A 72089-nucleotide genomic window follows, 5' to 3' on the forward strand; every position below is an offset into this window, starting at 1 on the left:
TGCTTGTCATCAACAATATGGGTTTTTTTTTTTTGAGCAAACATACTTAAATTCAATGAAAGCGGTTAGATGGGGTCATTAAACACCTCCCCAACTACCAGCGTATTTGGTACACTCAATGCCACTTTGGCTAAGTTATCTGCAAGGAAGTTCCTCTCGCGAGGAATCCAAACAAAGCTTACATTCTCAAAATTAGCTACAAAGGATAAAATATCAGAGATAACTCCATATAGCTCCAAGCCAAAATTCCCAGAGTTGAGAGCTTTGATCAGTTGTACAGAATTAGATTCAAATCTGACTGTTCTGTTTTCCAACGTTGAGCAGCTGCTAACCGCTTCCCGCATCGCCATTCCTTCCACCAGGAGAGGGGGGTGCACAAAAGAAGAAACATTCCGGTGATTTTGAATTCCATCTGCAGAAAATATAGCCCATCCCAATCCCGCCTTTTCCTGTTGTCTATCCCACGCTGCATCTGGTCTGACCACTACGGAGTGTGGTGAGTCATTCGGGCGAGGGGGGGGGGGTTTGAAAGGTTTGAGGCGATCAGCAGACAGCACTGGTTTGTCTTGGTTAATACTCCACTTCTGTGCCAACCCAATGGCTGTAGATAGAGTATCTTCGGGGGAAACAGAGTGTCCCTCAAAAACAAACTTATTGCGGGCTTTCCATAGAGACCAGAGGACCCAAGGAACAAGAGATCCCGATACAATTCCGGTTGGTGGGAGGCATTGTGCAGCACAAAGTAGAGTCCAGTTCGATTCTAAATCTATAATTCCTCTGAAATCCACCTCTGTCACAAGGGGGGCAAATAGCCAAACCTGTTGAGCAAAACGACAATGGAACGAGAGATGAATGATAGATTCTGAATCACCACATCGTTTACATTTCGGGTCCGCTTCTATGTGTCTCTCAACAAGTCTCTCTCCCACCGGGAGTGCACCTTTAAAGAGTTTCCATACGAAGAGCTTGACTTTAGGGGAGCAAGGTAAATTCCAAACATTCTTCGACCAATTAAATTCTCCCCCGCCAGGGCCATTAAGATGATTTTCCTCAATATCAACAGCAGCAAAGTAGCCCGATTTAGTGGTGTACTCACCGGTCTTCGTGCCTAGCCAAACCAACTTATCGGGAGCCCCTGTGCTGCTTGGTTTCAACCGTAGGATACTCTCTTCAAAGGCAGGCATCACGAGTTGATTTTTTTCTCGATCCCACGCCTTAGTTTCTGGTATCATCAAGTCTGCCACAGTCAGCTCTGTACTTTGTTCACCTGGAGGGCCCATTGGTCTTCTCTGCTCATGTAGACTCAACCAGGGATCGTCCCATATGTTGATCGATTGTCCATTTCCTACCACCCACCCCAAATTTTTCACTAATAAATCTCGGCCTTTTAAAATGCTTCTCCAACCATGGGAGATGGAAGTAGTTTCAGGCACTGTTAGGATATCACTGTCGAGGCAATATTTTCCTTTGAGGACTTTGCCCAAGAGACATTCCGGGTTTTGAAGCAGTCTCCAACTAGTCTTGGCTAGGAGAGATGTATTGAAGTTTTGGAAGTCGCGGAAGCCCAGTCCACCTATTGCCTTTGGTTTCGCCATGTTGTCCCAAGCAACCCACGCCATCTTCTTCGTGCTTTCATTACTGTCCCACCAGTAGCGAGTTACTGCAGACTGTAGTTGCTTGCAAATTTGGACTGGCAGCAAGAAGCACGTCATAGGATAAGATGGTATCGCTGAGAGAACACTCTGGATCTTGACGAGCTTTCCTGCCGCGAAAAGATACTTATTGGACCAACCTTTTGCTTTTTGTTTTATACGATCAACCACCAAGGAGAAAAAGTCGCGCTTCCTCCTCCCAAAATGTTCCAGGAGACCTAAATACTTTCCAACACCTCCTTCTTTGGTTATCAGTAGCTGATCTTTGACCATTTGTTTCAGGGCAGCTGGGGCTTTGCGGGAAAAAGTGACAGCAGACTTTTCTTTGTTTATTGACTGTCACGACGCGTCTTCATACGTTCTCAATATAGAATTAAGAGCTATGCAGTTCTCCTTATTTGCTTGAAGGAAGAACATAGTATCGTCTGCAAAGAAAAGATGACTAATTTGGGGACTGCCTCTTGCAACTCTCAGTCCTTGAATCAGCCCTTCTTCATGTGCTCTGTTACACAATCCCGATAACACCTCACTACACATAATAAATATGTAGGGAGAGAGAGGGTCGCCTTGGCGAATTCCTCTAGTCGGTACTACCTTCCCTCTAGGCAAGCCGTTAATGAGGAAGGAGTATGTAACAGTCGAGATACAATGCATGACACACCTTATGAACTTTTGGTGGAATCCCACCCGCTGAAGCACAAGGGAAATAAACTCCCATTCGAGGCGATCATAAGCTTTACTCATGTCGGTCTTGACAGCCATGGCACATCTTTGTTCCGCTTTGGATGTTTTGAGGTAGTGGAGAACCTCGTGCGTGATTAGCACATTGTCTCCTATCGCACGTCCCGGCACAAACGCAGATTTGTTTTCTGAGATCAGTTTTTCCATGAGGGGTTGCAATCTGCGAGTGATGATCTTGGAATAGATCTTATAATAAACATTGCACAAGGCAATGGAGCGATAATCTGCAACTCTCTGCGGATTGGAGATCTTCGGGATGAGGCGTATATGTGCGTCGTTTATGTTCGATGGCAGAGACTCTCCCATAAAGAACGCATGTACTTCCTTGGTGATGTCAGGTCCGATATCGTCCCAATGTGTGTGAAAGAAGCCTGCCGAAAAGCCATCAGGACCGGGGCTTTGTCAGCATTGATTGCGAAAACAGCTTCCTTTATTTCGAGGGCAGAGGGGGTAGCTGCAAGTCCCGTATTATCTTCCTCCGTGACAATAGGGTGAAGAGCTTTCTGAACCGTGGCCTCTCTCTCCCCTGGTTCCGTCGTGAAGAGCTTATCAAAGTACGCACCAATGAACTGGACAATGTCCTCTTCTTTACTCACCATCTGTCCATCTTCTCGCTCCAGCACAGAGAAGGCATTGGTACGTCGTCTTGTTTTAGTTATAGCATGGAAGTATCCCGTATTACGGTCTCCAAGTTTCAGCCAGAGTAATCTACTCCTTTGCTTCCAGTATTCTTCCTCTGCTGAGTAAGCTGCGTTCAATTTGGAGGATATATCTTGAATTAGTCGCGTGTCATTTACAGGGCTAGAGAGAGCATCATCGAGCTCTCGCTTCTTCTGCTCAATAATTTTCTGGCTGTTTCGCAGTTGAGTTATGTTCCATGCTGAAATGGCGCTTCTAGTTGATATTAGTTTATCACTGACAGAGGTATTTTGGGTTCCTTTCCAGGTCTCAGAGATAAGCTACTTGGCTTCCTCGTTCTTGCAGAGGCGTCTATCATACCGGAACAGTCCCCGGCGTCCCGTTCCCTTGTCACAGAAAGACAGCAATGACCTGTGGTCCAAGCTCTCGAGTTCGAGATATTGACATCGCGCGGTTGGAAAGACTTCTGCCTATCGAGTATTGGAGACTGCTTTATCCAGTCTACATCTGACTAGATGATCTCCTCTTTGTCCTCGCCAAGATAACCTATCCCCCGAATGTTGGAGATCAAAAAGATCACCTTCGGAGAAGAAGGTTCTCAAATCTGAGAATGACCCTTCCGGTCTTACTATACCTCCATCTTTTTCATCATTGGAGAGGATGTCGTTAAAGTCGCCCGTAACAAACCATGGCTCCTCTCTATCATTAGCAGCGATTACAAGCTCTTCCCAGCCGAGGTTTCGTTGTGCTATGTCCGTACTGCCATGCACGAATGAAGAATAAAAAGATTTCCCTTCAAATTCCACAATAGTATTGATTACATGAGCATTTGAGTCTAATAAGTGCATTTTGATTCCTTCTTTCCAGAATAGGCCTAACCCCCAGCTCCATGTCCAGTTGGAGAGACCAAATGAAGGTGATCATAGCGTAGCTTTTCAAGCTTTTTCAAGACCACCGCGTCGGGATTTTTGGATTCCATAATGAAAAGAATATCAGGTGAGAACTTTTTTGATATCTCTTCTAATCATCGAACTCATCGAACTGTCCGAGGATTCCCCAACCGCTGACAGTTCCAGCTCGCTATGATTAAGGAGCGGGGTGGGATGGAGTCCGAAAATACAATATGGGTTTATTTAAGAGGTGCACTTTAGAATATTTTCTGATTGCTTTGTAAGAAGAGAAAGCGAGACTGTGGCTAAGTATTTTAGATGAAACACAATACATTGTTTCCAATAAAGATTAATTAAAAGATTTTATGAGTGCGGATGCTGCTTTACCAATCATTGACTCTACTCTATTGAATTCCCATTACCCACTAATTTATACACCTCTTCACTGTTCTTCAGTCTCCAATTTTCAATTCCCTAGTGCTGGACCTGCAGGTGTATAATTTAATGATACAAATCTTAATAATTGTTATAAAGTTTGCAAAATATCAGGAGAAAAAAAACTGTTTTTTTTTAAGGTGAGAATATGGATCCACTAGTTTTGCATAATAGTATACTTCAATACTTATACACCATCAAATTTTGTTAACTTTAAATTTTCTAGTGAATTTCTAACTGGATTTATCAACTTTAAATTGTAGGTTTAGAGTGGGGTTCCACAAAAGAGAGTGTAATTGGAATGTATTCAACATAGGGATTAGTGCAGAGCACATTTTGAGTTTTTTCACGCAGATATTTGTTTTCTTCTTTTCCTTTTTCCATATTTCTTTCAAACTTTATGTCTCTTTGAATGCTATCTTCTTGTAATGTTTACAATGATATCTTCTTGTAATGTTTACAATGATATCTTCTTGAGGCCTAATGGGAACACCTTTAGACTTTAGACCTTGAATTTTGATTCTTTGTTTGCTTTTCTTTTTCACCAAGAAAGAAAAATATTCCTTGCATGATATGTTCTTTAAGTCTCTTGATGAGCCGAAGAATTACAAATTTTTTGCTAAACATCGCATAAGTGAATATTTAAAATGAGTTTACCGTTACCATAAAATTGATTTATCCAGGATAAGTGTACAACCAATTTTAAACACGTCTTCGAGGTTTTCTTCTGTATTTGTTCAATATCTTCTGAAACCGGTTTAGCTGGAGAGGTTCGTGAAAGCGTTCATCATAATGGGCCGCTTCCGCAACTGGACTTATTACCATTTTTCACTAACAGAAATGTTTTGATTGTTAAAATTTGTTATATATTTTGTGTGATTTGTACTTTGTTTCACTTCTGTGTAATCTTACTCTCTACATTAATCATATACAGAAGAAGAAAAAAAGAATCATAAGATCTTTAGAAAGAATTTGGTCCAACTTACTGGAGCTCAGAAAAGCTATTTAGAAAAGGAACGGGAGAAACTAAAGTAATTTCATTTACAGTGGAGCAAAAAGGAGCCATCGTTTTCACCAAAACAGCACGCAGTTCGAGAAACAGTGGCTAGAAACCTTCTTTTTCCCGCGCTAAGTTCAACTAGAAAACGACACGTGGGAATCTTGTTTCTCAAGGCTTCAACTCTTTTCTTTTGTCTACACAAAGGCTGGATGATTTGTCTTCTCATTCCATGGAAGAGCGCCTGTACGCTTTGTGTGACCAAACACCAACAAAAAGCTTCCTTACGCTTGGACCCCTATACAAATCTATCCTACGCTAGATAAGTCATTGGTCATCGATTTGGGTGAGGATTGTCGGTTTTTTTTTATAACTTTTGTTTATTTTTCTTAATGACTGAATTAGCTTGAGCTCGTGTTCATTGTTGTTGTTTCTGATGAACAAGCTGAGCTTTTCTAAACATGATGACCATTTGACTGTTACACTGCCTTATACACTGTGCAAGACATAAATGGACAAGGCCACTATTGAAATAACCCGGGTTCGGACATGAAAGCAAAATAACACTTGCAAATGAATACGCCAAAAGCAAAATAATACTCATATTCAAAACACATGAAAACTTATTTAAATGGGTTCTTCTAATAAGTTTTAGAGACAAGACATCTACTTGCACCATCAAAACATTCACATACCCAATATCAAAAAGGTTCAGATAATATTTATAATTGTTTCTTGCATCACAGAAGATAGAACCATCTCGATGCAAATGCAACTCACCCTCATCAAGCCTGCGTAAAGAGTAGTAACACGAGGACAATAAAATAAGCATCGTAAAAAAGAAAGAAAGAAACCATCTTTTGTTAGATTGGGTGTTTTTGAAACTGAAGTTACCTTGCCAGCGATGTTGTTGGACAGCCAGTCCAGACCTTCGTAAAGTCCTTCACCTGAAGTGGCGCATGTGCTCTGAATGTACCTGGTAGATTGCAACAAAGACAAGAAATTTAGAACAAAAGAAAGGCTTTTGATTTTCAGAGACTTGTCGAGGGTTTTTTTTTTATTATTCACCAGTGACGCTGACGGAGGGAGTGAAGGCCAAGCTTATCTGTGATTTCAGCTGCATTCATCGCATTTGGAAGATCTTGCTTGTTGGCAAACACAAGCAGCACAGCATCACGCAGCTCGTCCTACACAAAAAAAAAAAAAAAAAGAAACCAAGGATTTATTAAGTATAAATGCCTTTCCTGAATGAATTATATGATTAAGAAAAAGAAGAAGAAAATTAATCTTGGATAGCAGCAATCGAAATGGACCTCATTGAGCATCCTGTGCAGTTCATCTCGAGCCTCAACAACACGGTCTCTGTCGTTGCTGTCCACGACAAAGATCAGACCCTGAGTGTTCTGGAAGTAATGCCTCCACAAGGGACGAATCTGAAAAGAAGCCAAAAGATTAGTTTACTTGGTGTGGAAGATAGAGAATCATCAGGATGTTGTTGTGAAAGAAGTGGATAATCACATACCTTGTCCTGACCCCCGACATCCCACACAGTGAAACTGATGTTCTTGTACTCCACAGTTTCCACATTGAAACCTGCAAGAAAGATCCTAGAGTTTATCATACACATTCACAAACTAGAAGCAAACCAGTACTATTATTATTATGGTGTGTACTGTGAAGCATTACCAATAGTGGGGATGGTGGTGACAATCTCTCCGAGCTTGAGCTTGTAGAGAATAGTGGTCTTACCAGCAGCATCAAGACCAACCATCAGAATCCTCATCTCCTTCTTTGCAAAGAGCCTGCTAAACAGCTTCGCGAAACTCAACCCCATCTTGTGCTCTTTTACTGCACACAAACCACAAGGACGTATAAGAAAAGAGTATAAAAACTTCATCCACATTCTATATGAGGCAGAGGTTGAAATCTGCCCCCCCAGGCTTCATGATCGGAAGCTATCAGAAACAATTACAACGAGAATCGAATATAGATTTTAACAGATCCACACTATCTTAGAGGTTGAAACGTGCCCCCAGGCTTCATGATCAGATCGTCTACTAATCGGAAGTGAATAGAGATTATAACAGATCCACGCTATCTTAGAGGCTATCGTATCAGAATATAATCAATCAGCCTAAACGGAATCAATTCTCAAACCATCGAAACGGATCCGGAGCAAATCACATACTCAGATCTACGCGAAATCTATAATGGAGAATGCAGAAGCTCAGATCCAGATCATGAACGCTTACCGTAACCGAGAGAGAGCGAAGCTTAAGAGAAATGCTAATTGCGAGACGACGACAAATCCGGTTTAGAGGGGGAAATTAATATTTTTATAAGGGACAAGGGTACCCACCGGTGTGAGCGTCGCTTTTCACGCCGTTTGATTTACGAGAATACCCCCCCCCCCCCCCCCTTGTTTTCAATCTTCCACGACCGGTGGCGGTGGTCAGGGGCTCATACGATTTAGCCTATCAATAGTTGCCACGAGAGCAATTCCAAACGAACGACCGTTATTCATTGATGTGATAAGTTACCATGTCATTATGTATATCAATGTTATTCATTGACCAATAGAAAATTACCGTGTTATTATCAATGTATATTTTGGGTTTTAAATTTATCATTGCTTTTTTATCTTTTTCGAATTTTCTTTGATCAATTTCATTGATTCCAATAGAAAGTTACCGTCTCACTAATGATGCTAAAATGTTATATCCGTTGATTATATAAATATGATATCTTAATGATGCTAAAATGTTAATTAGAATTCAATAAAATATTATTTTTAGAAATGTTCATTTTAAAAAAAATTCAGACTTGGAAAAAAGTTGTTATTTCTACTCTAATAGAATAGATATAGATTATAATTAGAAAGTTTATGAAAATAGCATACAAAATTTATTTTTATTTTATAATAAGATCTTACTTAACATTAATTTGTAATAATATTATATTACTAAATACGAATTTAATTAATATATTATTTTATAAAAACAATTTTTACAACTTTTAGTAAGATTTTGTTAGATTTTTTTCTCAACAGGTTTTTTTATAATTAAAATAAAATTAAGATAGTTTTATAGGTAAAAATGTTATATGCGTTGATTATATAAGAAGTGATATCTTAATGTTGCTAAAATGTTAATTAGAATTAAATGAAACTAGGCTTTGACCCGCGCATCCGCGCGGATATTATTTTTAAATTTTATTTTAGCAATTTGTTTGATATAACTGTATATATGTAACCATGTTAATTTGGGGTGGGTTTTTCGGTTTAATTCTGAATTTCGTTTGGTTTATTTGGGTCTAAGAAAACTTTAACCAAAGTCAATCCAAATTAGTTTGGTTTGGTTTTTGTTCGGTTTGGTGTGTATAGGGTTTAGTTTGGTTTTTTTGTGTTTCTTTAGTTCATCTGTGTTGATTTTTTTAATTTTTTTCTAGTTCAGTTACAAAAATATAATTAAGAAAAATATAAATATCATTTGACACCAGATCATTTTTTTCATATTTAAACGTAAAGCCAAACATCTGTAATATAATAGTTTTATGTTGTTATATTTAAACCTAATATACATAGCATAGGTAATTTTTCGGTTGTGATATTAATGTATGAGATTCATATTCTTTTATTTTATTTTTAGTTGTGTGTTTTCTATTCATTTATAAGTAGAATGTATAAATTATATTTATTTTTTTAGGTTAAATGGCTATATATAAAATCTTAATACAAATAGTGTATTTAATTAATCTAACTAAAAAGCACTTCGTTTTTTGGTTCAATTTAAAACCAAACCAAACCAAACCAAATCATTTGGATTGATAAAATCTTCAAAGAAATGGTTTATACATATACATTTGTTTGGTTTGGATCGGTTTGGCCTCGGATGGGTCGGTTTGGTTTGGTTCGAGTCGGGTTATTTGCACATCCTATTGTTAATAGTGTATTTTTTTTCATCACTTAATAGTGTATTCTATGGTGATAAAAAATCAAAGTTATAAATTACATAAGTTATTCTTATTAGATATATATATAGTGAAAATGGATAATATATATTGTAGGAATATAATAAAAATTCTACAACGTGTAGTACAGTAAAAATTGTTTTGCAAGTATCTTTCTTATTGTTATTAATGTCATAGCTTAAATTTAGGGGTTTGTTATGTTAAGCTAGTAAGATATTCAATGATTTTAGGAATATTTGGTTGATCATTAACAACTAAATGTACCATATCGGTAGAAAAACTTTAATTTTTGAGTTAATGCTATGTGCAACTAAATTGTGATTTGCTTGTTATGGTTTGACTTTCTAACGCAAAATTAAAGCATTTGAATTTTAGGAATATTCCTAAGATCTTACAATGTATGGTATCATAAAACGTTATGTCTTGCAAGTATATCTATTTTTGTTATTAATGTTATAGCTTTAATTTAGAGGCTATAAGTATTATTTTTATGTTTGTTTGTTAAAAATAGCAAACCTCGAATTATATCTACAACTAATATCTATATACTAAACCAAATTGTTTTAAAAATTGTTTCAAATTCATGTTACACAATTATTTGCCAGTGAACTTCTCATCAATTACATTACTACAATTATTTGCTAGTGAAGTTTTAATGTGATTCAATTAGATGTCGGCACTTGATTTTAACAATTTTGGTTTACTAATATATATATAAACCAATTATGCAGAGATTGTAATTTTGGGCAATTAAAGTTGAATATGTTTGCCTTAAAAAAAAAGAAGAAGAATATGGTTTGCCATATACAAATGAAGTTAGCAATATGCCGTGAAAATGGCGTGACATATGCAAGAAGTTAATGGGTTTATGAAAATATAATATAGACTACAATTAGATCGTTTATGAAAATAGTATACAATTTTTTTTATTTTGTTTTTAATAAAATCTTAATTAATATTAATTTGTAATAATATTATAATACTAATTACGAATTTAGTTAATGCATTATTTAAAAAAAAATATTTAGAAATTTTAATAAGATTTTGTTACATTTTTTTCAATAGATTTTTATATTTAACAAAATAGGAGAATTTTATAGGTGAGGTTGTTATATGTGTCAATTATATAAGATGTAATATCTTAATAATGCCAAAATGTTAATTAAAAAATAAATGAAATATCATTTTCTAAGAAAGGTCCATTTTTAAAAATATCATACATGAAGAGAAGATGTGACTTATATTTTAATAGAATAGATAGAAATGATATTTGAAAGATTTTTTAAAATAAAATAAGTTAATTTATCAATTTCATATAATTTTATATTTAATTTATATAGTACTTTTATTTTAATATAATATAGACTATTCATGAAAATAATATACAATTTTTTTTTAATTTTATAGTAAAACCTTAATTTGTAATAATATTATACTACTAATTACGAATTTAATTGACGCATTATTTAAAAAAAAATAGAATTTTTAATACGATTTTTTTGTCAACAGATTTTTATAATTAACAAAATAGGACAACTTTATAGGTGAGATTGTTATATATGTTAATTATATAATATGTAATATTTTAATGATGCCAAAATGTTAATTAAAGATAAATGAAATATAATTCTCTAAGAAATGTCTATTTTTAAAATATCACACATGAAGAGAAGTTGTGATTTCTATTTTAATAGAATAGATATGAAAAAATCATAATTTCTATTACGATAAATATATAGCATGTTTGTATATTTAGTCACAACATATTTAATAGGTCCAAATTTAAAACATGCCACAATAATTTCAAATATGACTATATTTTAGTAGATTAGATGCATATAGATTAACAAAATGCAAAATTTTAATCTATGTGCATTTTCTTAATCTATGTCCAATATAATTTGAAAATATTAAGAAGATCTTAAATGTCAAAGAGCTGAAAAGACATAATATTTGATTTTAAAAACATTTATCAACCATGGAGTTGATATTGTATGCAAAATTCATCCTGCATCAATTGTAATAAAAGCTATGACATGTATAAGAGATTCTAATACATAATCATACTTAAGAGATATATTGCAAACATGATGAGATGTTAGATTATGCTCACTCGCAGATTAAATATCAAAATTTGATATGTTTTTCCAAGTTGCACTATTAGTCATTTTCAGCTCATAATTGTTGACAATAAACTTCCATTTTGAAAAAAAAATTATTTGAAAGTACATTTGTGTTGCTTTCACGCCATGTTCAAATGAACAAAAATTGCCCCAAAAGAATTTTGAAAATGTTAGATTCATGAGGTAATAGTGAGGTAGCTGATGGATATGTCTTGAAGCTTATGTCTTTACTTGTCTTAAAGCTTATGTCTTAAAGCTTATGTCTTTGTCTTAAAGCTTATGCCTTGAAGAACAAGGTCTATTTAACTAATGATAAACACAATGTGCTTGTTTGTCTCTCAAAACAAAACAGAACCTCCATGATGGCTTTAAGTCTGGTGATGACCACGACGGCAGCTCAATGTTAAGTCCGGTGATGACCACGGTTGCGCCACCGCATGGGCAAAGATGCTACATACATCAGGTAAGTTGTCTTAAAGCTTGCGACTTTGTTATTTTTTTGGTCCAAAAACTTGATTTTTCTCTTTTTCAATCGTGTAAGAGGAGAAATAAGAATGTGTTTTTAATCCAAAAATTTGTTTTTTCATCTTTACTTGTCTTAAAAGCTAAATCCACCGGCTCCTAGATACATATACCTAAAATGTGTTACATTTATTATTATGTCAATTATAAATTTGTTTTTTCTCATTAAAGTAAAATTAGATGTAATTAATCTTCTGTATTTTCTTATCAATTTGCAGATCAGCATACACGCTGATATATTAACCATATAGATCATATTGCCAAGCCATCAAGGATGCCGAAGATCATCCATACCATCATCATCAAATTGGAACTTGCTGAAAGTGAAAAACATGTAGTCATGTAGATCACCTTGTATGGGAAAATGGGGCTAGGAAATAAGGGACCTTTAGCATGGAGAAATTTGTTATTTGCACTTGTGGATAATCTCCTGAACAAAGCTATTGCAACTGATCAAGTGTGGTATATCCAACAAGATTTGCAACATGATCTTCGAGAGATGTGCGACAGTGTTCCAAGAGAGTCATATCCACGACGTAAGTATGGCGGAAAAGATGGTTGATGTGGTTATCCGCGATGGAGGGAGTTACCGGTTGAGCTACACAGCCTACTCACACACCATCTCTCATATGCATGCCTAGAGATATAGTAGTAAGAGCATGGGACGTCGCACAACATCGAGTTATGCCGATACAGAGAAAGCTAATGTGATTTAGTAGGATTTTTATTTCAGTTATTCTTGGACAAGTATGTTTGATCTTGACATTTTTATTGCTCTTGGTTTCCATAAGTTATGTACTTTTTGGGACAACTATGCATTTGCTGTTGAGTATTTCTTTAGTCTTGCTTATGTGTTTGATGTTGTGAAATTGCATGTAGATCAGTCTCAAACCTTACTGTAGTTTTCTTATGCTAGAGTACTTTTGGTTTGGCAATCAAGAACATGTCATGTCATGAAAAAGGGTTGTAGGCTCTATTTTGATGTTGTCTTACGTTATTTGATGAAGGAGTCATGGCAACACGAACAGCAAACATTTACTCTTTTTAATTGAATGTTATGTGCTGATGCATTCTAGGCTTCGTGTACATAATTGTCTACGTCTAGAGGAAGCTTATTGTTTCTATAGTCTTAGAGCATCTTCAATGATGTTTTATTTTTCACTTTTTACTTTATTTTTATTCACATGGTGCTTCATTTTCTTTTTTATTTCTTCAAATTTTGAAGAACTAAATAGTATTTCTTCAAATTATTGTTCATTTCTTCATTTTTTTTTAAATGAACTTTTTGTAGTATTTCTACAAATTATTGTTCAGTTCTTTTTTTTTTGAAAATGAAATTTTTATTTACAAACTAATCCTTAACTTTAACTTATTGTTATTTTGTACTTGAATAAATTAGAAGTGTTAATGTCATCTAATTAATTTCACAGTTTATATTATTACTTTCATATAATTAAATGTTAATAATGAAGAGCATGAAATTATCGATTTCCGAGAGTTTTATGTTGAATTTAGAATAATTTAGAATAAAATAAGCTCATTTTGTTTCAAAATACTTTGTTTAATCACTTAAGAGATATAAGTATATAGTGCTTTTTTATAAATCTAAAATTCTTTGTTTATTTATTTATGTTATGTATAATAGTCGTATCATATAATAATATTTAACTTATAATAAAAAGTAATTGGATCGGATTATTGTTAAAACAAAATAAATTGGTAAAATTAGTAAATTTAAAAAATATTAGGTGCTTTTGATAATTAATTATAAAATGGTGTCATAATATACTTAAAATGTTTTATTTTGAGAAAAAAAATTAGAGCAAACAATTGGAGAACATGTCGCTTCCATTTTAGAAGAAAACAAAATTAACTATCGGAGATGCTCTGTTCTGACTCTGTTTTAATAAACCACTAAAGCAAGACTAATGACACATATGATCCACATAGTGATTATATACACTCGTAACTTAGTTTATACATCACAAAAATGCGACTATAGAATGGCCCAATTGTATATTTTGGTTCAAGACCCATTATTTTTTTTTTCCGGTTTAGGAGCATTATTGATTTTTTGAGCTATTGTAAAATGTACATCACCTTGTTCTTAATTTTTTGAGATATTTTTTAAAAATAATAAAATGATTTTTTTATTAACTTAGATATTTCAGATCTATGAAATAACCCAGACTAATCTCCAAACAGATATACGGTCCACGGATGGAACCTCTTTTCGGATATCCAAATGAGATCCCAAAAAAAAAAACGTAGTTTTAAGTCTGTGTGGCTACAAGATGAAGTGTAGTGCGGTGTTTTCGAACCCAATTTGTTTACTCCCTGGAATCCGCCTACTACTATATTATTGCCTTGCGGTTACTTAAAATTTCATATAATGATGAATGTTAGGTGTTGGATTTCATCTGATCTCTTTCCAAAAACAATATGAAGAAATTATTTCATTCGTGAGATTGCAAGCTACTTTAATATAAAAGACTAATCATGTGGTAATAAAGCAGGAGGAACATGAGCAAATAATCCAAAATCTAGCTAAAGAATCGATTAACATTCAGATGTTTACATACTTCAAATCTTTTCATCTTTTATTTTGGAATTTAACCAATATTTTTTATACATCATATTTTTTCATTACGTGTTCATTTCAACGAAAATCTTTTCTCAACGAATTCAACGAAAATCTAAATTCCATTTTTAATAATCAATCTCACGAATACTTGCACAGAATCGTAATGTGAGTCGTTCACATCCACCAGGATAATTACCTAATAAGATCGATATTTTATGTATATGAGTGGTCCAGTTCTCAACTAGTATAACTGAGAGTTTGAATAAGACAAATGAGCTTCTGAATCAAGAAATGGTCAAGTTTGCGTGCTCAGGTAAACTTTGTCCACAGTCCCTTTAATCTTTATACATCGAATTGTTGTTTCCATGAGTTCTTATGGTTTAGTTTTAAATCTTGGACGTTGTTCAGAACTTCAGACCGAGAGCCTAAGGCACAGATGAAGTCCAAGAACTTGAAGTTCATAAATCTGTAAAGGAAGCTCGTGAAAAAGCAATGAAACTGGTAGCAAAGGAATCTGCCAAATCAGAAGCTGTAAAAGAAGTTATAAAGTCTCTTACAGCACAGGTTTTGGCTTTAAAACTCTCATACATATTTCTCTTAAACGGTCTTTGTGTTCATTCTTGATTTATGATTTGAGTTTGATCTTACCAGCTGAAAGATATATATAGTTAAAGGTGCTACCACCGGGTGGCTTACGAAGCTGAGACCACAAGGACATCTAAATTGCTGAACAGGTTTGAGCTAATGCAAACGGACAGCGTCCATCACGTTCTGATTCAATGACCGACACCAGCTCTCTTGCATCATCTTTAGCTCTTCCCTCATGTTCAATGAATGGAGTTTGGCGAAACTCCCAGTTGTCAAGAAAGACAGATGCAAGCAAGGGAAGAGACGAACTTCATAGTGACATTCCCGAAACTCAAGAAGTGCACTAACAATGTCAAATATCAAATGCTTCTCAAGTGGATTGAACAGTACGAGCCTGGTGGCTGGTGTATATATCACACTGCTGGCCCTTGGCGATGGAACCAGAGATCTCAAACGTGTGCGCTTTAGGAGAGAGTCAAGATTAACTTCTCTTATCTACATGCATTTTAGAGATTATTAATAGAACCATTATGGTTTTGTTTGCAGCCAGAGAAGATTCAAGGAGCAACAAGCAGAGGCATGGTGGTCAGAGAACCGAGAAAGATTAGATCAAGTGTGCGATCGCAGTTCCAGACATGAATCAAATAACAACAACGAAAGCAAAAGCTAGCATAGGAAGCAATTTATGCACTGTATATTATAGAGAATTTAACAAAGTTTGTCGTGAGTTTAATGATTTTTTGTTACTAATCGACTCCAGTCTGATGTTTTGTGGAAATCGTAAGCTAGGTGTTTCCTAACTACAAAGCTCACAAACTCTGACGATCATGCTTGTTGCCAACTAAGCATATAAGAAGAAACAAGAACACAAAAACAGCTCAATGAGCTTTGCCTTATTGAAATTTTGTAGAAGCTAGCTAAGGCGTTTAGTTTTGTAAACCACTGTTGAACAGAGCAGTGGCGATGTCCATGTCAGTCTTCTTCATGCACATTCCGATCTCGACGCCACCTGATTCATCACGTCTCTCTGGCATGGAGATTCCCTCTCCTTGAATGGAGACAACATCAGTCTTAACCGGTCTTCCCCACCCGAGATCCGACTGGTATACACCCAACCGGTTCGACCCAGCTACCGACCCGAACTGTGAAGTCAGATCCAAACCGCTCAGGATCTCACCCGCCGTGACGAATCCATCCTCTCCCTCGAACTCCACCGCCTTCGGAAACTGGCCGGAAGCGGCGGATCAAGTCGCGCTCTGAAATCTCCAACGAAAAGGAAACTCACGAGTCTCTCCCCGTTTCCTCCACGAGCCTTCACAAGGCATGTCCACGCGTAGGCATAGGCGAGGACGAAAGTCGACAGGTGGAGGCTCTGTTCCTCGCTCCCGGAGTTTCTCGCGAGATAGCAGGAGCGTGGTTAGAACAAACGTCGTCTTCGGGTTCCTGTGCGAGGATCGGGCTTAAGCTTCTTCTCATTTTGTTAGTTTTCAGAGATCTCACCATCTCGATCATCTGTTCGTCAAGTCCGGTTTGGTCTTTGATCAACGACCGATCAAGAGACGGAGTTAGCGTCTCCGGGAGAGACACGACTCTGTTTTCTTGTTTGCAAACGTGAGCCCAAGCTTTGAAGAACATGCTTGTCGTTTTACCGTCTAAAACGGCGTGGTGTGCTGTTACGCCGATGGAGAATCCACTGTTCGGGAACAACGTGATTTGAAGAGCGTACGCGGTTAGTGAGGCATCGGAAACAGGTAACTCGGGGAGTAAGTTGTGTAACTCTGAAACTGGACGTTGTCCGTAGCCGGAGAGAAAAGAGAAATCAGCGTCACTCTCCGCGACGGTGACGGAAACGGCGTCGGCTCGTTTGTGTCCCAGCTGATGCGGCCGGTGAGAGGGAGAGGGAGAGCTTGAGCTTAGGGAGGATGAATGAGTTGAAATGCTCACGAGTTGACTCAGTGAGCCTGTAGAAAATGACTCGCCTGAGTTGGTGGAATATTAGCCATGGCAGATCGAAGAAAGTTAAGGGTATTGAGAGCGAGTTGGCTGAGTTAAGAACAGAGTCTTAGTCGGCTGCGGGGATGACTCTGGCAAGCTCTACGATATGTAGTGTCATTTTGTGGGTAAAAATTCAATAGGAACAAAATACATTTGAATAAGCAACAATGATTATCATTGATCAATCTATAGCTAATTATTGGTGCGAACATCTAAATAGACATACGAGATCAAAAAAAGATAATTTAAAAGAATTTCGGTATAAATTAACTGTATTATTATCAATAAAATATTAAAATAAATCTGTAGTTATAGTTGACGAAATAAATATTAATATAATTTGTGCTGAAGTTTTTTGATAAAAGAATACTAATACAAATATGTTATAAATCATACCGTGGATGTCCATAACCCGGACTGGTTCATAACCGGCCTAATGCTAGAGAGAGAAGACTCGGCCGTGAGGAGAGAGAGAGAGAGAATCGGCATCTTGCATTTTCCTTATTAAATTATGATCCGTATTCTTTCCATATTTGTATTTCTTTTCTTTAGTCTTTCCATTATTCTACGAGGGTGTAATTTCCTATATATAAAGGGCTTCTTATGTTATGAATCATATAGAAACATAGATTTCATTCTCTAATTTCACAACACGTTATCAGCACGATAGAATCTAAATCCCTAAGCTAAAACAAACCGCCTAAAACCCTAACCCTAATCGGCGAACATCCTTACCGGCGAACCATCCTAACCCCGATCGCGAAACCTTATATCCCAATCCTTGTTTGCAATCTGTTCCCGATCAGCTTCAGCTCAAGGCGTTCCTGAACCTAGCTCAGACGATCTCGGCTTGTTCAACCTCAGCTCGCAAACAAGACGATCTCAGACAGCTCGCGACCCGATCAGCACGTTGGACAGCTCGTGTTCCCGATCTCAGCAATCAGACAGCTCGCGACAACATCAGCTCGCGTTCCGATCAGTTCCAGCTCGGGGTTTATCTCTTTAGTGGTCCATTCAACCCTACTTGAGGTTAAGGTAATTCGAAACCTTAAAGAGAACCCATAATCGAATTTGATTGTTTGATAAGAATCGAAACCATAAAAACTACAAACCCTAATAGTATGATCTAATGTTGAAATCAAAACCATAGGGTAATAGATCAAAACCCAAATGAGTAAATCGAAGCTCATAATCATAAGTTCGATACCCCAATTCCTGATACCTTAGCCGCATACATGTATATTACATGTTATGCAAGAAATCGATCTAAACCCTAAAACCTAAAGACATGATCGATTTTATATAAACCCTAGTCGTATTATATATGTTCTAAATTAAAATCGATTGATTGTTTTGAAATTGAAATTGTATGATAGCTTGTTTGATTAATTAAAACTGAATGCTTGTTTTGATATTGAATGAGATCGTATCGTTAGATTGATCACATAGAAATCGTTTTGCTAGGATTGATAAACTCATCCTCGAATTTGGTTGTTTTGAATTAAAACCGATTGAATGAATTTGGAATCGCATGATAGTCTTGATTAAACCCTAACCGGCCTTTCTTATATGGAAACCCTAATTGCATTGATAAATTGAACATGATCCGTTAGGTTGATAGAAAATTAACTTCTTGATGCATTGCTTAATTATTTGATTGCAATTATATAACTTAGAATTCGTATGAACATATAGAAACCGTATGACAGGCTTGCATTATAACCATATGTACATATAGAATTCGAATTGCTTGGACATACCTTATAGCCGTGTGGCTTGTTTTGTATCATGCATGCATATCACGTATGAACTGATTGCATATAGAAATCGTATGCTAGGATTGTAAACGAATAAATATTGCATGATCATCTCTTGCTTGGCCGTGAGGCTTGTTCTTAGCCGTGAGGCTTGTCATGGCCGCAAGGCTTGTCTGAACTTAGAAACCTAATTGTTTGAACATATTGATTGCATTCGATTGAACACTATAATCTTAAAGATGAAATATATGATTTCAGATGTCGAAAATCAACAACTTGGATTTTGCTGCCCTAAATCTCTCTTGGGATAATTACTTGCAATGGGCACTTGATACTAAGATCATCTTGAAATCCAAGGGACTCGGTGAGTGTATCACCGAGGACTATAATGCAAGTGAGAAAGATAGATACAGTGTGATATTAATTATACGCCATCATCTTATTGAGAGTCTCAAAGATCAGTATTTGACTATTGAGAATCCTCTAGACCTTTGGACAGAGTTGAAAACGAGATATGATCACCAGAGAACGATGTTATTACCAAAGGCTACATATGATTGGAGGAATCTCAGAATCCAGGACTTTAAGTCCGTGGACGAGTATAACTCGGCCCTGTTTAAAATAGTTTCGAAATTGAAATTGTGTGGTGAGGATATAACGGATAAGGATATGCTTGAGAAAACTTTTTCCACCTTCCACACAAGCAATGTGTTGTTACAACAACAGTACCGTGAGAAGGGCTTCTCTACTTATGCTAATCTTATCTCTTGTTTATTGCTTGCGGAGCAAAACAATGAGTTGTTGATGAGGAACAGTGAATTGAGACCTCCTGGATCAAACTCATTACCCGAGGCACATGCGACCGTAGAGGCTAAGAAAGAGTCGAACCATGTCCAGAGTGATAGCCAACACGGTCGTGGTCGTGGAAAATGGCATGGACGTGGTGGTCGAGGCCGAAACTCGTTTGGTCGAGGCCGAGGTAACTCATATGGCCGTGGCTCCTATGGAGGCCGTGGACATGGCCGAGGCCGTGGTACATCTTTCAAGCCACATAACTCGACCAAATCCGTGTGTCATAGATGTGGTATGGATAATCATTGGGCTAAGACATGTAAGAGTTGATATCTTGCATATTCACATTGTTTTATCCATTTATTCATTTGCATTTTCATCATATAGATTAGGATTTAGCCATGTCTAGGCTGCATTTTGCATACATATGTCTCTATCAGGTATTGAAGTACCACATGGAGTTCCTGGAGACACTTGGGTGCATTTGGAGCTCAAAGGAGGTGATTAGAGTGATCTTTGGACGAGCACTACCTGGAGCGACCAGCCCAGAGCGACTATCTCAAGTCACTCCAGCCAGAGCGACCTACCGGAGCGACGCCATGAACTCGCTCGTCCTATACGCTTCGGAGCGACCTCCTAGAGCGACAAGGCGAAGTCGCTCCAGCTCCTAGAGCGACCAGTTCAGAGCGATAAGGCGAAGTCACTCCACCTCCTAGAGCGACCTCACCACAGCGACCAGTTCAGAGCGACACAGCCAGGTCACTTGCGAGGAACGACCCGGGAGCGACGTCTTCGGAGCGACACAGCCAGGTCGCTTGCGAAGAAACGACCCGGGAGCGACCTCTCGCAGCGACGTGCCGAGGTCGCTCCACGTCTATTTGTTTGGCCGAATTCATGTTTTCTCAAGGGCCTTTTGGTCATTTCATTATGCACGTTTTACATTTCTAAAACCTATGTTTTAAACATCTTTGGTAGCCACCAGGCAGATTATCTTTTGATCTATTGAGAAATACACAAAAACTCTCTTGAGAAGTTCATCTCTTGGATTTTGATTGTTATGTTCTTGTGTTATTGTTGATTTCTTATCTATTTCTCTACATGATTAATCTGAAATCCAATATGGGTTTAAGAGGAATCATGGAGATTAGTGAGTAATCACTTTTTGAATTCATGGGTTAGGGAGATTAAGGGTGATTAGGTTAGTTCTAGGATGTTTTAGTGTAGATCATTTTTGTTCCTTGCTAGTAGAGTATTCATAATGCATCTTCTGAGTTGGCCACTCAAAAGTTGATCAATAGACATTTCCCACCCAAAAGGTGTTTGATGAAATGCCTGAGACAACTCTCCTAGGCTTTTAGTATACTTTGCCAAAGACATTTGTTGTTAAAGGTGCTAAAATAGCTAATAGACTTGTTAGTAATGATTGCTTTCATATTATTCAACCAAAGACATTTGATGTTTGAGATATGTTAGCAAATGAGCATTCATCTAGACATAGAGCTTGCTTAGAATTGTGTCTAGGCTTAAGGTTGATAGTTTGATTGATCATTTGTCATCCTTAGTTCGATACTTGATCACCCAAGGTCTAATCCCTATGCCCATGAGTTCTCTTTTCCCTTAGTCAAGAAAGTATCATTCTGTTATTGCTTTCTAGTATTCGTAGTAGTTTAAAACTCATCTAAATCATTGGTTGCACTTAGATTAAGTGAGTACTTCCATTCTCGGTGCTTTGATATCCCTCAGAACTGGTTCGACAATCACTATACTACAACATTTGTCTTAGGAGCTTGAAAACTCTTAACATCAAATTGGCGCCGTTGCCAAATTCTGAGTAGATTTAAACATTGAGATTTAGTCACTTGCTTGAGACTAAGTCATTTTTATTTTCTTTTGTTACTGATTCTCCTTCTTCACCTCCCTTTACTTTACAGGTGTATGAAGTTGAGGAGAAAAGGTCCATCAAACCTAGTTCCAAGAGCCGCATACATCAGATCTTTAGAGAGAGAGTGTGCTAGAAAGAGACGAGAAGAAGAGCAACAGTTTCACTTGTAGAGATTGGATACTGATATGGGAGACATACCTCAAAATGATGCCAACAACGTTCCACACAACCAACAGCGAGCAGCTCGACCCATTGGCATTTACGACCGCCCCAACATACATGGTCATAGATTCGGAATCCGAGCACCAGCTGTGGTAGCCAACAACTTTGAGGTTAAGTCAGGACTCCTCAACGTGATCGAGAACAACAAGTATCATGGCCTGGCTCTAGAGGACCCATTTGATCACTTGGATAGGTTCGACAGCTACTGTGGGTTGTCAAAAACCAATGGTGTGTCTGAGTTTGCCACTCAAAAGTTGATCAATAGACATTTCCCACCCAAAAGGTGTTTGATGAAATGCCTGAGACAACTCTCCTAGGCTTTTAGTATACTTTGCCAAAGACATTTGTTGTTAAAGGTGCTAAAATAGCTAATAAACTTGTTAGTAATGATTGCTTTCATATTATTCAACCAAAGACATTTAATGTTTGAGATATGTTAGCAAATAAGCATTCATCTAGACATAAAGCTCGCTTAGAATTGTGTCTAGCCTTAAGGTTGATAGTTTGATTGATCATTTGTTATCCTTAGTTCGATACTTGATCACCCAAGGTCTAATCCCTATGCCCATGAGTTTTCTTTTCCCTTAGTCAAGAAAGTATCATTCTGTTATTGCTTTCTAGTATTAGTAGTAGTTTAAAACCCATGTAAATCATTGGTTGTACTTAGATTAAGTGAGTACTTGCATTCTCGGTGCTTTTATATCCCTCAGAACTGGTTCGACAATCACTATACTACAACATTTGTCTTAGGAGCTTGAAAACTCTTAACATCAACTCCCAAACATCTCGTTGACCTCTAGCAAGAGAGTTTGAAATGGAAGAATCATGAAGCTCATATGAGATATCAAGATGGTGAAGAAGATTTCAATCATGAAAAAGATGATATCATGGATTATGAAACTTCTGATTGTTTAAAAAGAGCAAAGTTGATTTTGGCCATCTATGTTTTTGTGTTCTTTGCTTTATGTTTTCTATGTTTTGATATTGCTTTGAACTTGTTTTCTTATTATAACTTAATGAATGAAAGCTTTTGATATAAAAGTCTCTAAAGCATCATGACTATACGTCTTGATAATGCTGGTGAGTTCACGTCCCAAGCGTTTAATGATTACTGTATGTCTATGGGGTAACTGTTGAACACTCTGTGGCACATGTACATACACAGCGGCTTAGCCGAATCATTCATAAAACGAATTCAACTAATAGCTAGACCATTACTTATGAGGTCTAAGCTTGGGGACACGCGGTCTTGCACACGTCCGAATTGATTCGTATAAGGCCGTCTAGTGAACATATATATTCCCCATTACAATTGCTTACGGGCCAGGAGCCAGACATATCCCATCTTAAGACATTTGGTTGTGCCGTCTATGTACCAATTGCTCCACCATAGAGAACAAAGATGGGACCTCAAAGGAAGATGGGGATATATGTTGGACATGATTTCCACCACGATTATAAAATACCTTGAGCCAACTACGGGTGATTTATTTAAGGCCAGGTATGCGGATTGTCACTTTGATGAATCCGAACATCCAACATTAGGAGAAGATAGCAATACGCTGGTAAAAAAAAAGATTACATGGAATCAAACATCCTTATCTTGGCAAGATCCTCGGACTCAGGAATGTGATTTAGAAGTCTAAAAGATTATACATTTACAAAAGCTAGCTAATCAATTGCCAGATTCCTTTGATGACCCGAAAAGAGTTACTAAGTCATATATACCAGCTGCTAATGCACCAATCAGTATTGATGTTCAAGAGGGACACAATCATGTTGCTACAGAGTCTAGAAAACGTTTGAAACGTGGTAGAACAATAGGTTCCAAAGATAATAACCCTCAGAAAACTAAGAAAGGTGCAGAGAATGAAACCGAGGTTGTTGAAACCCTAGACACGACCACGACCGTTCCTAAATCCCGGGACTTAACCGCGGCCACTCCCAAAATCCTAATAGCGATCGCGGCCGATCATGAATGCTTAGATTCGGCCGGTCCTGGTGTATCTAATACTGATTCTTGGGACACCAAGATTCAAGGTACTGAAGGTCCTGATAATAATGAGATCTCAATAAACTATGTCTTGTCTGGGATACAATGGAACAGAAAGAATGTCGACATTGATGATATATTTGCATACAAGGTAGCACTTAAACTTATGGATTTGAATGAGGATCATGAACCCACGTCTATTTATGAGTGCACTCAACGATCAAATTGGATCAAATGGAAAGAAGCTGTAAACATGGAGTTAAACTCTTTAAAGAAGAGAGATGTCTTTAGACCAATAGTCCGGACACCATATAATGTTAAACAAGTCAGCTATAAGTGGGTCTTTGTGAGGAAAAGAAATGAACACGGCAAGGTCGTGAGATATAAAGCACGGCTTGTTGCACAAGGATTCTCACAGAGACCAGGAATCGATTATGAGGAGACATACTCCCCTGTGGTGGATGCTACTACTTTTAGATTCCTGATAAGTCTGGCTATAAGAGAGAAATTAGACTTGCGGTTAATGGATGTTGTAACTGCATACTTATATGGGCCACTGGATAATGAGATTTATATGAAAGTACCAGAGGGTATAGAGTTGAAAAACAAATCGAGTACTCGAGAACAACACTGTATAAAGTTGAATAAGTCACTTTATGGATTGAAACAATCAGGTCGAATGTGGTACAATAGACTAAGTGAGTACCTAGAGAGAGAAGGATACAAGAATGATCCGATCAGCCCTTGTATCTTTATAAAGAAATTCGGCCAGGACTTTGTGATTATAGCAGTGTATGTTGATGATTTAAATATCCTAGGAACCTCTGGAGAGATTTCCCAAACAGTTGAATATCTTAAGAAAGAATTCGAGATGAAAGATCTTGAAAAAAAATAAAGTTTTGTTTGGAATTACAGCTTGAGTACATAAGAGATGGAATCCTTGTGCATCAAATGACATATACAGAAAAGTACTCAAGAGATTCAACATGGCCGAGTCTCATCCATTATCTAGCCCCATGGTCGTGAGGTCCCTCGGCCTGGACACTGATCCGTTCCGTCCTAAGATGGACGATAAAGATGTCCTTGGTCCCGAAGTGCAATATCTCAGTGCCATAGGAGCTTTGATGTATCTGGCTAGTCAGACGACCATATATATGTTTTGCCGTGAATATATTGTCTAGATTAAGCTCTTGTCCAACCCAAAGGCACTGAAACGGGATTAAACATGTTCTTCGTTACCTGCAAGGAACAAAAGACTTGGGTTTATTTTATACTAACCAAAACAAAGAAGGTTTAGTTGATTTTGCTGATGCAGGTTATCTTTTGGATCCACACAATGCTCGATCACAGACAGGCTATGTTTTCACACATGGTGGAACGGCCATATCATGGCGTTCCATGAAGCAGACGATCGCGGCCACATCTTCAAACCATTCGGAGATCTTGGCTGTTCATGAGGCCAGCCGCGAGTTGTTCAGAACAGGGGGAGTAATACGTGTTGTACTCTTTTTCCTTCACCATGGTTTTGTCCCACTGGGTTTTCCTGGTAAAATTTTAATGAGGCAACATCTAAAGCATATTACAATCTCTGTATGGTTATTGCATCCAAGAGGGAGTGTTATAAATCATATTGTGGATGTCCATAACCGGCCCGGTTCATAACCGACCCAATGCTAGAGAGAGAGACTCGGCCGTGAGGAGAGAGAGAGAGAGAATTGGTATCTTGTTTTTTCCTTATTAGATTATGATTTGTACTCTTTCCATATTTGTATTTCCTTTTGACGGTGTAATTCCATATATATAAAAGCTTCCTTATGTTTATGAATAATATAGAAACATAGATTTCGTTCTCTAGTTTCACAACAAAATATTTATATTGACAGTATCCCTCATATTCATCCAAACACTAAAGTGTAAATATGCATTACTTTCTCTTTTGTGATAACATATATGTTCAGTTACCGTGACAATCTTCCTAAGGTGTTAGTTTCAAAAACAAAGTAAGCTGTAGTGACCGCTCCACCTATATTTGTCTGTCGAAGCAGTTTATATAAAGCTGGATCATGGATGTGGGGGAAACTATTAATGCAAGGGTGTTGGCTAAAACCTTTCACAAGGTCAATGTTCAGAATGGTGAAACCACCTCTTTCTGGTTCAGATTGCTGGACAGAAATGGGACGTCTCACGGATTTGACTGGAAGTAGATGATACATTGACTTGGGAACCTCTGCAACAGCAACAGTTGGGGATGTTATGAGAAACAATAGGCGTAGGAGACATGGAGTACCATTGCTCAATGAGATAGAGGATGAAATTGATCAGAAGCGCCAAGGTTGGTCTGAGATGAGGGATGTTCAGCTGTGGAAACATAACCAGAACAAGTATATGAGTAAGTTCTCCTCGAAGAATACATGGTACCAACTTCGGGAAGTCTCTGTTCAGTGCGCATGGGGTGCAGGTGTCTGGTTTACGCATGCTACACCTAAATATGCTTTTTTGATGTGGTTAGGGATTCAGGATTGTCTTAGTTCTTGTGATCGGATGGCAAGATGGAACATCAATGTCAATACTACTTGTGTTCTCTGTCAAGCAGGCACAGAGACAAGAAAAACCATATATTTTTTTCATGTAGGTATACTCATCCCAAGTGTGGGAACCACTAATGAGGGGACTACTTGGTGATGACTACCCCACGGATTCGAATATCATCACAACAATCGTCAAAAACTCAAATTATGATCAGACCCAGCTCTCCCTCATCAGGTATACTTTGCAAGCAGCAATCCATTGCATTTGGCGTGAGAGAAATACTCCCGTCATGGAAATGACTCCTCACCACCGATCAAACTAGAGGAATTTCTTGATAAAACATGAAGAAATAGACTGAGTACAATTTTGCTTCATGGAAACAGAGCATACGCAGATGGCCTTGCAACTTGGTTTGGTTCTCGGAGGAACAATTAGGATCTTTCATTTGTTCATTCCACTTTTTATTTAACTCCACTTTTTTGATTAAGAAGCACCCAATGTAAAACTGGTTTTTTTTGTTTGAATATAATTTCACATTCATTAAAAAAAAAACATGATTCACATATATCGAAACAACGTTTCTTTCTAGTGGTGGTTGTTGGCTAACGAATGGTGTTTAGCAGATGAACATTTAGTGCATGGATGTCTGAAAGTCAAGCCACCAATGTATCTAAGTGTTGCAAATTATCCAAAACAGACATCGCATTAGATGCTCTACAAATCATCTCGAGTTATAGTCGTCACGGAGATGGCTATTTTTATATTCTCAAAGCTGCCGCTTTGCCTTGCATGAACTTCCTTGGCTGTGATTTCTATCCATTTAACTATAATGACTTGCAATACGATTTGGTCCTAGTAATAACGAATATAACTTGAATGGAAACATGTCTAAATCGTACCTATTACTTGAATGGGGACATGATTAGATGCGAGGACAAGGTTTGAAAGTGATCACGCATAGATAAACCACTATGTTTGTTTCCGAATCGCATCTCTCACTCGTCACGTCTCTCTGCCAGTGTAATTAATACTTGGGGTTCGAAACAGTCAATATATTTGTTGTAAAATTCACTATTTCCCTAGCATCTCTAGTTGTTGTTGTTGTTGTTGTTCACGAATGCATATAAAGTATGGAGCAGTAAAATTTCAAACTAGAGCACTGATAAATATATGGATCACTTAAAAAAGCAACCACACTAAATTCAAATCCAAAGGATTTGATATGTTCATTACGTTGGTGTGTTTCTCGGGATATGAACAAAACAAAATGCAACTGTTGAAACTATTATGTTCTGAGATAGTTCGCATACAAGCTCACAACTCTAACGATCAAGTTTCTTGCTTTCAAAGCTTCACAAGAAACAAGAAACAAGAACACAAGAACAGCTCAATGAGCTATGTCTTATTGAAATTTGTAGAAACAAAAAAAGGCGTTTAGTTTTGTAAACCATTGTTGAACAGAGTAAGGACGACGTCTATATCACTCTTCTTCATGCATATTCCAATCTCTACGCCACCTGGTTCATCACGTCTCTCTGCCATTGAGATCCTCTCCCCATCGATGGAGACAACATCAACCTTAACGGGTCTTCCCCACCCAAAATCTGAATCATATACACCCAACCGGGTCGACCCGGCTACCGTCCCGAACTGTGAGGCAACACCTATAGAATCGAATCCAATCTTGAATTCTTCCGCGATAGTCTCAATCTTTCTTGAACTCAAACCTTTCACCAACTCGCTGAGAATCTCAACCGCCGTTACGAACCCTTCCTCTCCCTCGAAATCCGCCGCCTTCCTGTTGTAGCTACCCGCCGGAAACACGCAATTACCGAAGTAAGTCGCCGGAAGCGGCGGATCCAGACGCTCTCTGAAATCTCCAGAGAAGAGGAAACACACGCGTCTCTCCCCGCTTCCTCCACGCGCCTTCACAAGGCATGTCCACACGTAAGCATAGGCGATGACGAAAGTCGACAGGTGGAGGTTCTTATCTCGAGTCCGTGAGTCGCTCTTGACTCGCTCCCTGAGCCTCTCGACGTCAACGCGAGACAGCACGAGCGTGGTCAGTACGACGTCGTGTGTGGGCTCCTGGGCGGGAATCGGACGCAGACTTATTCTCCCGCCGGTTTTGTTGTGTTTCAGAGACGTCACGATCTCGATCATCTGTTCATCGAGTCCGGTCGGGTCTTTGATCAAAGACCGATCAAGAGATGGAGTTGGAGTCTCCGGCAGAGAGGATACGACTCTGTTTTCTTCAATATGTTGTTTGCATAAGTGAGCCCAAGCTCTGACGAACATGCTTGACGTTTTTCCGTCTAAAACGGCGTGGTGTGCGGCAACGCCGATGGAGAATCCGTTGTTGGGGAAAAACGTGATTTGAAGAGAGAATGCGGTCGCTGAGTCATCGGAAACTGGTAACTCGGGGAGTAAGCTGTGTAACTCGGTAACTGGACGCTGTCCATAGCCGGAGAGAAGTGAGAAATCAGCGTCACTCTCCGCGATGGTCACTGAAACTGTGTCGTTTTGGGAGACGATGATGTTCGGTTTGGGCTGGTTTGGGTCCCAGACGATGCGGCCAGTGAGAGGGAGATAGCTGCGGCGGAGGACGAGGGAGAGGGAGAGCTTGAGCTTAGGGAGGATGAATGAGTTGAAATGCTCATGAGTCGACTCGGTGAGCCCGTAGAAGAAGACTCGCTTCACTGGGGGGAATACTAGCCATGGTAGATCAAAGAAAGTCAACGGGATTGCGAGCGAGTTGGCGGAGTTTAGAACCGAGTCGAAGTCGGAGTCGGCGGCAGGGGTGACTCGGGCAAGCTCGATGACGTGTAGTGTCATTTTATGTTGAGGGAGAAGGAAATAAACGGATTTGACCAGAAAAAAAGAAAAAAACGGATTGGAACTATAGTTTGGAGAGAGCCAAAAGTATTTTTCTCGCCATAACTAATCATTCACAGATAGATGTGAATATTAGTAAGGAAAAACCTAGCCTTTTTTCAAAAATAAAATAAAATAAATATCTAGCCATTATTCTTTTTGTAAAATCAATTATGACTAGTCTTCACGTTATTCTTTGCACATTGTTAAAAAAATCTGTAAACCTCTGCCTATTAATCATAATTTCACATTTTTCAGAATTCGAAACCCAAACTTTCTAATGTTAAAAGGGCATCCGGCCTTCTTTTTTTTTTTCCGTCATCCGGTAAATTAATGTAAAATCAGCAAGACCAACATTCAGTTACACAAGATCAGCCACATGGAGGAACTCCTTTATCCAAAAAACTTATCAACCAACTACCCAATCAAAATTACCATTCCCCACTATAAAACAGTTGGTACATAGTCATAACATAAGATTCAAAAAATTAGTCATAGATCATATGACAATGATCAACTAAATAGGGGGCGAAGCTTACTCATTCTCAAGCAATTCTCGTAGCCACAAGGGACCACCAGCCGCAACATAGGATTGCAGATAACCACCTTTCGCCGCATTTTGAGCTATGAGGAAAACCCCTCTGTTTGTTGATCTATCTTCTTTTACTACTCTTCACCATTCCACTTTTCTCAATCTTTTCTCCAGCTCAACATATTGCCCTTTGAAATTAGGCCACGCTTTAGGTCTGAGGATCACCTTTGTGAGCTTATCATCATCCAATGCAATAATGACTTTGTTGAGATGATGAAAGCTTAAGCTCTCCAAAGACCACAGCAGAGCTTTGTATTTTGCTTCATCCAAAGACTTGACATTATTGAACACCCGTCGACTATGGATGAGAATTTTGCCCCTCTCATTTCTCACCACCCAAGCTCCTCCACTTTTTGATACCTTCTTATCAAAATCCACTCCAATGTTGCACTTTATCCATCCAGCTCGCGGCGGCTCCCAACATTTTCTAACTGCCTCTCGCGCCCTTCTCTCCTCCTCTTCCTTCTCTCTTTCTTGTTTTTGTGCAATCAACCAGAACTCTGCTTCCTCTGAAATTTTCTCCACCACGTCATGTGCAATGACTGCCTTCCCTTCAAAGATGATCCCATTTCTAGTCTTCCATAAATACCACACAATCCAAGAGATCATAATTCTAACCTTCTCATCAACCTCCGTGTTATTCATCAGCATCATGAGATAATGGATGTTAGAGAAGTGGGAAACCTTATCAAAACCATTCATCGGATTAGGCACGTAAGCTAGAGCCCACACCTGTCTAGCAATGGCACAATCAAAGAGAAGGTGGTTGATGGATTCACCTTGAAAACCACAAGCTTGGCAACACGGATCCATCTTGATTCCCTTCTTCACTAGCAGTTCACCCACAGGGATCGCATTGCTTAGAGTCTTCCACATGAATGTTTTAATTTTTGGTGGTGTTTTGATCTTCCAAACTTCCAACTTGAGATCGTTTAAGGAAGGTCTCGCCACAACTTCGCTGTGTATATCACTATTGGATTGTCTGTTGATGAACCAATACCCAGACCTCACCGAATAGCTTCCATTTCTGTTATGAACCCATACCCAGTAATCCTCTTGGTCCGCCACCACTTCCATCTTAAGGATTCTCTGAATTTCCTCCTCGAAGAAAAGTTCCTTGAGATTTTCAAGCTTCCAGTAGTTGTTGTTAACATCTATAAGATCTCTTACTTTCAACATGAGATCCACAAAGATGTTCTTCATCAAGGGCCTTCTCTGCACATCTCCTTCAATCCATGCATCTACCCAGACCGAGATAGAGTTACCATTTCCAACATGTTTCCTGAGACCTTGTTTAAGCAACTCTTTGCCAAACTGGATACTCCGCCATCCGTAAGAGGGTCTAGGACCATTACTAGCAAAAAGGAGATCACCATGCTCAAAGTATCTGCTTTTGAAGACTCTAGCAAAGAGAGATTCGGGATTGTTGAGTATTCTCCACGCTTGCTTGGCCATAAGAGATTGATTGAACCTATGTATGTCTTTAAAGCCCAGACCCCCTGCTCTTTGGCTAAACAAAGTTTCGTCCAACTGAGCCAGTGAATCTTCCTCTTGTGTTTCAGAGCGTTCCACCAAAAATTCGCCATTGCCTTCGTTAAATTTTCACAGGATTTCTTGGTCAGTTTAAAGCAAGACATCGCATAAACCGACATTGCCATAGCCACTGCTTTGATCAGGACCTCCTTACCTCCCTGAGACAGTAGCTTCACGAACCAACAAGACAACCTGTCCTTGAGTCTGTCATATATATAAGCTAGCATGTCTGTTTTTGATCTGCTGAAGCACTCAGGCAACCCCAAGTAAGACCACGTACCACCTTCTTTCTCAATCCCCATGAGATCTCTCAACAATTGTTTGCATATCTCATCCAGCTTCGCCCCAAAAGTGATAGCAGACTTATCGAGGTTAACCGTCTGGCCTGTCGCTTTCTCATACACCTGCAAAATTTGCAGCAATTCAGATACTTGACCTAGCGATGCCTTACAGATCATCAAACTATCGTCAGCAAATAACATGTGGTGGATCATCGGTCCATTCTCTGAAAACTGGATGCCTCGAAGTCTTCCTCCTCTCACAGCTTATTCCATCATATGAATGAGACCTTCAATGCACAAAACAAACAGAAAGAGAGACATGGGATCGCCTTGACACAAACCCCTCTCTGGTTGAATGTGCCCAAATGGTTGATCATTAATTAGGGTAGAGTAGGTAACCGATGTTACACAAAACATAACCCTCTCAGTCCAAACATGATCAAAACCCAAGGCAAGAAGAAGAGCTCTCAGGTATCCCCATTCGACTATGTCGTATGCTTTAGACATATCCGATTTGATGGCAATAAATTCCTTAGCCACTTTCTCATTCGTTTTCAACGCATGAATCATCTCGTGGGCAATAAGTATGTTGTCGGTGATAAACCTTTCTTCTACAAATGCAGACTGTGTAGGTGAGACCAAATCTGCGAGAAAGGGCTTCAGTCTGCTTACCAAGATCTTTGAGATGATTTTGTACAACACCGAGCAAAGGCTGATGGGTCTTAAGTCAGTCATCAGCGTGGGATCCGGGATTTTTGGCAACAAGCAGGGATGGGTATAATTCCATTCCGCTGGAAAAACTCCTGACGTGAAGAACTGCTGCACTTCCTTGGTCAATTGAGCTCCCACTGTCTCCCAATACTTTTGGAAGAACAAGCCCGTCATACCGTCTGGCCCCGGTGCGCTCCCTGGTTTGATAGTAAAAACAGCCTCTCTGACCTCTTCCACGGTAACCTCTCTGGTCAGGAATTCATTCATCTCATCTGTCACTCTACTAGTAAATCCTTCGAAGATTTCACTAAAGTCCTTCGCAGATGACGATTTGAACAGATTCCTGAAATTATTCATTTGCCACTTCTGCTTTAGCTGCCTCAGAAAAGTGAGCTTGTCCATTACTATCCACCAGTTTAATAATCTTGTTCTTTGCTCTTGACGACTTGACTGATTCATGGTAGTATTTTGTGTTCAAATCCCCTTTGACAGCCCATCGATCTTTGTTTTTTTGCTTCCAATACGTCTCTTCCTCTTTGTATGCTCTGATAAGCTCGCTCTTAAGATAGTTGACTATGTGGGCAGAGGGGAAACAAACAAACTGTTGTTCTTCCAGAGCTTGTTGAATATGGTTGATCTTGTCCCTAGAATTTATAGACTCTTTCTTTTTCCATCTACTCAAAGCCTTCCTGCATCTTTTCAGTTTATCTGAAACCTTCACTTCAAAAAGCGGGTGATTCGTTAACCATGCCTTCTTGATCTCGTCTTTCACCCCTGGATGATTTAGAAATCTTCTGTCAAAGCGAAAGCTTCCTCCAAAGGGTTCGGCAGAGGAGATCAATCTCACCAACACTGGTCTGTGATCTGATCCTCTCATGTCTAGGAATTTTTGGTTTGATGCCGGAAAGAGTTGAAACCAGTTTTTATTACCGAAACATCTATCCAACCTTGACCGTATCCAATGATTCCCTGTCGGCCTCCCCAAGTAAGGTTGTTTCCACTACTTTGAAGCTCCATCATATTTCCAATCTCAAGCATGTTATTGAAATCTTGGAAAGATTCTTCATTCCTTCTCGGCCCGCCGCTCTTTTCTCCATTGTTTCTAATTTCATTAAAGTCGCCCAACATACACCAGGGCTCCTTTCTGTGCACCCCAATCCTATAGATCCACTCCCAAACCACAGATCTATTTCCTTAGACAGGTTCTCCATAGACGCAAGATACAAAGAAGGAGTCTTTACCAAACTGTACATAAGAGTCCACCAGGTTCTTATCTACAAACTTGAAAGAAATATTTACTGAGTTCTTCCAAAACAAGGCAAGACCACCGATGTACCGAATAGGATCGACAGTCATTATCCTATCATAGCCTAGCAACGCTTGCAAGTCCACTAGATCGTCACGAGTGTGCTTCGTCTCCATCAAAAACAAAATATCCGGGAAGATTTCTTTACGAATTTCCCGCAGTCGATGAATCACCAAATCCTTTGCACGGCCCAGGCCTTGGCAATTCCAACTCATCATAGCCATTTAGATACTAGACGGTCCCTCATCCGGGACCACCAATGGTTTCTTAAACCTTGCAGAGCTTTGAGATGGCTCGACATCATCATGTGTCTTCCTCTTTCCTTCAGAAATTACTCCTTCCCCCACTACCTTAGTCCCTTCAGTTAACGCTTGAACAATCTTCTTTCCAGATGCCTTTCTTGTATATGTTCCAGGCCTTCTTCTCTGTCTGGGTTTCTTAGGAATAGTCCCGAAAGTGCTAGTATCATAGATACCCACACTATAACTCGTTGAACTTTCCAAAAGATACTCTGATTGAGTCGAACCCGCCGGCTTCTTTAAAGTTTGGGGCAGAGAGATGACCTTCCCTGATTGCAAGGTTTTAGAGCCAGCCGAAATAGCATTCGCCATAAGTTTCTCTTGCTCCGAAGGTCGTTGTGTCTGAGCACTGAAATCAAACACTGTGCCCTTTCCTTTATCGAGATTAGACGACACCACTGGGGGTTGCTCCAGTCTCAAATAGACTTTCTGGCCCAAAGGGTCATTAACTAAGTCTTCCAAAGATTTCCTCACTCTGTCTTCTCGAGCAAGTTTCTCCTGACCCTCAGCCGCTAACAGATATTGTCTCATTCCTTTCAAGACCTCCTTTGCAATCTTAGGCTTACCTGAGACTGGATCCAACCCTATAAGATTGCTAGATAGGACCCCATAAAGCGGATCATTTTCTTCCAGTGAGAGTAAAACTTATGTGTTCTTGCTTTCTGCTGACGAAGCAGACTCCAACAAAGCCGATCCTATTCCTTTTGCAGACCAAGGGCACAAAGCTTGCTCATGAGTCAGTCGCTGGCATGTATAACATCTCTTTTGTAGTCTCTCATAGTCATACAAGATGTTAACTACCTCTCCACCAGGTAATGTTAATTTTTTGGATCTTCTCAGCGGCTTCGATACATCAAACTTAACTAGTAGTCACACATAATCCTTCACCTGCGCCTTCTCAGGATCATACGGTACGTCAACTACCTCACCAGCGAATTCTCCCAGCGCCGATATTGTTCCAGGAGTATAGTGGTTTACTGGAATGTTTCTCATCTGAACCCACACCAGCAGGTGTTGTAAGAAATCATCTGGTGGCTTCTCAGTCCATCTATCCAACACAATCGACCAGTTATCGAAGGTGTGAACTCTGCTCAGAACATCGAGGAGGTCATGCTCGAACTTGAAAATAAACTGGAATCTTTCCTTAGACAGAGCTACTCCCCTCACTCTGTTGTAAAGCTTCCATTTCCTGGGCATCTCAAGGATAAGATCAGACATCCTTTGACACTGAGGGTTGAGAAGCCGACCAATGATACTCAACGAATTTCTCTCTGTTGCATAGAATTCTGGTCTATCCGGAAGCACGAAGGGTTCGTCTTCCTCTTCAATCGAAAGATGCTTCAACGCCTTTTTTGCAATGAACAAACCCTTTTTGCAATGAACAAACCCTAGAAGCTCTCTCAGATTTAGGATAAGAACGATAAAAAAGTCCACAAAGTGGTTTACTTTTCTAATACGAAACGTGTTTGATGAACGTAGGCCCCACAAATCCAAGATGAAATCTTAAAAGTTGGAGAATAAAGCCCAAAAGAGGGAGCCAACTAATGTACGCCTGTAGAGAGAATTTTTCACGAACCGTTCTTGGCTTCCAGACTTCCACACACCTTTTTTGTTAAATGTTTTTGTGTACACCAACTCTTATTATTCTAAGTAGATTTTAAACCCAAGTAAATGATGGTAGATTTATAATTTGTATTGTTGTATTAGAATAGAAGTGATGTCAAGTTTTTAACGAAGTGGTCTTAGCCTAGTGGTAATAGGGTTCGAGCTCGAGCTTCTGCCATGGATTCGATTTCTCTTGACTACCCATAGACGCTTTAAGTAATAAGAAAACCCGGATTTCTATGGGCTTTTTGGTGATTAGTCTTTGGGCCTAGAAAACTTTTGGGATCACACCAAGGTTATCAAAAAAATATATATACGAAATCACACACCACTAAATATATCTTTTCTGTTTTTTTTCTTCACATATTTTAAAGCTTTTGTATTTCTATTTGATATAAGTTTATTCTTATTATCTAGTTACTCATATTATTTAAACCTTTTGTTTTTATTTGAAACAGATTTACTCTTTGAGTTTTAAATACTTACATAATTCATATTGAATACTTACATAGTATTTAGTTTTCCTATTCATATTGAATTAAGTATATTTTAATGAAAAATACCTTATAATAGTTTTCAAAAATAAATTGGTACAAGAGAAATTTCAAATGAAAAAGTAACCAAAATAACCTTCATTAAAAGGTTTATAGACACATATATATTTTGGGTTAATTAATCTAGAATTAGAGTTTGTTTTGAGGAATAATGTTTTAAGAATTAATGTTTATGGTTTAGAAATTTAGAATTTATGGTATTAAATTTATATTAAAAATTTTTAAAATAAATTTTTTAAATATTTAAATTAACTATATTATCAATAAAAACAGCTTATTTTTTTATTTTAGTGAAATTTATTTAGATCATTTTCTTTTATCGTGCGCTATCTTGATCATAAAAACTTTATATTATATTGTTTTAAGAGAATTGCCCTAGTTTTTTTCTAGATAATATGATTTGCCCTACTGTAATCTGCATGTATCATTTTTTTTCTTTTCTTACAAAAGATTACACACACACAGAAGCTCTGTATATACAATCTGTACAGTCTTTGATTGAAGCTAATGAGAAACAGTATTCCACATAACATCTAACAACTTTCTTATGCTAACTTGTTCTTAATATTCTTACTTCTTACGCTTGGTGTATGTCTTCTTCCTCTTCTTGGCGCCTCCTCTAAGCCTGATAACCAATTCTTTATATTACATAAGGCCCATTAAAGGATTGCCTAAGGTCCACTAAAGGATGGTAAAGCCTGTGTAACTTCTACGTCGACCTTCCCCTTTCTAGACCCTTTCCTCTTGACCGTTGATTTGATTACTCGGACAATCAACGGTTCAAAAAGAAATCAAAAACTAAAAAACTAATAAGCGTGTGGAGGTGGCAGTGAGAATTACAAAGAACACAAAAAAGCCAAATCTCCCACAAACTCTCCCAATTAAAATCATTTTTAAAAAATCATCAGATTCGAAATTCATTACAGAGGAGGAGAGAGTTCTTCTTCTCATGGAGTTTACTAACAGAATCTGATACGGAAGACAAGAGATCAAAGCTTTTTTACAGGTATCACATCTAATCTCCTTTTAATGATTCTTGTCTTATCTCTCTTCTTGTTTTTTTCTTTTATTTTTTTTTTACTTTGTGTGTTTTTTTTCTTGTCTCTGGTTAAGTAAAGAATCTGTCTCTTGCTTTGAATGCTACATCACTCGATCATTAAACTTTATCTTCTTTCTCTTTTTGATGTTAATGCAAAAACCAACTCCGTGATGTCTCATCATGTCTTTCTCGCCTCTGCTTTTTCTTTTTTCCCTCGAAATGAACTCATCAGCTTGTTGTAGCATAAACAAACTCTGAAACTAAGAAAATAACAGAGACATTTTGATAACGATGAAAAAGAATGTGTTCAGCCGAGTTGATCTTTCGAGTTTTGTGACAGGTTCGACAGAGCACACGTGGCAACCAACGATGTCTGCGGAGACCAACATCCCAAGTTACTGGCTAAACTGGAGATTCTTCCTCTGCGCAGTCTTCGTCTTAACGTCTCTGTTTCTATCTTCTTTCCTTATTTGGAAATACGAAGGACCTAGAAAACGCAAGAAACGTGGAGGTGGTCATGATCATGATCAAAGAGAAGGAACAGGAGTTGTGTACGATGATGAAACGTGGAACACTTGTGTGGCAAGGATCCATCCGAACTGGCTTTTAGGGTTTCGAGTTTTCGGTTTTGTTACTCTTCTTGGACTCATCTCTGGTAATGCTATTGCTGATGGAGCTGGCATCTTCATCTTCTACACACAGTGAGTCTTCCATATTCTCTCTGATAAGATTTGACATAACGTTCACTTGTTCTGATGGGAGTGTGTTGATCATTCTTATCAGATGGACTTTCACATTGGTCACAATCTACTTCGGGGTATGGCTTTTCTTATCATCTAGTCATGGTATTTGCACATGCTTTAACAATTTAACAATTCTATCCAGAGCCGGCCCTGAGATTTTGGGATTATACACAATTTCGTAAATGTTTTTATAACTTTTTTTTTTTACAAATTTGAAGGCTTATATATCTATGTGGACACTTATATTGGACTTGATTATAATGCAGGTTGCAGCCCTTGTGTCCATATACAAATTTAGATCTGATGATAACTATCAGAACGGAGTCAGTACTGTAGATGAAGAGCAAGGGTCGTATAGACCTCCAATTCATGGCGAAAACTTGAATGTCTTTAAGGCTTCTAACGGACACGAGAGACATAATAGGTCTACACGTCAAGTAGCTTCTACATTGGGTTACATCCATCAGATTCTTTTTCAAGTAAGTGTCAGATGTGTTTAAGTTTCTCTGTGTTTAAGTTTCTCTCTGTCTCTGAACATGTGTGTTTTGGATTTGTAGACTTGTGCAGGAGCTGTATTGCTTACAGATGGTGTGTTTTGGTTCATCATCTACCCTTTTCTCACATCCAAAGATTTCAATCTTGACTTTGTAAGTTCTAACACACATTTTGTAAGTTGTGTATCTGACATGCTTAACTCTAACCAAACATTTTATACTGTAGTTCATTGTGATTATGCACTCAGTCAATGCTGTTTTCCTCCTCGGTGAAACTTTCTTGAACTCTCTCGTTAGTCTCTGTATCCTTTCCTTACTCAACGTAATAACATGATATGGTTATAGTGGTGATGATGATTTCTTTGTATGCAGCGGTTCCCATTGTTCAGGATATCATACTTTGTGGTATGGACCGGAGTATTCGTTCTATTCCAATGGATTGTTCATGCTTGTGTCTCCTTCTGGTAACACTCATGGACCATGATTCTAGTCTTTCTTTACATGATCCTATGAACAGTTTAGTATAACATATGTGTAATCTGTTTGTGCAGGTGGCCATACCCATTCTTGGACTTGTCATCATCCTACGCCCCTTTATGGTACGCTACACAAACTCATCGCCCCGTTAATTTTATAACAACCTGTACCACCAAAGAATAGAGATCAAACTCAACTTCTGATTTAGACAATGATTCTTGATCTTGAATGGACTGAATGGTTTAATTGATGGCAGGTATGCCGCCGTTGGGTTGATGCACGTACCATGCTTTGGGGTCTTTGCGTTGATTGTTAAGTTGAAGTACATGTGGCTCTCAAAATGTTTCTCAGAAGAACCATAGTAACACATAGCATATATACTCGAATGGTTGGTTATTCTCGAACAGAGTTCAAAGAAAATTTATACACTTATCGTGTACAGATTAGATACAGGTTCTCTCCTGCCTTCTGTATCAATTTTTTTGTAAATGACATTCAAAGTTCCTGTTGAAGGAACATTATAAATCACTTAGACAGTCACCACGATTATTGTTACGAATAGCCTGATGAACATTACCATTTTCTTTCTAGCAGATCTGCATCATAGACAAGATTAGCTTAATTTTATCAGAAATGTAACGATAATAGTGTACCGGATTTGAAAGGGAGACATCATAAGTTCCACAAATCCATTTTCAATTAGATAATGAATAATTATATATCCCTCTAAGCTAATTAATCATATCTTCTCTTCTTCCCCTATTTGATCACATTCAGATACTATTATATCGTGTGACTTTTATTTTCAAACTTCAAAAGAAGCATCATGTTTACGGGAATTTTTTGGAACTGAAATTCCTGAGAAAACATATTTTATTCAGATTAGAACAAAACTTTATATTCGTATCCAAAAATGGCGAAGAAGATAATATTTTCCATCATTTTTGTCGTTGACCCGATTCTTCACACATGGTTGAACATCTTCTGTATACATAATAGCCATTTTAGTGTTAAAAGAGCATTTAAACGACGAGAGGAAATACACCAAAATATTTGTTTCATATCTTAGTGGACAAAATTATAAACAAGTGAAACAAATATTAAGGACTAGTTAGATAATAATACATAATACTAGTATTTGGTAGTAGTTGCAAGTGATTTTAAGAAGATAGACGTGGACCAAAAATTAAACCGGGTCTCACTGGTTACCATTCGGTAAATAAGAAGAACGAATAAAAAAAATGTACGGGAATAAAATAGCAAGAATGAAAATGAATGGTTGTTTCTTATCAAATTTAACAAGGAATAATTTTGTTCTTCAATTCTCTACAAAAAAAAAAGAAGGAAAAGGAATGAGAGGGAATTATTATTACTTGTGAATGGTGATTTTTTTTGGAACGTTAGAGAATGCATTATTCCTCGCTGTTCTCTGGTCACCGTTCATATCCAAAAGTGTATACTAATAGGAAATAAATGGTTATGTATTCGTAGTGCTAATACAATTAAAACAAATTCTTAACACTGTTATCTTTTTACTTTTGTCATCTCATTTTTTATTACAATTGAAATAGACAAATTGGCGGGATAAAAATACATCCCCATAAATAAGAATCAATCAAATTATATTTCAAATTTATCTTTGGAAAATTGGACAGAAAGTTTTAATTTTCTAATTATAAAAAAACTTTCTAATAAAGCACGCACAAAAGTTGTCGGCTCTGCGCTGAACTTTTCAGTTTTAATCTGAAATCAAAATTTTATTCAAATGGTTTAAAGAAAATAATCATAGATTTCAACAGTTGGATTTTTGGATTCAGATACTTTCGAGTTATCAAAAGATAAAAAAAACTAGTCTCAGTTCTTTCCTAGGTTGCATGGAAATCGAGTGAATGTCTGTGTTTTCACGTTTGAAAAGGTTTAGAAACGATTTAGAACCGGAATCTCTTGGAAACTCGTAGAAACATATTGAAAACTCGTTTTTTTTTTTGAAAATTTCATTTTAGAATTTTAAAATTTACTGATTATATATTGGAAAATAAAAAAAAAACTCTTATGTTTTTTTTAATTTAAAACATATTTTATAAGCAATTAATAAATATAAGGATATACTTCGCAAATAGCAGAAGATTTGGTATTTGTACACACTAATCTTCTTCTTCCATCTAGACGAAGTCTTGAATACAAATATGGTTTCAATAATATATGAGATGTTGGAGGTTTGATTTATTGGATGAGATTAATATTGGGAGACTTGAATTTGAAGATCTTTCTCTCGATGATAAGTTTGATAAATGGTTACCTTTGTTGGAGCTAACGAAAATGAGGTTGAAAATGATGCTATTGATCTTTTGACTTGTCGACTTTATGATTTTTATCTTTAGTTAAGCTAGATAATATATGCGTATTGGATTTGTGTTGTTTTGAATTTTTATATGATTTTCGATATTTAATTTTTACTTATTTTATTTTCGTATACTTAAACATCGAATGGTTATTTGTTTACCTGTATTCTTAAATACACTAAACAGAAGAAAACAATTGTACTTACATGTTAATCAATCATATATATATATATATATATATATATATTTACTAACCTTCCAAAACTTTTCCGTTCCTTTTTTTTGTTAATAATCAAGTTTCTACGTTTCAAAACACATCCGTTTTCGATTCCTTCAACCTAGGATCTTTCTCAACCCCTTGGCCCTCGGTTTCTTATCTACAGTTTGTTTTTACTTATTTTATTGTTACTACAATTTTCAAGAACATTTATGTGCGCAACATGTTTTTTTAATCCACATTATCGGTACACTTTCATCAAGAGACCCTCGAAAGAGTTTGATATAGTTGAAGAGATGTGGTCAAGTTATTTTGGGGTGATGTGTTAAATTTTGAGTCGCTAAACAAATCGTAACACAAATTAGCTTTTTTGAACTAATCTCATATACGCCAATGCCATAAAAATATTCTTCAGCGCAGCATTTGGCAAAGATTGAAAACCATTCCAAAACTTTTGTTTAACTGTGATAAAAAAAGCGGTTGAAATGTACCATCTCTATTTTTCTGTATGCAGCAATTCTTGAATTTAATTTCTATAAACTATAGTATATGCATTGACTAAAATAACGTGTATCAGCTTTTTAGCTCCTTTTAAACATGATGGTTATGATTTGCGAGCTATACCCAATGAAAAAAAGTCAGCTAATACTTGCACTTTTGGAATAATAGTTGGGTTTCCACCGTCGAATGCGCCATAACCAAAAGGCTAGGCTTATCTTATAAATATAGTAATATCCAATCTAAGTCAAAACCGAAGATAAACAAAATGGTGCCACGTTAATGAAGAAAGATTTTATCTTTGTTAAGCTTTTGACCTTAGCAAATTAAATAAAACTAACTTTCCATATATGTATCTTTTGATCTCACCCGCACAGTTGGAGCCCAATTTCCTTGCACTCTTGTCTTTGACTCAACTCAAAAAAAAAATATTAAGAAGTTTTTAGACTTTTCTTGTGCATGTACTTTTCATTTTATTTTTTATTTGATAAACCAACAATATGTGGTAATAGTATTAGCGACAGATCATTACTCGTGTTTAAAATTCTAACGGTTCATTTAAATTTGTACTGGATGAACTGAGGTGCATAACCAAATTCATAAACAAATATAGTATATCATTTTAATTTAAACGAAAATATTAGCACAGCATAAACGTTGTCTCAAAATATAAAATGTTACCATGGTAAGTTTTTGCGTGTATTTCAATGGTATTCTTGATGTTTTAAGACTATTTTTATTTTTTTATGATAATACAATAGATAAAAAATAGTACAACTTAATATGATCCATTTCCGCAGTGTCCTAGTTTTTACTATTATTTAGTAAGAATATAAGAAATATAACACATCACTTTCTGTTGAACTTAGAATTTTTTTTAAGATAACAAAAGAAAGACAAAATTTGTATTTGATGGACCACAGACAAAACCGATGGACCACTTCACAAGATACATTTGAAAAAAACTTATGTGAAGAAACATAATTAAACACTTCGCATCAGGATGCTTTGATATTGTTTTGTTTTAATGCATGTCCACGACATCTCCAGACTTTGGGTTTTCTTTTCTTATAACCACGTACGCACAGTGGCGGAGGTAGTGCCTTGTGAGGTGGGTCATATGACCCATGTGAAATCAAAGAAAAACAAAATTTTACTTGTGTTTTTACAGAGAAAATTGAGAAAATATAGTAAAATAGGCTTATTGGAAGGTTGGAACTCAGAAGCCGATTTTGATAGTGTGAGTGTGACAACAATACAGATGCTAAAAAAAAAACATTATAGATGCTACCTCATTTTTTTTTCCGCCGAGTTTTGTTTTTATTAATCAAAGCCCAAACGGCCGAAGCCCAAGTATACCAAGTACCAAACAAAATGCCCACATACACAACGGGCTACAACATTAACGGTCGAAGCCCAAGTAAACTAAACGGCCCAAAGGCCCAAACATTGAAACCGGACAGCTTGACCTAAGCGCGCGACAAGGCGGCTGGGGTTTGAACACGTGTAAGAATCTGGACCATCAGTATGGCACGCGTTGCCCGCCTCGACTTGACCGAAACCTCTTCGCACAGCCGCCGAAACTTGCCACCGACAACCTCGTTTCGCCGGAGCTCAGAGACTGAAGAGCCTACAACGAAACCATAGCCATTCTACGCCGCTCTGTCTTCACGCCGGAGAGTTCCATCGATCTAACGAGATTTCTTCCGACTATGTATCACCACAAACCCTAGACAGGCGAGCCGAGAACCACTACTATCCTCCTCTTGTACGTCCTCGCCGTTGTCGGAGAGCTTCATCATCATCCGAGATCTCATCCGCGACGGCCCACGACCCCATACCTGACCACAAGAACCACACCGCACTTATCTCACCTCGATCTAATCACCACAACCCAAAGGACATCGGGTTCCAAGACGGCAGCGCGGAACTTTGCAAGCCTCCACTCTCCGTGACCAAAAGCCGGCGAAGACGGAGCTGAATGAGCCTCTCCTTCCCGGAAGCTAAAGCGTCGACGATGGATCTGAGAAAAGCTCCACCTCCTGCATAAAGACCGGCGACGATGGATCTAGGGTAGCCTCCATCTCCCGGAAAAACACCACCTGAACATGCAAGCCGCTCCATCTCCACCTCCACCTCCACCGGGAACCTCCAATCGATCGCGTCGTTACTCCAAAGGCCGAACCACCGTTGATAGATGGTTGCGGTCCCAGAGCTCCGACAAGGCGATCGATGACGGGACTGCGAAGAAGGAGCGGAGAGTGACAACTACAAAGGAAGGAAAATGACTCCGGCGCCAGCACAGACGCTCATGCGCCAACCGTACGCCGGACCCAAAAGTAGATCTGGTTTCTCTCTTTTCTCTCCTGTTTCTCCGGTGTGTGTGTGTTTATGATTATAGATGCTATCTTAAGGATGCTGTTCCAATAACTATTATTTCCCACTGTTTCTAGCGACATTTCACAAGATTTATTCCTCAAGATAATTTTTAAATAATCCATAATTGACTTTCTAGACACATAAAGGCTTCCATTATTTTATATTTCCGGCCAAATCACTGTGGAACTTTGGGGTATATATATAAGGTTTTGGTGCAACCAAGGCTCTGAAGAAAAAAAAATAAAAAATCAAATCGATGTCTTCAGTTTTTGCTTAACAAACAAAGCTATTGGAGACTATTTTGTCCACTTTTTTTAAAAGGTACGTTGGTATGTTTTGGTCAATTTTTATATTTAAACACTCTATACGAGTTTCTAAATATTTTAGTTATGCTCAACTTATCAGAATGTACGGTCGTTTTAAAATTTGAATATAAATATGAAAGTTGAAACTCACCTAGTCACGGAAAGTGTCTTAGTTATATAAATATCAGCATCAGTAAATACGAACCGATTCAATCATTTAGCCACTATTGTTATCTTTATTTTGTTCTGCAAAGTCATGTGGACTGATGATGGAAGGCTCGGACCAAAACATGTCTAATTTCTCGATTGCAATGATCATATAAAAACGTGTGACCAAGAGCCTTTACCAAAAAATCAAATATGATAGATTATATATATATGTGCCATGAAGACCAACGGTGAGGATTCTTATCCGGCACGATCCAACGAAGTGAAATGGAAGTAGCAAAGCTCTGTCGTTTTATATGGTTTGGACGCAACCAAAGCTTTATGTCAGTAAAATTTCCCACCAAAGTGGTCCGACGGATGTGTCAATCAAACTGTAACATCAACGAAAAGACCTTTACTACACTTTACTTTTCGTAAAAAAAATACTGGCCCGTCGGATTGGGTTTCGTAGAAGACCCCATGCATAAGATGAGTTTTTTCATAAAATAAGGTTTAAATGAATTTAGAAAATGGCGACATCCATAGATAATATTATATAATATTAAAAACTGATTATAAAACGCACATAAATCCACAAAATAGCAATCATTAAACCTTAAAAGATTATTTTAAACACTAATTAATTCTAACTCTAATTTCTACCCTTAAATACTAAATAGGAAACTCTAAATGCTAACTGTTAATTCTAATTTCAAATACATATACAAATACATATTTAGTATTTAATTTATTATTTAACATTTTTTTAAATAGTTTATTTTTATTTTAAATGTATTTAATTAATCATATTATTACACGTAGGGATATATTTACCACTTTATTCTTCACAAATATTATTTATTATTTAAGCGTAAGTCAATTTTAAAAACGTGAGGAAATAGATTAAATTGCAGGTTTTATTACCATATAGTGTATATATCAGTTTATATAATACGCGACTTTCTTTATGCATATAATGAGAAGTGCCATTAGTCGAATGGCCACTAAAAGTTTTTCAAAGGATTTTTAATTAGCACATGACTGAAAGCAATTAAACACAACAATTGCTCGCTAAGATGGCTGTGATCGACAAAGAGCACGTGGCTACCGTAGCCATATGTATACATATGACCAGAGAACTAGAATCAAAGAAGTGAAGTTAAAGTTAAACCGATCCAGCTTAACAACTAAAATCGTAGGGTGTTGTGTCGGCCACCGTGATTGGAACAAGAAAGCGTATTCAGGTCATTCACGGCCGTGCAACTTCTTTCGTCACGCGACGAATATTTATCCTCGAATTTTAAGTAGATTATTTTCCATACATTATAGATTCTTTCTACTGGGGTTTACTTGCAAGCAAACTATGCTTTTGTAAACACTCAAACGTATTATTCTCTTTTTTTTTTTTTTGTATGTGGGAATAAACATGACTTAGGGCATCTCCAACCACTAACACTATTTTAGTGTCAAAACCACACTATTTTAGTGTAATTTCAACACTAAAATCAAGGTCTTCTCCAACCATAACACTAAACTTCACGCTAAAACTATTTTATAATTTTATATGTATTAAATTTTTTATTTATCATTTATTTAATTGTATGTTTTAGTAATAAAATAAGTAAATAGTGTTTTAGTGGGATGAATAGTGTTTTAGTGTGGTGAATAGTATCACACCAAATTTGGTGTCAAATTTTAGTGTTGCACTAAAATGGTGTGATTTTTGCAGTTCCATTGGAAAAGATTTGGTGTAAAAATCACACTAAAATAGTATTTTACAGTTGGGTTGGAGATGACCTTAGAGTACAACAATAATATACATATAGTAGAGTACATGCCTAAAGACCCGATAACAATCCCAAGAAAGTATTTGGCACTCTTTATCTTTCAAAACTATTAAAAAACTTGTTTTTTATCTAAAAAATATGATTAAAATATAAATTAAAAATTATTCAACTAATTACAACACAAACTACAAAACATGATTGGTTACACAGTTTTTGATAAAATTTAAAAATACATTAAAATATGAAAACAATCATCTATTTTGAAGATACTCCTGCTACACAATATTACGCACGGGTCATGGGTGTATTCTTTTTATCATCCATAATTCATAGATGTACACTTCTGAATTTAAACTGAGGTTTTAGCACGGCTTCGATAATTATACAACCGCACGTACACAAGGTTCTGTCATGCATAGGTGCATAAAGTTGGTATACCAATGAAGGTTTTAATTACTAAATCTATGAAATAATTATATACTCTTTATCTTTCTAATTAGATGATGTTTTAGTACAAAACACACAGATTAAAAAAAATATTATTTATATTCAAAACACTTGATTAGAGAGACAAAAGTAATGCTACTCATAGAGTGAACCCAAACAGTCACACCACATCTTTTAGTATCTTTTTTAACTTGGAGCCAAATTTTACATGCATGAAGTTAAATTTCAAAGAAAAATAATAGAGTCAAACTAAAAAAATTTTTGAGACAGTTTTTTATTTATACTAGTTTCAGAACAAAAGAAATTTTTTATACTTTTTAATGGAATACCAATTTTGATTTGAAAGAGGAGTTTTGTTTCATTTAAATGCATCTCCACCTAGAGAAGAAAGCTTCAGCGATGGTGCTGAAGAGATTTCATGGGTTCCAGGTATTTTTTTTTTCTATTCTTGATTAAAACTCTTAGTACCGAATTGTTTCCATTTTTTTGTGTCAACAAAACAAGTGAATAAGATTTGTTTTGTGTACAAGAACTCGTTCTTATTTGTAGATAAAGAATTAAATAATTTAATTTTTTATCATTTCAGATTTTTCTCTATCCACTATTTTCTGTCACGATTTTATTTTGTGAATAATTTATTTAACATTGTTAAAGTGACAAATTGTATATTGTTGTTCAACTTTTTACTCTCGTTGTATCAACAATTGTGTTTCTTTCTAATTTCTATATTATTAAAGCAAAATACCTGATAGGATTTTGCCCTTAGTTTTTAGAGTTATTTACAAAAAAATATCATTGCCTTTTTGATTTTTTTTATAGTTAATTTGTCTGTCATATTTATAACCAATCATAAATAAGATTTATTTTTCTGGTCAATTATAGTCAAACAATATAAACATAAAGGGTTCATACTGATTTAAACTTAGGCTTATACAAAAAAAAATATAATGTCAGGTTACAGATTTTAACTTAATGTTAGATGAAATATACAAATAATTACAAATAACTATTAAAAATTTGGAAAATTATAGTGGTATATTATTTTATTAATTGTGATGATAAAATTTGTTTAACAATATCGAAAAATGAAACCAATTTATATTCTATCACTTTCAAAACTTCTCAATTATAAATAAATATATATATATATATATATTATAAATTAGCATCTGATTGTATATATTATTGCATTTATATCTCAATACTTATCATCCTAAACATATAAAACAACAACTACACATATACTAAAAAAACACATTATATAATTTTTGAAAAATATACATGTTATAAATTACAATATGTTATAAAATAAAATACATCAAAAAGAAACAATCTCGCGCTTTTGAAAACGTAGGTAAAAATCTAGTTGTTGGATTAAAGAAGGTAATTAAACTATTGTTGACTTCATCTAATTTGAAACAAATTTTTTTCCTAAAACATCATCTAATTAAAAACATAGGGAGTAGCAAAATAAAAACTCTATAGTTTGCAAGTAACTGATAAATTAATAAATTCGATAAATTATTAAACTTTACCAGTTTTGAATTAGTCTAGTGTAAAATATGATACGATTCTATAAGATAATAAGAAAATATTTTTATAAAACTTTATGAAAATATATGACCCTAATATAAACATAAATTAATAACTAATGTGTATAAAATTTATATAAATATAAAAATGTATTGTATGGTTTATTTTTTATTCACACTAAAGTCTATCTTTATTTTCTCTAAACACTTCAAAATATTTTGATGTTATATTATATTTTTACACATAAAAATAAATCTAATTTATGGTACATGTTTTATATACATCAAATAATAATCAAATAAAAAAAACATAAATTTTGTAACTACAAAATTTATACAATATATATATATGTATATATATATATATGTATATATATATATATATAATATCGTAAAATTAATTACTCTTCTTATTTTTACATGAAAGCAAATTTCAAAATATATAAATATAAAATTTTACTATAAATTAATAACTTTATAGACTAATAAAATAGTATTTTTTCAACATTATTCATTTATAAAGTTTTTACTGTATCAGAGTCCATGAACCAAATGAATAGTACATAATTTTAGTGTTAAATTGTTTTTTTTTATATAAAATAGTCTTTAAAGTTTTATATAATTTATATCTAAAAATTCAGTATATATATGTTTTAGAAACTAAACTCATATACATATATATATATATAATGAAAATTTAGTTGGAATAAAATTATATTCAAGAAAAAATTGCAAGTCTTGTAAAATAACAAGCATTATTAAAATTAGTAAATAAATATTAATAATAAAATATATTAAAATATTATTTTTGTCAACTAAAATATTCTCTTAAATGAAAAAAAGAAGGAAACAAAATATAAACTAATTTTGAATTTATTTTATTTTGAGGGGGGAAATGAAGATAACCATTAGAGATGTCCTAAACTAATATGAAACTTACTATAAATATGTTGTTAGTGTATAATATGTACCAGGGGTGGATACGCACCCCAACTCTTTTTTATTCTCTTCACTAATTTACACTAACTTAGTTCGAAAATTAAACACGATGAAAAATACCGTGTGCCCCCGTTTCAGTACTGTCCTACATCCGCCCCTCGTATCAGTGATATGTACAACATATAGTGTGTACTAGTTAATTAGAAAATAAAAATAAAGTTTTGCAGACATAATTTTATAAAATAAAAACACTATTCTTCCAAATCGGACTAATCCTGTCCGTCCGTTTCCACAGAATTATAATCACTCCGTTTCATAATAGATGATGTTTTTGAAGATGTTTGTTGTTTAAAAATAGATGATGTTTTAATATTTTATATTATTTTTAACTTTATTGAAAACTGAGTAACCAATTAGATTTTAGAGTCGTTTTCATAATTGGTTGAACGATTTTTAAAGTCACTTTTTAGAAAAAGTTAAATTTTCTAAATCTTTGTGCATCAAGGTAAACATCATGTATTGTGAAACGGAGAGAGTAGTCATTTAGACCGTATACATTAGAACTTCTATAGATTAATATTCGATAAATTAATAATTTCTATAAATTAATAAATTTTGTCGGTCCCAATTTGGATCGTTTAAAAATTTGACATAAATCGATAAAATAATAAGATAATAATATTTTAGAAAATTTTATGTAAATATATGGTCTCATTAAAATTACAAATTAATAATTTTTATGTATATATATTTTATATAAGTAAAAACCTATTATTATATTGTTTGTTTTATATTCATAAAGAAATTATCTTTGTAATTTTTTAACACTTAATATATTTTGATGAGATTTAGTAATATCTTATATATTAAAACAGAAGTTATAACCTTGATTCATGTGTGATTTTTTTAAAAATAGACCTAATGGACCTATTCCTATAAAATCATGTTACATTTAATATCTAATCTTATCATTTAAATTTTAGGCCTACCAGAAATTTTTATTGGGCTATCAATAATTGGATTTAAACAATAGATGATCCATTGGATTTATATATACTATAAATTAAATAGATATAATTTAATGTTGTAATACTATACCTATATATGCTAAATATTTAAATATTTGTCGATGCTAACTTTTAAAATTATAAAGATTTTTTTTTTAAATAACAAAAATCATATTATCTAACGATGATTAATCTTTACTACCTTAAACCAATGAAAACAAATTTTAAACTATATAGTTTATTTTAAAAATTAAACAAAAACTAAATGTTTAATTATTTACTCGATAATATAAATCTATGAAGCGAAAAGTTTAATTTCTTAAAAACTTTATAAATTTGTGAAATGTTACAATATCTTTGAATATGACAATAAAATAATATTTTACTAATCTTTATATATATAGTTACGATTTTAATAATAATCCAAAAATATATATAGAAGAATATACAAATACATGTGAAAGTTTGAAATAATCTATTCAATGAAAAAAAATATACAGTAAACTTCTTATGTTTTAAAAATTGATAGATACATATATATTATAATATATACCAATTTAGAATTGAAAACAAAATATTTGTATAAAAATAAATGAAAACAAAAACCTGCGCGGTTGCGCGGATCGAGATCTAGTTATATCTAAAACCACATTTAAGTTTTATGCAATATATATTATATACTCCAAACATTATAATAAAATTAATATAAATATCAAATTTCAAAAAATAACAATTAATGTCTATGCGCTAAAATCAAATATTTTTCTTATCTTAGAATAAATATATTTTAAAAATAATAAATCTAAATAAGAGAACTTTAATAAATTAATATCTCTATAAATTAATAAAATTTCAAGGTCCCAACACTGTTAATTTATAGAGGTTCTACTGTATAACACATGTATAGAACATTTTCAATCGAGATCGAGGTGCCGGAGATCATCTATAAATTATCAACCTAGTATGCCTCAATATCCTCTATATATTAATCCTGAAACATTGTTTAAATGACAATCTTAAATAGTATGTTTACGTGTTAAGCTGAGAACGCTTCTCAATTTATTTTTAATTGGACCAACGTTACTTGAATTATTAAAGAGTAACATTGAGTGAACCATTCATTAATTTACTATATATCATCAACTTCGAATATGAAAACATATAAATATTAAACTTTTTTTTTTATGTTTGGCCATCTAATGTATTAAAAATAAAAAAAATGATTATGTTTATGGAAAGAAAAAAACAGAAAAGGAAGACGAAGGCGGAGGGATTCCTGCAAATTTATCAGATTTGTGTATATAATGTTACAGAATAGTTCTAGCAAATTTGGCTGCATAACCTATTCTCTTTTTTTTTTCTTTGCCAACAGAGAATAATTTCAATTCTCTCTATTGAAGATATAAAAGAGAATGTTATGTTTTTAGTTCAACTTATTTGAATTCGTTTTGGGTTTAGCATAGATTTTAAGGATCTATAAAATATGCTGAATAAAATTGATTAAATTATATCACGTTTTTATAAACGTAAGTCAATTATGATGAGGTAAATTTTTTTTTTAAAAAAAAAGAAAAACAACAAAAAATATTATTTAATATTTCATGTCATGTCTATACTTTATTAAATTACACGTACAGAAAAAGACATAATTAATTTTAAATTGTAAACATATCATCATTTTATGCATTTTAAACCGCCTATTGCTTGCGGATTATCTCCTATTAGTAGTACTAGGGGTTTTCCCGGGCTACGCCCGGGGTATTCGTATAATTTTTTGTTAACTTAAAAAAAATTACATTTATGAACATAGACCATGTATATATATATTACAATCGACTTTAAACTATTAAATTGGTAGAAATTCTAAAATTTGTTTGTATTTATTCACTATCTTGTATCTAACCAAATTAAAATCATATATAGAATGAGAAGTAAGATGAGTAAAAACTAACAAAACTGGTTATGATTTAAATACATTGTGTTAAGTTTGTGTTCTGTATAAAAATGTGTAAGATTTACAACTGATTTAAACCTTGTTTTGATTTTAGAATCTTTGGGTTCTTATGAGATTGAAAAGTTTTATAATAGAAATAAAATTGTATAAAAAATTGATCCAAATGTAAAAGTAGTATCATTGTCCAAGCCAAACCAAACTAAAGAACAATATTTTTAGACAAACCATTACCAAAACTTGATATTTAAGACTGCATACACTTGTATGAACCTATAATCATTCACGTGACAATGATCTGATCAGGGAAGTAATTTTTTTAGTAATTTCCACAAACCTTTCAGTCTCATCAAAAGAAGCATGTGAACCATACACTTACGCCTGCAACTCTGGAGGGAGCATGCCAGTAAAATGATGGTATTAGATGAGAAACCAAAAAAGTATTAAAGTGAAGTTAAGAGTTTTAGATGAGAAACCAAAAAGGAAAAGTGTTGCATGCTCTTCTTGTAAGCCTTATTCGACGTATAGTTGATGACTTATGCATAAAAGGGGTTTAATGAGAGGTGTAGATTCTCATCTAAAATAGCTAACACCGATGATATCAAGTAGCAAATTATATTCAAGTAGCAAATTATATTCCTAAGTGTAAAAATGGAAATAAATTAATGTACTTCAAGTTTGAGATTAGAATAGTCCCTTTGATGAAGTTTCTCAACATATATTTCCTGCTAGAGAAAATAACAAAATGAGGACCAAGCATCAAGGCAATCACTTATAATTTTCAGATCACTTTGGAACTTCACCATTAGCTCGTAACGATCCATCTCGCCAGAGAAAATTTTCAAATTATAATACGTGAGGTAGAAAGTAGACGGATGCTCTGCCTTAAAAAAATAATCATTAACTGCATCTGATGTTACAGAGAAAATGAAGAATGAATCAGCTCACTATATAAACTTGGTGAAGAGAATATTCAAGAATCAAAAACCTTAACGACATAGGACTCCTTGTGACAGAACAAAAGCCGTAGTTGAACACGGTAAGCGGCGTATAAAGAAACTCAGAGGAAGATAGGTCAATTGTGCGGTAAAATGAAGATATAATTTATTTCACTTTCTACTATTCAGATCATATTCAGATCATATATGCACAGCACATGTAAACAATGATAGGTCACTTGTGCAGTAATATGAAGATATAATTTATTTCACTTTCTACATTACTGGTCCTGAAATTATTGTAAGAAAAGTGAATAAATTAATTAACCATAGTCTGAGAAGATTATAAAGATTGCATGTGGTTGCATGTTTCGCCATCTGAATTACTTCTTCAAAATGAGAGGGAAACCAATCAAAATGATGGCCTGTTTTGCCGTCTAAATCACACGGTATTGCATATCCAATAAATTTGAAGAAAAAATTTACTTTAATGTGGTTTTCGAGATTTTAGGTCATGTGGCATCATCCAGTTACGAAAAAGAACACTAATTGTATATAAACATTATTATTTTAAAAATGATATTTTAATTTTTTATAAATGATTTTTTTTCTTTATACTTTAGTTTTGATTTTATCATTTATATTTCTATTTAAAATATAATTTTTGTTATTTTGTCTTTCTCAGAAAATAATTAATCATCATAAAATAAAGAATAATATCAATATGAAGAAATATGAAGAAAATAAAAATTAAGAAGTATATACTGAAATATGTTTTTTTATTGTATCATATTCACATGGTTAATTTTATATAATAAAAATATTTTTTTGAATAAATAATATACCTAATTTCTACAATATATTACAATCGAACCAGAAATATAAAGAAAGTCGGCATACAACTTTGGACGATATTTTACTTCAATCAAATTCCCACTTTTCATTTTTTCTTTCACAATTTTATTTTGAGTTAGTGAGATGATCCAAAGACCGATTGTTTTTTGAAGTTTCCCAATATACGCATAAACAAAGCAGTATCAGTGTCGTGATAAATTTTATATGTCCTATGCAAACAATTAAACTTATGCAGACGAATAAATACCTCTTATCGTGCAAGCTTAAGCTCAGCTTCTAATGGAGCAAAGATAAGTTCAATTGATAGCGTGTCATCATATTTATGTGCCGACATGGACCCTTCTTAAGATGGTTTCTGCAGCAAACTGAGCAACCATTGATGCTCTCTACTCCATATTAGTTTTCTTGATTTTAGTATCAAAATTAAAATTGTAACATAGCTAGCAAAAGAAAGATTTTTGTAAGTTATATTTTCTTCTTCATTTGGTGACATCAAAGTAGTGATCTCACTTCTAAATAAGCTTGCAGCGCGAGAGTACAGGATTGGGGATCCATTAGCCGGATGCTGATAAATCTAACACGCGATTCTTGTTCCTTGGCTGAATAATGCTTCAACAGTCTGGGACTGTACATCGATCACGTACATGAGTCTAATTTTATTCTGGAGGGAGTTCAATTCGTAAACATTTAAATCAATATTTCACAGTGAGAAAGGAAAGAAAAAGGAGAAAAAAAACAGCAGCAACGTGTCTTCCTGCAGCGGTGACCTCTCAGCAGTGAATCCACTTGGAACAGGTTCAGGAGGTAAGACAGCTGTGGCGGTTGTAGTTCCTTCTACCATCCCAATGCTTGTTTCTGGGGCTTCCCTGGTCACACCTTGAGAGAGCTTTGTTGTAACAGCTCCAGCTCCAGCTCCAGCTCCAGCTCCAGGAATATCATCACCAGGATACTCTGCCTCAGGAAAACCACTGTCGGCATTGATGTTATCAACTCATAGCTTCTTTCCAGCGTCATTAGAATCTCCATGGTTTCCATCATTCTCTTTACCCCATTAGTTGCCGGTTCTTGTATCATAGACAACTCACACACGTTGTTATCTGTCTTCCTAATTTCCGGGACCTTTTGCTCTGCATCTTCCAACTCTCCATCGAGCTTCCGACGGTATGATCATTTTCTGAAAATAGAAAACTGCAAGATCCAAAAACATGTAACGACCATCAAAACAGCTTGAGAGCTACAAAGCAGAAACCAGTAAAAGATTCAACAACTAAAAATATTCAAAAGCTAAAAAATTTAGTTACCTGCTCTCATCCTTTTAGAAGAGTAATTTTTCATAGAGAGAAGTCAATATACAGAGGTATATCTTCAAGGCTTCAAGCACCAGTCAGAAACCAATTTACATGTCCAAGAGGAACATTTTTATCAATTAGATTCACACAAAAAGAAACAGAGAACAAAAACGAAGAGAAGAAAATATAAGATAACATCGTAGTTATAAAGCAATCAGTTGAACTATCAGTTAATACACAGAATGAAAAATCTTTCGCAGTCATACAAAGAAGAAAAGAGAAAAAAAAAAAAATAAAGCTTTGATCTTTTTTCAGCAGTCAGTAGCGGAGGTGACTACCATTAGTTGTTTCTATTTTGATCTGAGTAATAAAGTATAGTGAAATCATGAGTTACCTGCTCGTTGGAGTCTGAGATGAGCGTGGGAAGATCTCCAGTTGAGACGACCTCTTCCTTTTTTTATCATTGAACATAGCAGCTCGGCGGAGGAGTCAACGGATTTGCCGTTTGGTTTCTTCGACTTAGGATCGCCGGAGACAACGTCTTTTCCGTTTGGTTTATTCGCGGTAAGATCGTTTTGGAATTTTCTGCTGGAATTCATCGTTTGAGTGTTTTTTTTTTCTGTAACAATTCTGTGAAAAGAAGAGACTTATAAAGAGAGGTAGAGAGGATAAGGCGAAAGGAATCCATTAATGTGAAACTCAGAGGATTCATTGCTCACTAATGAATATGGTGTCGATTGAAACGGCGAAGGGAGGAGTTGTCGAAGAGATTCATTTAGGGTTTTCAAAGAGCGAAGAGAAGAGAGACGTCAAAGATTCACGACATTATCCGACTTTATCGGACCAGAGCTTTTGATCAACATGTTTCTTCGTTTTTCACGATTAAAAAAAAATACAGCCCAAGACCGGTCCAATTCGGTTTGACGTGGAAAAACTAAGCAACCTCATTGGTTGATTTTAATGGTCGACGTGGACACCCTCTTTACTCTTCATATTCGACTTTTAGTAGTGTTAGATTTCTTAGACTGAAATCATGATTGTTAATTTATAGATTTACATCAGAGTTTAGTTATTAATGCAGTGGATATATTGTAATATATATCTATGTCGTCAACAATAACGACAAATGATAGTGATAATTATATATATGCTGTCAAACTTAGAATTTAGTTTCTGTGTTTTATTAATCTTCCTTTTGGGATTACAATATAGATAAAAAAAAGATTACAAATCATAAACATAAAGGAAAAGAAAAATTTTAATCATACAAAGAAAAGGAAATTGAGTTTTATTTTCTCTTAAACCATGTAGCCGCCTTTCTCTCTAAGTCTCGTGACCGCCTCTCTCTCTAGAGTTAGGTCATCTCTCTCTCTAAGCGTATGGACCGGTTATGGACATCTATCAATTGATTTATAACACTCTCTCTTAGATGTCATAACCATATTTTTCATAAAATGATGTTGTGGATAATAAATTCTCAAATTTGAGAAAATACTATTCATATCCTTATTTTTCCCTGAAATGATTGATCATTGAAGAACTTTGTCTTATTTTTTTTATTCTTTCTTTTTAAATGATGCACCATTAGAATGGTCTTAGCGTGTTATTTTCATTTTTGCATTTTGCATCGTTTTCTTTTCTCTCCTGCCAGTGTCCTTGAGATACACTAGCATAAATTTCATGCATATTGAAGCATCATTAGTGGGGGTATTTACATGATTTCTCACAATTAAATAATAAAAATAGTATAAGAAATTTAAACAGAAAATTTTCAACAAAAGATATAAAATGTCATTTGACATTTTTTATTATGTGAGTGATTTATTTTTGTATATTTAAATTTTAATTATATTATTAAGTAATATCAGTATAATGATATTTGCGATGTTCTTGTTAGAGTATTTATTAATAAAGCTACTTTTATTTTATTTGTACTAGTATTATTTGCATAAGCGACATTATCAAATTATTCTATACTATATATAAATATACTCTAACTCACTTTTAAAATTCAGGAGAGTGAAAAAAGAAGAAAGGCTTGCCATATGTGTTTAAGGAATAGATTCGGGTAAATTAAATATAACCATGATCAGCCTGCTTGTCTTATTTCTTCGTGATCCAATACCACCTTTTTGTTTGTCCCATTCAATTTATAACATTAATCATGACTAGTTTTGATATACACCAATAAAATTCCCAGAGAAAAAAAAAAAATAGGTCTTATACCTAAATTCGTAATTTTCAATATAAATATATTCTTTTCGTCCAAAACGTTTTGGTTTATTTTATTTACGATCATGCCCTCGATTGACAGTCCGAGACCGACTCACTCTATTTTTTCATTGTCTCTCTCTCCCCACGCAGTAGAACTGGATACAAGTTTGTGGAGCAGCTCCGTTTCATCGTCTTCGTAACTTTTTGCTTCATCAGAAAGTAAAGTAAAGACAAGAAAAGGCTTGAAAGATCAAAGCTACGTTATGGATAGAATGTGCGGTTTCCGTTCGGCGGGAGATTATTCGGAGAAGGCTGAGCTGATGATGTCTTCTTCGGAGAGTCTTATGTCGCTGTCTGATTACCATAACTTGATTTGTTCATCCGCCGGAGAAAACCACGTGTTTGGATCCAACGAGCTTTACTCAGCAGCAGCTTCTGCTTTGTCCTCGGAGGTTTCGATCGCGCCGCCTGCTCGAAGAGCTGATCAGGACAACCCCTCACTTGGTGTCATTAAGTCAAAAATCGCATCTCATCCTTTGTATCCTCGCTTGCTTCAGACCTACATCGATTGTCAAAAGGTGATTGGTTGATTTATATACACACAACCAAGTTCAGTTGTGCTTATGAATATGTTTTTTTGGTTACTTTATTCGCAGGTGGGAGCTCCTTTGGAGATAGCGTATGTGTTGGAAGAGATTCAGGGAGAGAACGATGTGTACAAGAGAGATGTTGCTCCTTTATCTTGCTTTGGAGCTGATCCTGAACTTGATGAATTCATGGTTTCTCACTTCATCCTTGGTCTCGATCTTTAATTGTCTAACCTTTTAATTTTTTCTATAAATCGTTTTTGCTATTTTAGGAAACATATTGCGATATATTGGTTAAGTACAAATCCGATCTGGCGAGGCCGTTCGATGAGGCTACAACTTTCCTGAACAAGATCGAAACGCAACTTCAGGACCTGTGCACTGGTCCCGCTTCTGCTAGAGGCCTTTCAGTTTCAGGTCAGCTCTAAAATGATCTCTTTCTTATTTGCATGTACTGTTGATTTCTTGTTCAGTCTTTAGGTTTTATTTGATCTGTTTGTCCTATTATTTAAATTTCACCTTACATATGTAGCGGATATGGTAAATCTTAGCCAGAACTTTCCCTTCGGTGCTCCACACCAGTTCCTGGGAAATGATGAAAACCTTCTGACACATGTTTTTTCCTTTTATATATATATTTTAATAATAATAACAACGGTGAACGAATTAAGTTAACTTACATGATTAACCCGACTCTTAGGGTGGAGTAGCTAAGAACCGTCTCCTGAATAAGAGATATGAATAAGAGATATAAGAACCGGTTCTTAGCCGAAAAATGTAAAAAACCAAAAAAATGTCAAATCATGAATTAAAAACCATAAATTAAGAATCCGGGTTAATCATGCTCTTAGCGAGTCCAGTTGTAGAAACAAGAAGTGAAATATAAAACCCTAATTATGGTGAAAACATTGATTGTTTCTGCTACATATTTACTGCCATTTTCCTTCAATGGTTCTTGTTGTTTGACTTGCAAGTGTTTCCTGTGAAAAGCTAAACTTTGTGACATTATTTTTCTTCATCCGTTATGGTTTAGTAGCCGTGGGGCTTTAGATGGTGTTAAGCAAAAGGAGTGGGTGGGATTTTCTCTTGCTCAACGATATTTTCTTCCTAGTGCATGATTTTGTATTTGTTATACTTTTCTTTTGTTACTTTATATGTTTAGTTTGTATTATTATCTTCTCTGACAGAAAGAAAATGGTCTATGAAAGCAAAAACTTTTGCGGTAGAGATTCCGATTTTGACGTTTCAATGTCGTACTGAAAGTTTTTTTAAAATGCTTCCTCTTTCCAGTGAAAAACTAATGATAAGAGAAAAAAAAACCTAGTCATATAAGTTCTACTAAAAATGCCACTGATTTTCTTGAGACTGTTTCTTTTTTTTTTTTTTTTTTTTTTTTTTTTTGTCATCTCTTGAGACTGTTTCTTTACTTCATGTTTTAGACCATCTGAGTCGCTAGGCTTATGCTGTTTTCATCTTCATTAAGACTGATGGGTAAAACAAAACTTTGGCAGTTCTTTAACTGCTCCCAATTTCTCTTGGTGAGAAACATTTTTCAGAATTTTTTTCTTTCCATTTTATAATAAATGTTGCTGTGTGATTTGAGCTTTGTTTCACAAAAATATAATCCTTTTTATATACTCGATCAAGATTTTCAAACAAATTCATTATCAGAGAGATAAACTTATAGTGTATTATCAGGGTTAATAGTTTAACCCCGTTTGTAAAGGGTTTTAAAGATAAAACGGAGGGAGTAGTTGACAATCCCCAACTTGTAGACATCTGTCCTTATTATTGGATACATTGTGTGTTAGTCTTACATTTGAATTCAGTCAAGTCCAAATGTGTTCATTTCTTCACGTCTACAAAATCACTCGCATGTGCTTATCTTTTACGAACCTCACTTGACTATGTACACAAAATGTCTTGAATAAGTCAGCTGGTTGGGTTTTGTGTTACTTGAACCTAAAAGAGCAAAAATAAATCTTTGGTAGATTTCAAGTTCCAATGTCTGAGCTAATGCGCATAGATAGTATAATTAGCCTTCTAAAATGCTTTCTGGCCAAGTGGTTGTATTTTGCATGGCGTGGTTAATGTATTTGTCATCTTGTAATCTTGTTGGAACTATACTAAGTTATGTTTGTTTTCTGAGTTAAGAAGGATATAACCTGGTGAGTATTTACTACTACCCCATATATGGAACTATTAGGTTTTTTCTTCTTCTTAAAGGACTGCTTTATTTGCCTTGTGTAGAGTCTTTGTTAGTGTACAATAATTTATTAGCCGCCTAAGCTTTTTCACGATCTTAGGGATTTTAAATTAATCATTTCTTTCTTCAACTACACCTGATAAGAGCTAGCTGTAAAGAAATGGAACTAAAAATCGTGGGTTTCAGCTTTTGTAGGCTTCTTGTTATCGTGCTTTTTTGTATGTAGTCTGTAGATATCAAATGCAGTTTCGGTTGTACTTTGTTAGCATTGTTTAATTTGGAAAAGTTGTTAATACATATCAGATCGTATTTAATTAATTGTAGTTTGCGTAGGGAATCATGTTCAAAAGGTTTTAAAACGGATCACTGCAGGTTGAATTTTCTATAGTGGGCGAATGTTTGGTTTATAATCTTATATTTTAAAGTTTGGAAGTACAACTTACTTTTTTGCTTGGGTAATCTCATGTATTTTCTTTTTGATTGGATATGTATTACCTTCTGAACCTATCTTTTTTCCTTAGCCAATAGCTTTTCCTGCTTCTTAACTCTCTCGAGAAGAGATTTTCTTTTCAACTGAATTTATCTTAAACTAATCAAAAACATCCTAATGTATTCGTTTCACCTGTTTTCACAGTCACGTGCTTTGGTTTCTTTTCTTGCTAATATGCTTTAGGAATAAACAATATCCTCTTTTGGCCCAGTGATGTTTATCATAACAATTGGACTTATCATTGATCTGCTCTCTTTTTTTTTCTCGTTTCTTGATGTTTTGTGCTAAATGACTAGCCTCATAATTTGCTTTAACTTCATATCAGAATACTAGATTAGAATCAGAATGCCTTAGGAATGCCAAGTCTAATCTAGAGTAATCTTACAAAATGTAGTTTTGTGTTGTAGAGTGCAATTTGTATTCTAGACATGACGGTATGATCTCCATGCCTAGAAAGAAAATTAATAGTGATTGCACATTAGTTGTTTAGTCATGATCACTTAAGAGAGCCGTGTCCATTGTCGTGTTGCACATAGTAGGGTTCTTAATAAAATACGCATTATTCACGTAAAACTAACAACAAAAAGAGAGAGCATGATAAGCTTGAATTAGAAACTTTATAGGACCTTTTAAATTCTAAATAGAAGAGGGCTTAAAATGGAAGAACAAAGCGGGGTGTATTGGGTGGTCGGGTGTCACATGGACTCCCGTGGATTCCGCTGGTGGATCCCTCCGTGACCCAATAGCAACTTCCTCTTTTAAAAGCTTTTTTCTTCTGATTATAAAGGAAAAGGGGAAAAAGAAAATAGGGTTTCTCTGTACAACCCAATCATCTATGACTAATGCTTCTCCACTTTCTTGCCATCCTTTTCAACTATTGCTTAGTAATAGTGGTTGTCATGTCGTCCCTGCGTTGTGCCCATAGTGGGCCATGTTATTTCCTCGTGTCGTTACCTTCTTGGTATTTTTTTTGTTAATGCATTGATGTTTATGAATCAAATTAGGCCCCTGTTCTAAAAAATCGGCCGTCTGGACGCTACGCGTCACTCTTCCGTCCCGATTAATGCCAAATCGGTTAAAAAAATCGGATATCCGATTTTCTCCGCCTAGACCGCCTAAATGACCGCCTAGCCGCTTAGGCAGCCGCCTAATCTATTTTTTTTATTATTTTTAATAATATTTTTATTTATTTATTTGATCTAAAATTTTATAAATATCATTTATATTCATAATTTTGATGAAAATTATACTATATTAAGTTTATATATTCTATTTGTGTGTTTTATACAATCTTAAACATGAAAATGTATTAATGTTATACGCAATTAAAGATTAACATGTTTTATAACATAGTAAACAATCTAAAAATTTCGCTCCGCATAATTTTCGATTAATCCCCGATTTTCTCTTTAGGCGATAGGCCCAACCCGACCGCCCGACTAGCGCCTAGCGCTATCCCGAACAGGGAATTCGGCTAATAGGTAAAGAACAAACTAAGTTACTATTGCACATGCCTTCCTCAACTAGCAAAGATGGGTATGAACTATCTTCGTCTTATTTGTCTGAAGATCACTAAGTCCATGTGTCTATGCATTTAAGATGTTCCTTCTATGTACACCAAACCCATAACATGATCATATGATTCATATCATGGGATGTCTATATTGAAATTATATATGTTTTTTTGAATGAATGTTACATCTTTTTACGTGAAGGTGTTGCAGAATTTAAAGAGATTGTTTTCTCAAATTATATATCTCGTTGCCTCTTTGGCATTAATGCCTTATGATATTAGTATAGTAGGTAATATCTTTTATCTAATCAGATGATTGGCGATTACTTGTGAGAAAACTCTAGTGCCATTTTTTAAAATATGGTGCCACGAATTTGATTAGTGGCAGCAACATTATGGGGCCAGTTTGGTCATCGCAAAAAAGATCATAAGTGTTGTGGAAGCGTTATTTCCGGGGGTCATTTCTATACCCCAAAGGCTCAGAAAAGGTAACACGTGTCGTGACTCCGGTGGGCAGTGGTAGGCCCCAGGGGAGCACTTGGTCCTCTGACAAGTAAAAATGGAAGCTTATACACTTGTTCAGTCACGACAACAGTTATTGTCTGCGTGTTTGTGAAGCCCTCGATATTCTCTCGCTACTTTGTTTTTTCCTTTTTTACCCCTAAGCCATTTGACTCCCTTCTATATGTTTTTGGCTCTTTTCTTGTTTTAGCCGTTTAGCTGAGCATACAATGATGCAGTCATATCATATCTTAATGTTAAGCATTGATTGACCTTCTGCGTGTCAATAATTTCTGCTATATGAACAGATGATGGTGCGGTTTCATCAGACGAAGAACTAAGAGAAGGTGATGACGTAGCAACCCAGGACAGCCAACAAAGAAGTAATGACCGGGAACTCAAGGACCAGCTGCTGCGTAAATTCGGTAGCCATATAAGTTCATTGAAACTCGAGTTCTCCAAGAAGAAGAAGAAAGGGAAGCTACCAAGAGAAGCAAGACAAGCATTGCTTGATTGGTGGAATGTTCATTATAAATGGCCTTACCCAACTGTAAGTGTGCTGTGTTTTGGACCGTATATACTAATGGAGACCGGATGTTATGTTTTTATATTTCAGTCATAGCCTAACAATTGGTCACTGTTGTGTTAATATTCGCATCTCAACTCGTATGAAATGTGTGCAGGAAGCTGACAAAATAGCCTTGGCTGAAGAAACGGGTTTGGATCAAAAACAAATCAACAACTGGTTTATAAACCAAAGGAAACGCCATTGGAAGCCATCCCAGAACATGCCGTTCGCTATGATGGACGATTCTAGTGAAACTTTCTTTACCGAGGAATGAAACGTAACAGAAGCCTATGCATTGACATCATGCGTTGTATAATTTTATATTACATTGTTTTGCCAAGAAAAAAAAGGAAGCTAAAAGCTTCGGTACATGGAGTGTCATTGCCAGTAAATTAAACTCCTAGAGTCCTAGGCCAAACGAAAAGAATATTTACATGTACGGACGAGGGGCGAAACGACCCTTTCTATTAAAATATATATATGGGTAATATTAATTATGTCACATATCCACCATCTGGTTCTCTAGTTCATGTAAATGTAGTCCTAATATTACATACACAATTTGTTACAAGTTGTAACTGGAACAGCATTGTTAAAATACAAATATTCAAATAACTTGAGTAGCTGAAACATTCTATCTTCCAATAAGGTTGAAGCTTATCAGTTGAGGTTGGCAATGGCTTGGCGTTTTCATGCGAAACACATTCATTATCTTGTGTCTGGATCTTTAAAAGGGCTTCTCAATTGAGTTTTTTTTTTCAATACTTCCATCAACTTACTATCGCCATTGCATAGGATCCCATCTGGTAAACAAATTACTCAATATCACATCTATATATATATATACCCTTGTTCTAAAACGCGGCCGCGTAGCCGCGTTTGCGGCCGCTAAAACGCTAAACGGAGGTCAGCCGCTGCGATTTTGACCAATTCGGCTTAACTAATCGGTACTTAAATCAGCGCCCGCACAATAATGTTATCCACTTTAAATCGGATAACAACAGACTATTTTGACTTAATTAATTTAAGCCCAATCACAACGATGGGCCTTGGCTTAATTGAAGTCTGTGTAATTTTTTCTGTAACTCGTATCTTATTTATATTACTTGAATTCCTTTGTCATTTCCATCATCTAGCGATGTGGGAGGTTTACAAAATTGACGTGTCTCTTTATGGTTCTTTTATTTATTATTATTATTGACGTAAGAGGAGATAATTGAACTTTGGACTGGGCTTTAAATGGGGTTTATGATAAAACCTGTATTATACAAACCTTTTGTATTATTATGTATTAATGATGTATTATATTTTATAAATCTATGATTTTTAGTATCAATGTTGTATTTCCTAAACATGTTTTGTACAAAAATTTGTATTATATGTATAAAATGTGGTATTATACATATAATACCGTATAATACATATAAAAGTATAAAAAATTCCTCGCCGCGTATTCCCCGATTTTTTTCCGTTTTTCTAATAAATCGCTAGGCCCGTGTGTGCCGCACGCGTAGCGCCTAACGAGTTTCCGAACAGAGATATATACTAGCTAGCTCTTTTTAATTGTTTATAGACGAGACTTTGGTTTGTGCTCATGATCTATATGTATTCTGTTTCAGTAGCTTGACTGATGAAATAGGTGTGTAATAATAGTCAACCAAATTTGCTGTTTCTATCTCTCTAGTCTCTACTGCTTGGTCAAAAAAGTAGCAAGATTTTTGAAACCTTCCTTCTAGAGAAGAGAGGTCCACCGAATTCTACCTAACAAAATTAAATGTTTTAAAAAGGCCTAGCCTGCACAAAATTCACGCAGACTAAAAGGGGCTTAAATGAGAAGAAATCAAAGATCTTTTTAATTTCAGACCTATCATCCTTATCTTTTCAGATGCTTACAAAAATTACTTCATTTCACAACTGCATCCTAGCTACTAGCTAGCTTCTTGACACGAGATCTCGTAAATGATTTGGGTGTCTTTTTTTATTTTATTTATTTTTTGATCAATCTTTTTTTATTTTTTGATCAATCTTAAAAGAGATGCAGCATGAGTACTTTATATGAGGTCACCTATTCTAATACTATTCTAGTCTGAACATGTTAAACTGCAAAATTTTGATGGGATCCGATGTATTAGGGTCTGATTGATTTTTCCGCTACGATCCGCAAACGCAGCTTTTGCTGTTGGTATCAGTTGACATCGTTTCAAAACAATCATACAAACCGTTACAAACCGCTTCGAACCTCTTAAAATAAAAAGCTGATTCCAGCTAGCGTTTACGGTTGCGGGTGGAAAAATATATACATATTTTATATATTAATTAAAATTCACAAACAATATCATAATTTGTTTTATAAAAAATTAAACTAACTATTTATTAGAATTTTTAAACATTTATATACACACATATATAAAGATATACACATATATAAAACAAAATAAAATATTTTTTAATATTTTTTAATATAAATCTTCAAAACAAATTTTATTAAAATTATAACTTTCAACTAATTTAAAATTTTTATAAATAATTTTTTTTATTAATCATATTATATTGATAATTATTATATTTTATTACAATAGTATGTTTTTTAATTTTTTTATAATGTTATAATATGTTAATATGGGTAATTTATTATTAAACCGCTGCAATATCTTATAATCAATCAGTCACAAATATCCAGCAAACACAACAATTTTCAAACGTTGTGCCAGTCATACAAAAAACTTAATAACGTTTGAAACCGCAACCACCCGCATCCGCAAACTCCCGCACCTGCAACCGCAATCGCTGCGTTTAAACCAGTCGGGCCCTTAGTGCTGGTATTATCGTACCCATGATTTGGGTGTCTTATTTAAGTTTTGGTATTTTCCAAAAAAAAGGAAAAGAGTTTTGGGGGGTGTATTCAACCGAGAGTTTTAGGTGATTTATGTTAAAATGACAAATCCACTGTTATTGAAAAGTGAATTTTAAAAACTCATTTAAAATCCACTGTTATTGAACTTGACATTTTATAAAGTACTCTGAAATCCACTGTTATTGAAAATATTTTAAGTTGTGGAATTTTAAAGTTTTCGGGTGATTTAAGAGCGTTTGGGTGGAGTTTCTTAGTTAAAAACATTAAAACTCAAATCCCATAGTTTTAGATGATATTTTAGAGTGGTTTAACAAAAATCATTTTATTATCTGAAATTCTTTAAAATCATCTAAAACCTCGTTAGAAATCAAATAACTTCAATTTTAGATTGAATACACCCCCTTTGGTGTTTTCCTTTATGAATTAGGTTTTGATGTTTTTTTTTTTCCTTTTGCATCTGTTAAATTGCTGGTGAATACATATACACTTCATGAGTTTCTAAAAATTCTCTCTATTTAAAAAAAAAAATCATATTTTTGACACATAAAAATTACTTTAAATTTCTATTATAAATACATCATTCTATTATCAATAAATTTAAAACAACAATGATTTAATATTCAATTTTAATTTTTACTAGTTAATGTTATTAAATAACAGAAATTCATATAAAATACAAAAATTCTATTTTATGAAACAGTTTTAAAAACATCTTTGTAGAATGGAAGGAGTATGTTTTAGAAGGAAAAATAATAATTTCACAAACATATATTTTTAATTTTTAAACATTTAAACTTGAAAAAAACTGAATTTAGTGAATTGCTATTGGTTAATATTATTGAAAATTTGATAATCACAAAAGTGATGATTTTTTGATAAATATTTAATATATTTTCTTGATATTTGAGAAAACATGAAAAAACTATATATATGAAACGCATGGAATAAGCGTATTTATTGATTAAAAAGAATTCAAGTTCTGTTATGAATATTATGTTGATGTCCATATGAAAAGTCATAGATATACTTGTTCCTCACTCCAAATAAGACTTTATTCCCAAACTATTGTAGTCATATATAAATGACTCATTATACAACGAATAAAACACACCAGTTCCTTTTTTTTTTTTACTTATAACAGATTATCAGCACGAAGCTTTAACAGTCTTGAGCTAAAAGGTATAGATTTTAGTACGTTCTTGGTCTTTATTCAATCCTTCTTCAAACCATGTTTATTATCGATTCATGGTTTGTAATAATGGATATTATTTATCAATACTAGAATCATGTTTATTATCAACTCATGATTCATCTACGTATCTAAGAGTTTGAGTTTTAAACGACTTTAGTCGATAATATCGATTTGCCCCTATTTGGTGGTAGCAAAATCGTTTGATCACGTTCACGAGATCATACCGACAGTTATAAGCTAGAGTTCAACTCATAGTTATTTCCACATTCGTATGTATATGATTTTACTTAACTCATATTCTATTACGTGCTATTTAGTGACTAGCTAATTGTATAATTTTGACTTCCGTCTAATAAACATAATTGTTTCATGATGCTCGTTATTGTTTAACATGTTCTTTAAATTTATGATATTGTTATCTTGCTGTATATTTTAGTTTTTGTTTATAGCAAGTAAAATTATAAGTTTGGATTTATTGCTTAGCCTCTTTGAATACGTTTAAATTTGATAGCTTGATTTTATTGCTTACAAATATTATTGTTTTACATATTTGCTTAAACTAGTAGAATAACATGCATATAATATTTTGCTCACGTCTGCAATCGGTTTTAGCATATAGAGAATATTCCGTTAAGTTGAAATATTACAAACTTTTTTTTGTGCCAAAATGTGAATTTTATATTAAATATGAGAAGGGTTTGCAAACTTTACAAAAATTACGTACAAACTTGTTTAGGTGTCTGAGAAGGTGTCTAAAAATTCATGCACTTTAAGATTGCATAAGTCAAGGTTTACAATTGCATATAGTTATTAATATTATCTTTCATGTAAACGACTTGCTGCATGTAACTATGACCAAGAGTTATTAAAATAATATTGTGAATATATTAAGAGTTGTTAGTGTTCTGTTCATTCACACGGCTGAGTGTTTTTGAGTGAATTATTATAACTGGATCTTGTTAATATGGTGAAGTTTACCGCTTACTTTTTCTGCTTGTTTAAGCATATTGATTGTGTTAACTAAACCTAGTTGATTTATTCTGACAGTGTGTGAATAGATAATCATATACTGTTAATAGTTCAAATAGCTTCATTGAGCCTATTGTCTTACAGTAATTTTCCTGTTTGGTTAACTATTGATTATCAAGCCATACTACAATACAGTATATATCTATGATTAAATATTTGGCCAGCAGCTAATTATTTGGTTTGAAAAAAAAAAGTGATTTGGTTTAGATGACTATTAGTTTATGTGCATACATGTTTTATATTAATGTCTACTAACAAATTGTCATATTTATATGAGCAAATTTTAAGTGTTGCAGAGATTCTAACTAGCCCAAAAACATAAAAAAGGCCTCAAAGATCATCTTTATGATCCTTATGTCAGATCTTCAATTGACATTTTACCTCTATTATTGAGATAAGTATTGTTTACATGTTATGCTTAATATTGATTTATAGTCAAGTAAAGTTTGATTAGATAAATTAATTTATACATGTCATCTGATTTTGTTTAAATATTCAATGAAAAATAGTCAATATTAAGATGGTTAATGACATGATAGTAAACGGCTAGTCAATAAAATAATTACTACAATAATATTATCTACTTTTAATGTAGTAAATTACTTGGGATATTACTTATCTCTATATAATTGACATATATATTTTATTATTATATTTCACTAGATTTTTAAGCTTGAGGCTTGATCTTAAGAGATCCATGAGTTTTGAAAAAAATCTAAAGAAAGGTATAATCATCTGAAGTGATTACCTAAAGCTCATTATGTATTTGTATCTTAAAAAAAAAAATTACAAGACCTGAAGTCTGTAAATAAATCTAACTATGTTGGATGTTAAGTTTAAAAGTAATTTTTCTTGAAGAAACTTTTTAAAGATGTATATGTATTGGAAAATACAATATTTTACACAAGTAATGTTGTCCAGTAGACATATGATTAAAACAAAAAAGACTAAAAAAGTTTATACTTATATCTTGTCTCCTTGAGACTCAGAAAACAGTGAGCTATTGAAGTAAGATCATAAATCACGTCTAGTTGATTATGATCTTTCTCTTAAATAGAATATGACATTTATTTTGTGGAAAGAAAATCCACACAAATAGTAATGTTCAAAAAAAAAATGAACATAAAAGTGGTTATAGACATGAATGTTAATATACATAAGGTCAATAAGGTCAAGATCCAAAGAGTTTCTTTTTAGAACTCATACTCTCAATTGAAGTTAGAGAAAATAAAGATGGTAATAAAGAAGAGATATGATTCAAAAATTATTGTGAGTACAATAAAAGGTAGTAAATCTTATAGAATGTTTAACAAGTTGATATATATGAATGCTCCAGAAGAGTACATAATATTACTGCTTATAAGAATGCAATTTAAAATCCTTATTGCATTATATTCTTATAAGTCTCAAAAGTTGGAAGGGTATGAGAAAGAATACATGATCCATGTAGGTATGTTGTTGCTTCAAAAAATGAGATTCAGTCGAGATTGATAAACCTATAGTATTATCATCTCGAGGGAAAAAATTAAAGAATCTCACATTTTATTATAAGTGAAACATCCAGAAGATTATGTTTGCACTAAAATTAAGATTGATGAATCATTAAATCTGAGATTTTGAGACACTTATGTTGAGACAATAAGTAAAAGAAATGAAATATACATTTCAAATCAGAAATATTTCTCAAGGCAGTATAAGTATTTTAGAGAAAATATCTATAGCCTCTTATATATTGTACTCCATAAAGATTAGTGTAATGGAGATACAAATATTGTACATCAGAAGTTTACAAAATATTTGGCATGAACTAGTTAGACCGTTTTGGTTCAGTAATGATGCAAAAAGATACATAAATATTTATGTGAATATTCATTGAAGAACCAGAAGATTCTTGCGAATGATTTTACATATGTTTCTTGCTCATAAGATAAAATGGTAATACGGTTTTCACCAGCCAAAAGAAGTAATTGGCATGAATAAAAGAGATGTTGGTGGACTGATCACCCACTGTGCATCTTTATACTATTGGTGAATTCACGTCTTAAGTATCTGACATGTTCACTGAAAATAAGTATTTAACATTTGAACAACATAATTTGCATCAAGCCAACAAGTAATCACTAATTCTCCCCGTAATTGGTATTGGGTCATAAACCAACCATTTTGTATCTAAGAATGTTGAATGTGCGGAATACATTCCAGTTGCTTCACATAGAGCTTAATTAAGATGAGTTTTCTAATGAGTTGGGAATATATGTTTGATATGAATCTTCATTCATACTTAAGAATTTAGAGCCATCCCCGAAGGATATAAGTATGGCTTGATTTGAATACTAAAATTGAATTAGTATATACAACATAAGGGGGAGAAAATAAATAGCTGGAAAAAGAAAATAAGTTGAAATGAATTATCAATGATCCTCGTACTAAAGAGAATGTGAAACAAAATTCCAAAAGATAATTTAGTTGTAGAGCTTAGTAAAGCAGTTGCTAGATACATTTACTAGCCCATATAGATGGAGTGATCAAGTCATATATACCAGCTGTTAATGCTCCAATAAGAATAGATGTTATAGAAGAACAATATCAAACTGCTAGTCACGCCTGCAGCGTGGTAGACATGTCGGTTCATAAGATAAGAATCCTCGTATATGAAAAGGAGCGTATATTGATAGTGGTCAAAACGAGGCAATATAGTTTTGAATGATCTCCAGAAGAGACATTAAACATGACTGAAAGAAATTCAGGTACCTGAGACAATGAAGAGATCTCAATAAGTTATGTCATGTATGAAATAAAATGGAACCGATAAGCAAATCGACGTCGATGATATTTATGACTAAAAAGTAGCAGTTGATATGATGAATGAGAAAGAGGATCATGAAACAAAGTCTATTGAAAAGTGTACACAAAGAAATGATTGGCCAAATCACAAAGAAGCAATAGACAAAGATACAAACTCTTGTGAAAAAGAGAGGTATTTGGACCAGTAGTCCATACACTTGAAGGTGTAAAACAATTGGGATAGAAATGAGTTGTTGCTCATAGAAAGATCAATATGGAATTGATTGTGAAGAGACATAATATCATATGGTAGATGTAACTACTTTCAAGTTCCTTATTAGTCTGGCATTAAAGGAAGAACTTGAATTATACAATCCACTGGAAACTGATAATCCCTGAAAGATAGAATCCATGAAGGATTGATGACATTGAAATCATATTCCCGGGAACTCTACCTATTCGATCGAATTGAAATATTTTATGGGTTATATGGAAATGCATCCATTGGTATTTATCAATAGATTATGAATCAATAGAATCATTGATTTGAATGTAATCAAAACTCTTGAAGAGTTATAACAATTTCTTTCTGAAAGATCTTGAAAAAACTACATTGTTATGTATTATGAACTGGACATCTAGAATAAAAGATGTTATCTAGAAGATCCTTAAAAGTGTTATTTGAGAAAGTTACTAATAT

General features: G+C 34.9%; 6 protein-coding genes, 1 long non-coding RNA gene and 1 pseudogene across 10 annotated transcripts in view; 2 read left to right on the plus strand and 6 right to left on the minus strand.

Moving 5' to 3' along the window:
- The window catches only part of BNAC02G19820D, an 886-nt gene extending 880 nt beyond the window's left edge, over positions 1-6 (minus strand). The window contains exon 1 of the mRNA XM_022696117.2: positions 1-6. This exon is cut by the window's left edge and continues 880 nt beyond it. The gene's annotated coding sequence lies outside the window, so the exon portion shown is untranslated.
- A 5922-nt stretch (positions 7-5928) lies between these two features.
- On the minus strand, positions 5929-7756 carry LOC106406661 (ADP-ribosylation factor 2-B). 2 transcript variants are annotated; one of them, XM_013847360.3, is made up of 7 exons: positions 7607-7756; positions 7041-7202; positions 6877-6947; positions 6668-6787; positions 6423-6541; positions 6249-6330; positions 5929-6145 (listed from the first exon to the last, which is right to left on the minus strand). In XM_013847360.3, the coding sequence occupies exons 2-7, from the start codon at positions 7186-7188 to the stop codon at positions 6140-6142; spliced, it is 546 nt and encodes a 181-aa protein (XP_013702814.1). In that variant the 5' UTR covers positions 7189-7202; positions 7607-7756; the 3' UTR covers positions 5929-6139. The 2 variants fall into 2 exon arrangements, with proteins under 2 accessions (XP_013702814.1, XP_013702815.1); XM_013847361.3 differs by having other exon boundaries at positions 7543-7651.
- A 7142-nt stretch (positions 7757-14898) lies between these two features.
- Positions 14899-17345, minus strand: LOC125582100 (annotated as a pseudogene).
- Positions 17346-27564: 10219 nt separating this feature from the next.
- Positions 27565-29369, minus strand: LOC106402934 (phenolic glucoside malonyltransferase 2-like). Its single transcript, XM_013843757.3, has one exon. It carries the CDS (start codon positions 29143-29145, stop codon positions 27745-27747), a length of 1401 nt encoding a protein of 466 aa, XP_013699211.2. The 5' UTR covers positions 29146-29369; the 3' UTR covers positions 27565-27744.
- A 4462-nt stretch (positions 29370-33831) lies between these two features.
- LOC125582238 lies at positions 33832-35124 on the minus strand. The gene is made up of 3 exons (XM_048748829.1): positions 34795-35124; positions 34566-34650; positions 33832-34490 (listed from the first exon to the last, which is right to left on the minus strand). Exons 1-3 carry the CDS (start codon positions 35122-35124, stop codon positions 33832-33834), a joined length of 1074 nt encoding a protein of 357 aa, XP_048604786.1.
- A 1763-nt stretch (positions 35125-36887) lies between these two features.
- Positions 36888-39367, plus strand: LOC106402708. 2 transcript variants are annotated; one of them, XM_013843495.3, is made up of 9 exons: positions 36888-37071; positions 37445-37805; positions 37888-37921; positions 38114-38326; positions 38405-38494; positions 38568-38633; positions 38714-38805; positions 38893-38940; positions 39075-39367. In XM_013843495.3, the coding sequence occupies exons 2-9, from the start codon at positions 37474-37476 to the stop codon at positions 39178-39180; spliced, it is 981 nt and encodes a 326-aa protein (XP_013698949.2). In that variant the 5' UTR covers positions 36888-37071; positions 37445-37473; the 3' UTR covers positions 39181-39367. The 2 variants fall into 2 exon arrangements, with proteins under 2 accessions (XP_013698949.2, XP_048604075.1); XM_048748118.1 differs by lacking the exon at positions 36888-37071 and having other exon boundaries at positions 37153-37805.
- Positions 39368-54796: 15429 nt separating this feature from the next.
- On the minus strand, positions 54797-57523 carry LOC106450757. 2 transcript variants are annotated; one of them, XR_001289448.3, is made up of 3 exons: positions 56171-57523; positions 55464-56081; positions 54797-55350 (listed from the first exon to the last, which is right to left on the minus strand). It is a non-coding gene; the product is annotated as an uncharacterized LOC106450757 (long non-coding RNA). The 2 variants fall into 2 exon arrangements; XR_001289447.3 differs by having other exon boundaries at positions 55464-57523.
- A 219-nt stretch (positions 57524-57742) lies between these two features.
- LOC106404904 (homeobox protein knotted-1-like 2) lies at positions 57743-64027 on the plus strand. The gene is made up of 5 exons (XM_013845550.3): positions 57743-58243; positions 58322-58444; positions 58525-58669; positions 63271-63512; positions 63646-64027. Exons 1-5 carry the CDS (start codon positions 57929-57931, stop codon positions 63802-63804), a joined length of 984 nt encoding a protein of 327 aa, XP_013701004.2. The 5' UTR covers positions 57743-57928; the 3' UTR covers positions 63805-64027.
- Positions 64028-72089: the final 8062 nt, after the last annotated feature.

This window comes from Brassica napus, chromosome C2 (assembly GCF_020379485.1).
Source record: "Brassica napus cultivar Da-Ae chromosome C2, Da-Ae, whole genome shotgun sequence".
Lineage (NCBI taxonomy): Eukaryota > Viridiplantae > Streptophyta > Magnoliopsida > Brassicales > Brassicaceae > Brassica > Brassica napus.

Bases quoted from the DNA above. Each gene is read 5' to 3' on its own strand.
- LOC106406661 (XM_013847360.3), bottom strand. From the start codon at position 7,188: ATGGGGTTGAGTTTCGCGAAGCTGTTTAGCAGGCTCTTTGCAAAGAAG. The intron at 6,788-6,876 runs GTATGTGATTAT...GCTTCTTTTCAG, and splicing joins ATGTCGGGGGTCAGGACAAG to ATTCGTCCCTTGTGGAGGCA. The intron at 6,331-6,422 runs GTGAATAATAAA...GCAATCTACCAG, and splicing joins TCCCTCCGTCAGCGTCACTG to GTACATTCAGAGCACATGCG.
- LOC106402934 (XM_013843757.3), bottom strand. From the start codon at position 29,145: ATGACACTACACGTCATCGAGCTTGCCCGAGTCACCCCTGCCGCCGAC.
- LOC125582238 (XM_048748829.1), bottom strand. From the start codon at position 35,124: ATGTCTGATCTTATCCTTGAGATGCCCAGGAAATGGAAGCTTTACAAC. The intron at 34,651-34,794 runs GTGAAGGATTAT...TATACATGCCAG, and splicing joins ATGATCCTGAGAAGGCGCAG to CGACTGACTCATGAGCAAGC. The intron at 34,491-34,565 runs GCAAGAACACAT...GCAATCTTATAG, and splicing joins GTCTGCTTCGTCAGCAGAAA to GGTTGGATCCAGTCTCAGGT.
- LOC106402708 (XM_048748118.1), top strand. From the start codon at position 37,396: ATGAAAAAGAATGTGTTCAGCCGAGTTGATCTTTCGAGTTTTGTGACA. The intron at 37,922-38,113 runs GTATGGCTTTTC...ATTATAATGCAG, and splicing joins TGGTCACAATCTACTTCGGG to GTTGCAGCCCTTGTGTCCAT. The intron at 38,327-38,404 runs GTAAGTGTCAGA...TTGGATTTGTAG, and splicing joins TCCATCAGATTCTTTTTCAA to ACTTGTGCAGGAGCTGTATT.
- LOC106404904 (XM_013845550.3), top strand. From the start codon at position 57,929: ATGGATAGAATGTGCGGTTTCCGTTCGGCGGGAGATTATTCGGAGAAG. The intron at 58,445-58,524 runs GTTTCTCACTTC...TTGCTATTTTAG, and splicing joins CTGAACTTGATGAATTCATG to GAAACATATTGCGATATATT. The intron at 63,513-63,645 runs GTAAGTGTGCTG...AAATGTGTGCAG, and splicing joins ATAAATGGCCTTACCCAACT to GAAGCTGACAAAATAGCCTT.